This window comes from Gavia stellata, chromosome 24, assembly GCF_030936135.1.
Source record: "Gavia stellata isolate bGavSte3 chromosome 24, bGavSte3.hap2, whole genome shotgun sequence".
NCBI lineage: Eukaryota > Metazoa > Chordata > Aves > Gaviiformes > Gaviidae > Gavia > Gavia stellata.
The window spans coordinates 7,039,110-7,106,854 of record NC_082617.1 but is presented as its reverse complement, the minus strand read 5'-3'; the positions used below and the strand labels follow the sequence as shown (position 1 = coordinate 7,106,854).

The following is a 67,745-nucleotide window of genomic DNA, read 5'->3' as shown; positions in this document are numbered from 1 at the left end:
GCTCTGTTGACTCCTCTGGATGAAATAGACTGAAAACTGCAAGAGGATACTCAGTATTATCACAGTGTAAGTGATTGTGTAAATACTACATAAAAGACCAAACCTTGCTGGAATAACATCTGGGTTTATGGAGCCTTTTACATTGAAAAAATATTCCTTTTGCCAAAGTAACCTTCCCCCCCGTACTGAATCAACCTTTGTTGCTAGGGGACAAGTTATTTTTCCCTATCTGCAATGCCTTTAACCACTGATGCTACAGTATTGCCATTTAAGTATTTGAGACTGGCCCTTTTCTACTTCTGTCTCAAAGGGGAAGGCTCTCAAAGGAAAGTGCCTATTAAAAGATTAAGCAGAAGTATGCGCTGCTGTGACTGTATCTCAGAAGATGGGATTGATCTATTCTGGATCTAAATCTGGATATCCCAACTAGCTTCAGCAGAGTACTAGCTGCAAGCAGCAGACTATCACATTGAAAGAGATACAAGATTCATAAGCCACTTAATGCATCCTTACGATATACAGAGCTGAAATTCAGATCAATGAAGCTGATTTTTGAAGTGCTTGAAAGGACGCTAAAATAACTGCAAGGTTTTTCCTTTAAAAAAGTCTTTTCTTATTGTACAAGTTCTAAAATGTGATGTCCTTCCGATTCATACCTTCTCGATTTTTTCAGCATCAACTTACTGACTACTATTCTCCTCCCTACTTCTGATTGTTTTATCAAGAGGTGTCCATTGTCTTAAAGGCACATAAAGTACAAGAAACTTAAGTTCCAGAAGAAGTACTGATTTGGAGCAAATAATTTAAGAAATACACAGACTGAAAATATTCAAATAACTCTTGGGGTATGAGTGCAATTTATGACACAGTCTGGTAGTGTTGCATGCTTTGCTGGTTAGCTGTGTTAAATACTGTTTTGGTAGTGTAATTCATGTCATGCAAAGTTTTGAAATGTTCTTTGAATAAACTGAAACACAATAAAAAGATAAGTGCTACAAAAAGGCTTAACTCTCCTTAGACACTGCAGAAGTTACATAACTACCCTTATGGGAAGATGTTTGTATGGGGACAGCAAGAACAGTGAACCACAGCATTCTGTCACCTTCCTTTTATTTTATTAGCATCTCCATCCAGCCCCCTTGAGTACAGGGGAGGAATAGAAAGCATCTGCTTGCAAAGCCACATATTCCAAAGAAAATATTCCATGTCAGAAAACTAGTGGCAGGAAACTTCATACAAGTGTAGGATAATAAGGCAGAGCTCAAATCTTTTTCCTGCACAGCACCATTTAGTTAAGAAAATCCATGGGATCACTAAGGAATTTCTACTGTATCAAGTATTGCAAAGAATTGTGGAAAGGTACAGCAAAAGTAGGCAGAATATGCAGATTACAAACAACTCACAGAGAACAGAGGAGAGTTTATTACAGTGTCTCACAAGAGCTCTTCTTCCTTTCCCTTACTCCTAAGAATTACTATAGGAAGCTTGGGTTTGTAGGCAACATGAAGTGGAACAGCTTTTTACACTACACTGCTCTCCACGAGGAGATGAAACTTATTCCCTATGCTCTAGTTCTCACACATTTTTTCCAGCAGTCTGTCATAACAGCTTACGAGAGGCTAGGGAAGTGCTAGCCACTCTTGAAACAATCCCCTCTTTCAGCCTTGTCCTTGGGGAAGAGAGTTGTGATCTCCCTTCTGGCTTTGTAAGGTAACTTACAAGAGATATAAAAAGAGAATAAATGGTTCTGCAAGAAGTAACCTATTAGTACCAGCTTTCAAACTGAAACATTGTACCACCATATCATGGCCACTATCTGATGTCCTGTCTCATTTTAATACAGCTGTTCTTAAGTCAGAGCAAGTGTCCTTGCGAAAGCTGCAGAATACCTCTTTATTCTGATGCACCCTCAAAGCAGATCCAGTGCTCAGGTCCTTCAGATGTTAACAGGATTGCTCACGTTATGCAAATACTAAACAGTTCTTAAAAAAAAAAACTTGCTGTAACAACTGAAAACAGTTAGTTTACTACCCATAGCTACTTAAACACAGAAATTTAAACAGCCTTCATTCCTGATCTCCTAGATCAGGATCACTGATTTCTACAGTTAACACTCGGTTGTCCAACAGTTTCCACAGCAGCTCCCATTCCATATGAACACACAAACTCCTATGGCAACAGGCACAGACGAAAACTTAAAAAAAACCAAAAATAATCAAAATCAAGATGAACAGAAACACATCTCACTTCACGCAGCTTTATAATGCAGAAGTCTGATTAAAGTGGAGATAGTAAAACAGGCAGCAAGACCGAGGTGTGACAATCATTTTACCTCTGCTCACATGACTGCATCGAAGGCACACTGATGACCTTTGAGCCAGTTCAGAAGGTGTCCTTTATCTGTGAAAGTTCAAGTCAATTGTGCTTTGAATAAATACTTCTCTGTAGTTACACTTGAACTGCTGCACTATATACCAGAAATACAGAAAGTGTCCATGCACAGCCCTGAAGCACTTTGAGTATAGCCCTTGCCAGATTAACTCATGGATCACAGAAGTTAGAGGCATCACCAGCACACACAGATGGCAGGCACACTCCCACAGAGACACAGCATCTAGAGAGCTGACTGGCCAAACGAAGAATCGGAATGGAAGAAGGATGGAAAGCGAAACTTGCTTGTAGGAGTTCGGCATTCAAGGTTACTACTGCAGAACCCCGACCAAGCCACTGTAATAACTGGTAGGAGTCTCTGCTAGGATAAGCTCACTTGAGGTCACAGTTGGATTCTAACAGGACTCTTCAAGAAATAATTCAGACAGCAGCTGTGCTAGTTATTAGTCATTTGCCTTGTTATTCATTTATGGTTGTCACTTTGTTCATTCTTAAAAATCCTTCCCTTAAGCTTTAACAGAAAAAAATTAAAAATCCAGTGCTTAAGACAGAGACCAGCAACTGGATTTTGTAAGGCTTTGGGCTGACTCTCACTGGAGCACAGCACTGCTTATAACGAACGGGCTTTCCAGTGCCATCAGTAGCACACTCAGTACAACAGAAGCTGTACAGATCACAGCAACCCTGAGGTAACAGAAGTATAAAGGAAGAGGTGGAATAAATGTGAGATATGTATGATAATCTTGCCACCTAGAAGAGATTCTGAGAAAGACACTCTTGGTAATTACACAACAGGAGCGGCAGTGGAAAAAAAAAGTCAGTATATTTCAGGTTTTCCTTTGTTTTACACACACACTCCCCTTAATGGTATCCATGCAGGCTTCCCTGCAGAACCATCACTAGTGTTAAAAATCCGATCTTTAGTCTTTCTTTCCATCTGTACAAAGTGCAGTTGGAATTGATTTTGATCTCCCAAACTGGTTGCAGAAAGGAAAGGAAGCCTTCCTCTCCCTTCTGCTTAAGTCACCCCATCCTAGTTCCCCTCCCTCCTAAGAAGTTTTTAAAAATTAAAAGCCCTAATTAAGCATGATCAACTTGAGATTAGTTTTGTCATCTTCTTCCAAAAAGAAAAACCCAAACAAAAAGCAAAAAGAAAACACACAATCAACGCCTCACCCACCCCAAAAACAATAGTTCCATTTAAAAAAATAAATAAATAGTGTCTATATTTCATGCTGAAAAAAAAAGAAGTCACAGAAAGGATTCATTTTTGCTTTTCCCTCCCCCGAACATGACACCAGGCATTTTCTCCCCCCTCCCCTGACGTAGACGTGATGGTACTTTCCAACCAGCTATGTGCATCTGTGTTGAAAATGAGTTTCTACTCCTGCACGGTCCCACATGCATCAGGGAGCATCCAGCTAGCTGCTAAAGCAGAGCAAAGGCTTTCAGGTTTTGGGTATGGTCCCTGCCTGTTCCTTTGGTCCGTCTGTTAAAAGGCTCCTTGCTGCTCCCAGGTCTCTGCTCTTGTCTGTCTCCGTTAAAACGTGCACTCTGATCCCCACGCTTCCCAAGTCACTGGAGCTTCGTACCCAGCTTGCGCTGTCTGTTTCTGCAACGGCAACACAGAGGGCAGGGTGAGAGAGGTCGCCGCAGCCCTATCGCAGGGTATTGTGGCAAACCAGGGGGCAAAAGATAGGAGGATTAAAGTAAGGCTCTGCTTAGCTCCACGCAAAAATAAAGCTGCTCCCACCATATTCGAAAAGGAGATCAGTCCTTCCTACTCTTAACAGTCCTAGAACATCCACCGTGTCCTAAGTGTGCGCAAGCTCACATGTGGATGCAAAATTAAAAACAATTGCTTGCAAAGAACATGGACTAGGGAGCTGAAATGCTGACTATTTAAATGAAACATTCTTTAATCCCAAATACTCTCCAAGAGACTCAACCTTCCAGATGCAGTAGTTGACCCACAATTTGGTATTTCTTTACTCTGCACTATTCTACCCACAGCAGCTATCCACATATTAGAAAATAAATTAATAACTACATCTGACAAGTCAAACCAGCTACAGCTCCTCCATCCCCCAAGATCACTTACCTTGCCTCTGCTCTTGTGACTGTGTATTCAAACCACAGGATGTTAGGAATGAGGCTGGTATCTCGGATTAAAAAGAACTCTGAAATTGGCCTGGAAATGGACAAGGTGGTAGAAAGGGGGAAATAATTAGACTTTTTCTCCACCACTATTTTGATCAAAATAAAAAAACCAGCACAAGAACTGCTCCAGACTTAACTTTACTATTCTATTAACCTTCAGTCTGGGAAAGGAGCTTTTTGTTAAATTTAATAAAAAAACACCTCTTGGTTTTTTCTTTCTTATACTATGTTTCCAGACTATGTTACATTTAAATGGTTTTGCAATTTCACTAGGTCACCAGATACTCATTAAGAAAAGTCTGTTCTGCCTGAAAAGCTTCTCCAGCACTCTGCCACACCTTACAACTTTAGTAGGGCTTTATAAACATAACAGTTGCTTAAACTTTCTCTCTCCCCCACCTGTATCAGGCAAGCATATATGATCCTTTGTATATGCATGCACAAGAAAACATGGAGGAACAAGTAGGTTACACAGCAGTCAGCATGCAAAACTGGAACAGAACCCAGGAATTCTCATTTTTAACATCTGTAACTTAGGCAGTTCATAGATGGTTGAGCAGCCCATTTACAGTCAGGGCTTGCACAGCTACAACTAAAATTTTAGAGACTGAAATATCTTTACATTTGTTTTGCTTCAGATGCAAGGTACAATTTTTACACCAACTGATTAGGAAAATTTTATTTTGCCAGGCAATTCTACTACACCTGTGTTACCAGCTCATTGCAAGAGACTCATTTAATGAGCAAAACACCAATCCACAGAATGCAGACTTGCAGGAATAAAACCTCCACAGAATAAAGAGACTTACCACGCAGCTATCCTTGGGAAGAGAGGCGTTAATATCTCTTGTGTGAAGGCAAACCAGGCTATGGCCATAATGCTTCCTGCCACACCTCCATATAAGACTTGGCTCCAGGTGTGGTAGAGCAAATAAACCCTGCAGTGGAAGAGAAGAGTCACCAGACAGGCTTTAAAACAAGAGGAGGCAAGAATCAAGGGCTGATGTTTCACTGGACCCTCAGACGTTGTGAGCAAGTTATCCTCCAGATGTTAAAAGTGGGTATCTTAACTTTTTTCATTAAAAAGCTAGCAAAAAAGTGGGGGAAAAAATGGGAAAAACTGTCTTCCCTGCTACAGCAGTTTCAGCTTAGAGCACTTCTAGTTTGAGCTTAACTCGATAACCCTCCACATTCTTCTTCATGTATCTTTGGATTAGCTGAGGAACTATTACTGTAGGTTCCCACGAAAGTCTTTTCCAAAGCCAGTATCAGGACACCCTCCAAGCCACCAAAGCTGAGGCTTAAAGGCTTTTAAGAACATAGACAGCATTTTTGTTACAATTTTGCTGCTTTCAAATGTGACAGCACGAAGGCTGCACTACCTCAGCGGGCTTACAGTGATTACAGCCATTCAGAAAGCTACATTAAAAGGTCTGTTAAGTTATCCGTGCACATGAGCTACATGAGTCACGTTCATAATTCTTTTCACCCATATATCATAAAGCCATTGAGATCATCTTATCTGACCCTCTGCCTAGCACAGGCCACTGGATTTCCTCAAATTATTTTTATGTGAATTAGACCATATCTCTCTTATGAAATTGTCCTGTCAGAATTTTAAAAACAACCAGTAATAAGAAATCAGCTCTAGTGTACAATCAACTGTGCCAACAGGTGATGACTTTCATGTGGAAAACATGGCCTTATTTCTAGCCTGAATTTGTCCAGTTTCCAGTCACTGAAGCTCATTTTATATGTATGTGTATATATATATATTTTTTAATCTACTAAAGGGAAGAAAAATCATTATCAAAGTTTCATTTTCTTTATTCATCTTAATACAACCAAATCTTGCAAATCAAACAGCTATAAATGTTTTTATTAACTAATGCTCAAGCAAAACAATCAGATTGATCAACTATAGCAATCCACATGCTGCAGATGCTGGTGTGCCAAGGCATGGTGCAATGCTTTCATGATTAGTGCTGGAAAGAGGGCGAGGCAGTGAGGCTAGAGCATGGCAATGGAGCCAACGGGGAATTGGTACAAGCTCAGCTGATCTTGGGTTTTATAAATGCTTCTGTGAAGCACCACACATGTAGCACCTTTGCTTATTTGAAGGGTCTCATGGCAACACAGCAACTTCCACAAAGCTCTGACTTGTACAATGCAGTCATCGAGAATTAGATCGGAAATGCAGGGTAAGGAATGACAGGTCTGCTGGCTGTTAAAGGCCACAGGACTGTATGAGAGCATAAGACAAACAATTGCTCCATACCTACTATATGAGACTAGCAAAGCCACTGTGACGAGGCAGATGGACAGCACATGTCGCCATAGTAAATCCAGAAACCTCGCATTGTTTGTTTGGTGCATTCTGAAAGAGATGGAGAGCCATTAGCACAGTGGCAGGGAGCTGAGCAGTCCTTATCTCTGTTCTCACTATCTCTGAAACCCTAGGAAAGCTCTATTCCAGTGGGGTCATGGGCAGCTCAATACCATCCCAGCAGCAATCTGTCCCACTGGCAGCAGTTAAAGAGAAGCCAGAAAGCCACACTTCTCTCTCTCCAACTGTTAACAGGGATTGCTGTGACAGAAGGCAGAATGCTCACAATTACTGCAACTGATGTGAAAGGCACATGTTGAGCATATGCAACAGGGAGCCAAGACATCAGAGTCCCTCCATCGTCCACAAAGCTAGGAGGAACTGTGAGTTTTGTCTTCCTCCACACGTGGAGCCACAAGACAGAGCCATGCCCCAGCAAGAATTTCAGAAAAGCACAGCGCAGCATGTAAAACCAGTACTTGGTAAGGGAGATGAACTAAAAGGTCATGCAAGTGGGCAACAGATATTACCTAAACGACTGCAGGCAACCCCACTGACAAAACTGAGTAGACACATGAGAAAGCAGCTCTTCTTTCCTCCTCCCTATCACCCCCCCTCTTTCCTCACACTGGTGGATCATCACAGCTTAGAAAAAGCAGATCAGGAGACCTGTACCCAGATAGGCACAGAAGGCCCACCCGTACCTTCAGTTTTCAACAATGGTAACTACAGTCCTACATTCAGATTGAGATAGACATGCTTCATCCACCCTAGCCACAGTAAATTGTGCAGTTCCTCAGATTTAATTCCATTATGCCACTGAAGTGGCACACAGCAAGGGAGCCATCTATTTCAGGTGTTTCAACATATTAACAGCCAAAACCTGACATTGAATTTTTACCTTAAATAAAGGAACAGAAAGGAATAGACAGAGAAAAACCACATGAATTGGGAGTGGCTGGACGGCATCCCATATTTTGTGGTCACTGTTGAATGGGCTTCTGGGAAGAGAAGAAGAAAGAGTATGGTCAAGGTCTACTCTGTACATAGCAGCTGGAACGCTCCAGATATGAAGACAGACCACTCTGCTGGAGTATGCGCACATGAGTTCACAGGACACATCTCTGCTCAGATGGCTCTGCCAGCCTTCTTACACCCAAACATCCAAAGCCAACATGAGGCAAAGGGGAAAATACCCTCTAACCCCCCCACAGTTAGCATTCCACTCAAAACTCAACCAACACCATGACACCAATGGGCCATACCATACCTTCACAGGGCCGAGGCTCCCGGATTACATTTTTTATTAACCAGTTCACTCCCTCGTTGAATGCCAGCCCTCCCAAGAAAGAAATCTGTGAAAGCAAGACAACCATGTCATCCTACCTAAAAGATCCATCTACTTACCAGGCTCTCTCTGTTGACAAAACCCCAAACCATGTGTTTCTAATTTTCTTTTTTGACTATTAAGAGTTAAAAACCAATGGATTCAAAATTATCTACCCAAGGAAGAAAAGCACTTCTTTTTCAGCCCACTTTGTGTATTTGGCAACACATTGTGTATATGCAGCTTTTCAGCAGACGATACACAGAAAGAGACAAAAATGACACTGTACAGCAATTCTGTTAGCATACTTCCACCAGCAAGTGTGGAAAGTGACTTTTTTAACAGGGCAGGTTTTAAGGAATTGTCTTTCCCCAACGACCAACAGGGGGAGTACACACACTGTTATTTGGGTAAATAGCTTAAAAAAAAGGAGACTTTTTAGGCTTTCTGGCTTTTCCCTCCATGAATATTTTAATCTTGAAGTTGCTGTCTTCAGTCTAAAATGAAGTCACATTCTGAACTGAGCCAGACTGGTAGCATTTATTTTTACTCTAATTCCACAGTCCATACACCTCCCCTAAATTAGTCCTGCTGCTGTGATCAAATTCCCAGCTGGTGATGATACTCTGCCTTCTTGACACTCAGTCCCATTCCAGATGAAGCAATTCTTCACTCTCTGTCCTGAGCTACGGGCCAGGCTACTGCAAGTCAGCTAGCGTCTCTCTCCAGCTCAATGGTAACTTCCCACGTAAAGAACTGGGAATCAACATCAACACTTGTCTCATGACCAACACCCAACAAGCCCCTGTATTCAAAAATCTACGAATTTGAGCAATGGTTACTCTAGCTTATTCTCTCTTTTGGATCAACAAGAAACCTTTAGGTTGCCAAAACTTATCAGCTGCCTCTCCTAGCTAGCATTGGCTTAATAACCTAGAAGTCCCATTCCCAGGTCCCTTGAGCCACTGGTTCCCATGACACCATGGCCCTATATTACAAATCTGCTGCCAAAATCCTTTCACTGGCCCCTATTTTATTTGTTTACTGAGGGCAAATGTTACAAGAGGCTTATACCTCCTAAAGGGAATTTATCGGTGACACTGATTCCCACCTACCTGTCAGAAAGCATTATGTACGACAAAAAAATCCCTTGTTGGTCATTTGGACAGAAGCAAGTCTCTTCTGTCCCTGGTATTTGATTCACAGCTGGGAAGCAGCCCTTATGGACAGATCCACTCCCTTAGGAATCTGTAGGTTTTTGTTTTGTATCCCCTTTTCTGCCTCAGTAGTTCAAAGAAAGCACATCCTACTAAGTTACAGACACCATCTCCCGCATATGCTGCCCATCTTGCAGGAACCTACTAGTGCTATGATCCTGCTGGATCTTGGGAGTATTCCCACTCTGCAATGGCATTCTTTAGTTCCTCAGACATCTTCCTCGATGTTTTTGGGCAGATAATGCCCAAAACATAGCAGAGAGTAACAGAAAAGTCAGCAAAGGCTAAGCAGTCTTTTAACCTGGTACAGGTGATAAATGTCTCCTGCTGTTCTTTGACAGGAAGATCACCTTACCTAAGCTTGCTCTTTAAAGAGAGAAAAAGAAGTGTGAATACAGGAGCACCAGGTGACAAGGGGAAAGACTTTTGTCATTAGGAGAAGCTGGGAAGGGAGAGAAGGACTCACCGTGTGAAGCTCTCTCTTGAATATGATGAGCGTTACAAAGCCAACAATAATGAATATTGGACCAAGACTCAAATAAGCTAAAAGCTGACCAGAGAAGTCACCTAGGGAAACAAACAAGAGAAACAAATCAGTTTGAACTTCACAGGTACTTGGCTGCCACCAGAGTGCGGGTCCTTTGGTGCCCTGAACTACTGAGAGCAGAGGGGCAAACTCAGCACTGCAGGCAAGTCTCCATTTTGCAGACTGACTACTGCTGCTCCAGCCCAAGAGGAGCCAAGGCAAGGAAGACAGCAGTGCTTCCATGCAGGTTCAAAAGCAGGGGTGAGAGGAGGTTGGCATCATTCAGCAGATTACTGCCAGCCAATTTACAACAATGACCATGGGTGTGGGCCCAGAGTCACTTTAATCCAACATAAGCACAGGCTGCTGCAAAAGAGGCAGCGTCGTTCCCTCCCCCTCATTCATATTGCCTCCCTGTGCCAGCAATTACCAGCAAACACTCCCTAAACAAATCCTTTCCCACTCCCTTACTAAAACGGGTTAGTTTTCAGCTGGATCAGCTCCCTAATCTGTCTCACCATGTGTCTGCATGAACACTAGCATTAGCAAAATGGGGAGGAAATAAATAGCTAAACATAGCGGGAGATAAAGGGAAAAAAAAGGAGACACCGCTTTTTAACCAGTAGCCCACTTATATCACACAAAATTACTTTGCGCCTCCACCCCAAATAGCTAACAGTCTAGTTATCCCCCAGGGAGAATCAGGGAGCGGCAATGGGACCTCACAAGAGGTCATAAGGTACCTCAAAACCTTTATCCTGAACTATCACAGGCACAGAAGTAGGCAAACAACAGTAAAGAGCAGCTATGTATTTTGATCTAAGTTTCTATTGCCTCTGTTCCACGAAAAAGGACACATACAAAAGTATTTGGAGAGAAGATGTCACCATAAATTCTGAGGAAAGAAAAAATTATCAGAGTAATTTTGCTCCAAGATCAGCAATTCACTTCAGGAGAGCAAGAACTATCTACCAGAGAATCTTTAAAGACAGGAGTCACTACAAAAATGAAGTATGAACCCAGTGAGCAACTTAAGCAACAGTGTAGTTTCTATATTGGTTCTCAGAGACTCGATCTTCTTCATCCCATCACTGAACACAAAAGGATCAGCCCCCACATAAATTTATCCTTCCTCCCTCCTCTCAAAAGGAAACAGGATGCCTCTGCAAGGCTGAGCATTGGACTCATTCCTAGATCAATTCCACTGCAAGATACTGAGTCTCCCCAGCCCACGCACCCACATTTTAAAACAGCACTTTGCAAAATGGACTTTAACCTCAGCCTCTGAGTACTGGAACTGATTAAAAAAAGTTATTGCACTGCTACAAAGTTCACGCTGCTGATGTTATTGCCACATAGTTGTGGTTACATCAGGTACATCAGCGCACAGATCCCTCTTGAATTCCAGACTCTGGGTTAGATTTGGGAACCAGCATCATCATCAGCAAGGATTACTTTTAGGAGTTTTAGTTTGGAACACCAGTGAAATTAGGAAGAGTTGGAGGACAAAATCCTCAAGAATATTGGGTTTTCACTGAAGTAAGGTTCTATTTTGTTTTTAACCTGAAAAAGTGTTAGAAGACACTGAATTTGAAGCATTTCTTACACCATATGGCAGGTTGGCCTTGCATCAGGTGGGTTCCAAATGCTCCCAAAGCAGAACAGGAATGTATTATAGTAATGCAAAGTGGATGTAAGTGACAGTATCAGTTATGTGGCAATAGAGAATCAAGCCCCTTATGGTTTTGCATAAATCACAAACTCTCTACAAAATTAATCCTGTCTTAAATGACAAGGGAATTCATGAGACAAGCCACCAGACAATCAAAACTACCCCAAAAGCCTCAGGAATACTTTCCAATAGTCTCAATTCCAGTGTTACCATCTGAAGATAGGTCCTCAGCAAGGAATCACTGTGTTTCAGGTCATTCACTTTGTTAATCTATGGTACATAAAGGCTTAGCACTTCAAGACTAAAAGCCATAATTTTGTCAAGTAGATTTTTGTTAAAGCAGATTCTTTTTCTTCTCGGGGGGGGCGGTCTATTTCTTATGCAGATGGTGGAAGAATACTTAAGGAAGCAGTCTTTTAATTTAAATAGCATCAGCAGTACCAAACTCAAGATCCTCCATTATGTTATGTTATCATATAACATACCCAATAAATCAAGCCACTCAGACTTCACCAGCACACAACCCACACTTGAACCTGAGGTGCAGAACCAGAAACCATCACCCCCAGATGCTGCCTGCAGACAGAGTAGCAAGTCCTTCACCCAGACAATCTTAACACAATAGCTCCCCAAACATTTCAACTGTCCATTTAAAGTAGAACAGAGATAGCATGAATAATATTTCATATTACTGTGGCTAACAGCAATCAAACAGAATCACATTCTGAAGCCACTTTTTCTAGGGGAGGAGGCAAGTAAATAGCTGCATGCTCACTGAAGGCAGCACTTTTGCTATGCCCTGGGAGCTACACCAGGAACTCACTAACACCGTCATAAATGTACTCGCTAGATTAGCAGTCTAAGGCAGAGCTGCACTAACTAAACCAGCTCTGAAATGATTGGAAATCCCCAGTGAAGAAGGCAAAGCAAGCTCCGAGAGAAAGGCCAGCGCTGATCACTGCACAGCACTCCCAGGGCCTCAGACCGTGATTACTTGTGACACTCCTGTCTACTCTCACGCTCCAGTGCGCTCAGAGACTTATTCCCAGGGAAAGGGGACTTGCAGGAGACACGACAGTTTCAAGTCCAGTCAGATCTAGCAAGCAGGTCCGTCCCCCACCTTTTCATAAAAATTAAATTTCTCTTCATTTTACTAAACTTGGGAATTTTAAAGCAATTCCTCCAACCAGTAAGAACAGAGACAAAACCTCTGGAAAGATGCAAATCTATTTAATATATAGGTTGGGTTTTGTTTTGTTTTAAATTCCGCTTTTTTAAAGTCCAGCCTTCCCTGGACATCATTTGGGGCTCAAGATGCAAAAATAAAGAACGCAACCACCTCATTTTTAGGCATCCAAGAGATAAATAGGTGAAACACTATATATAGCTCAGAAGCACACTGTTTTTTTCAGCCTTCATTCAGCATCTACTTCTGCTCCAATTCAACATTTTACCCAGCATTCTTTCAGTGGAAATATCCAAGCTTTACCACATTAGCTTAACCTGTATATAACGTAAGAATGTGAATCAACAGCACTCTAACCACATCCTACCGCAAGATCTAGCTTTACCGCTGCCACCACTGCTTCCTATTGAAGCATCTATTTGTGGCACTGCTGCTGGTCGTATGTTCTTGACTAAATGCATGTATGCAAGCTGTACAGACAACACACACTGTATGTGTGTCACATGCATTTACACCAGTAAATATTCATGATGGATCATCATTTCCTCTACTTTCGCATATCCTGATATCACAAGCTGTGGGACAGTAAAAATATCTTCAGGATGCTTTAAATTACGGCATAAAAGGCATGCATCAGACACGAAAGTTCTGCAGGAAGATTAAACATAAAACCCTGCATTAAAGAAGCCAAACAACTGAGTGGTATCTGCTTCTTTCAACAGATATTACTTAGTTACAAAATGAGCCCTGACTGGCGAACTACCACCCTAAACAGAAATCACAGCAAGGGTTATCAGAACAAACATTCCTATAGGAGCAACACATGCTGATACTGAATAGCAACGAGAACTGCTGAGCCAAAGCACACAGACAGCATGAGCACCTTTGCTCTGATGCACCTTTGCTCCGATGGGTTGATTCTGCACACTTGCCTCTCCAATTCTGCCTGACTGTAGTAAATACCCTTCCCAACTGAGAAAACAGGAAGATTCTCTGTCATTCTGCAGAGAAAGGGTTTGGCACGCCAGGTTAAAGAATCTGTCCAATGTGAGAAGAGGAGGTCCAGAAAGTCCCAGAGCTTTAAGAATCCCAGCTGCACTGAAGAGAGGAAGTTTTTTTTTTCCTTTTCTCTAAATAATAATAAAAAAACCCAAACAAACCAGGAACTCAATGTTTCTCCAGTGAAACTCACCCTACAGACAGGAAGTCCCTGAAGATGAGTTTTAGGTCTGTAACACAAAGTCATCCCATGCAAAGCAATGCATACGGGAAAAAACAACGCTAATTACACACACAACATGACAGGATTTAGTTTAGTTGTTATCAAACAAGAAACCCTCAGGCTTAGTGTGAGCCAATACCTCCAGAGTAGTATCCAATGCTCTGCAGCAGTCAAAAAGGCAAGAACAACATTTTTAAGAGCAAAATAAGTTACTGTTACAGCACTACAAAAATTTATTACGCGATTCTGCTGTCACCATTTAAAAAGGGATGGTAAACACAGAAAAGGCAAATAGAAAGAGGACAAAGATAACAACAATTAAACAGTAGCCACTCAGAAAATATCAAATAACTCAGATTTTCAGCTGAAAGAGGAAAACAGAGGATACAACAGTCCCATAAAGTCATGAACGATATGGAGAAATGGACAGCAAACATTTGTTACCTCTCACTGCACATGAGATAGTGTTTGATGAAATTACTGAGCAGCGGACTTAAAAGCAGAAAAGAAACAACCACTACATTAAGTTACAAAGCTCAGTGCCAAAGATACTGAGAGATCCAAAGCAGAAATGGGTTCAAAGAGCAATTAGACACATTCAGAGTATAGCTTTTATATATCCATCAAAGAACTTAACAATTCTGATGCAATCACCAGCTGTTTACTGGAAAGACGTACAGAAGGATTATTCCTGCCTACCTGCCAGCAACCCAACGCTATGTCAGATCATTCCTTGGTCTCACCAAAGTACAGCTGCTGGTATGAAAAGCTCCACGAGCAAACATTTCTGAAAGCGATTATCATGACAATATTTTTAAAGACTGTCCTCTTCAGCTGCATGCTTTAACACACTATCAAGTAACACTGCCATTGTTGGTTTCTTCTCTCTATGTTTGATCTTGACATTTACCATGGGTAATATTTCAATTAGGTCTCCAAGACCCCATTACTCAGACCAGTTTGCAGTTGACTACCACAGCGTTCATCCACCGTTTCTCATTTGATCTTGCTCAAAGCTGACATCACAGAAAGCCCCAGAGAACTGAGCAGCCACACAAGCATTAAGGAAGGGTGTTTGGCGTTTTGCACTATATCGCTATTGATAAGGAAACATTAGATAGAGACCGGGAGGATGAGCATCCTTCTGAAGACACCCCTCCCCTTCACAATTACAAGCAGAAGCCAAATAACAGGCTTCATCTGCCAGTCAGAAATCAGCAGTGACTGCTTTTCACCTGGTCACAGCAAGAGGGACCATCACTCTTGGCAGATGAAAGCTGGGATGACAGCAGTTCTGCGCTGGAAGTCTTTAAAGACATGAGATTTTAAGAGCCAGTTGCCACAGTGGCTCAGCACGCTGCACTCCAGGCCAGCAGCCTCTGGGATCAGCCAGAAGCAAAAGACAACGTTTGCCACACAACAGCGTATGACACGCCAAGACAGCTTAATAATTTATGTTGGTAAAAGCAGGGCCTATTTCTCATTCTGATCCCTCTCTATAGGCACAAGGCTGCATTAACTCCATTGTGCTGAGCATGCTGCTAACACCACTATTTTATAAATGTACATTATCTAGCAGCTTTACGGACCTGGACTTAAGCCGTACACAGACAAAACATAAACAGCTTTCTAAATAAAGTTAGAGCACTTTCCCCAAATCCAGGTATCAGACTTACCATCTTACTGCAACTAATTTTTCTAGACCAAAATAAATTAAGAAACTTTCATACTGCCATCTGTTTTAATGTTTTACTCCTTTGTCTCCACGTTATAGGCTTCCATAATTACATGTTTTATCCAAGACAAACACAGTGTTCATCCCCTCAATACATAACCCTAATCTCGGTGGTGATTTACCCCCTCCACACAATCATCTTCTCCATTTGCCTGCATAAAAGCAATCAATGCAGAGAGAAAAATAATCGCATTATGTCACATTCTTTATGATCTGACAGATAACCCTCGTGCAGCAACTCCAACCACCTTCATTTCCCAAACCAATCCAAAAAATAGTGCACGGGACATTCTGTGTAGACTGCCAGGTTCACATAAAGAAATAAGATACAAAGATGAATATATCAGTACTACTGGAAAGATTATTCCCCATCTCCCTCAAACTGTCACATTAATATATTTGAGAAGGGGGATGGCAGAAGAATGTACAGGCTGAAGGAAAATGCAAGACAGAAAAGGAAATGTCAATCTTTCACATGAAGTATCACAGAAACCCACAAAACAGCCATACTGGGGCGGGGGGGAAGGGGGGGCAAGCAATAATGTATTTCCAGCACCAAATCTTTTCAGTGTTGTCACATTTCAAGTCTTCTGGCTAAATGGGTACTTTCAACCTGGAAGATCCCTAAGCACTTTAGAAGCTTTAGGTATTGCACTACCAAGAGGAGCTTTCATTGGGAACTAAAATCCAGCTATTGAAATAGGACATGCAGCAACACTTTATGGCAAGTTAGGGACTTGCTACCAGAGCTAGCAATATTGAGAATGGTGTTAACACCAAATTTGGATTTTGACCAGGTTGTCAATACTAACACTCCGACACTTCACACTCTGCTTTTTCTATTATCTTTGATCACAACACACAGGTAAAGAAAAAAAATTGTTTTTCTGTCTCACCCAAAAACAACACAGTGCAGAGCACCTGAAGAGGAGCTCCTAAAGACCACAGTTACTAATGAGACACTGCTTAGACAGCCGCTATCTGAATACAGACCCATTTGCTCTTGCACACTGGTAGATCAGGGATTCATCCTACCACAACGCGGGCCATGTTGCTGGCACACAGTGCCGCAGGGACATGGCACAGGACCTTTGTGGATCATACCATTGCCCCGATGGAACAAGTCATCCTGCACACAGGCACCCATCGCTCCTCACCACTGACTGCACCCAAACCCACCTTGCCAAGTGCTGACCTACAGGAAGCCCTCCGCCTGTTGTCCTCCCAGCATTTCCCACAGCACCGCCTGACCAAAGCACAACAGCGGGGCCCACTCCCAGCACAGCCGCAAAAGCCGCCTGACAGCTAAGCCCACCGCAGGGGCAGGGCCACGCTGCCACAGCATGGCTCCCTGGGATGCTATGAGGCAACACCTGGTCCAGCTGGCCCTGTGACACACCAAGTCAGACCTCCAGCATCAACCCAGACACCCGGCCCCGCCATGCCGCTGTGGGGTGGCACCAGGGCTGTGGGGAGCAGGCACGCCATGGGTGGGGCCCACACCTCGAGGCCCAGGGGCAGCCACACATGGACAGGCATGCCAGGGGGCTGCAGAGGGGGCAAGGCAGTGGTGTGGCGAGGGGAGGATGACAAGGGAGGGCAGGCCCGGCCCCACGGCGGCGGGACAGGGCCGCGCCCCGGCCCCCCCTCCCGGTCCCCTTCACCGCCTGGGGCTCGGCAGCCCCTGGAGCACGGCGCCTCGGCAGGGCGCATGCGCAGAGCCGAGTCCCCCCCTGCAGATCACTATTCGGCAGCTAGTACCACCGCCCCCAGCGCGCACGCGCGCCTCACCGCCTCAGGGCGGCCGCTCAATGGCTCACTATTTCGCAGCTGCCAGCCCGGCCCTCAGGGGTGCCGTGGAGCGGCGGGCGGGGCCCGCTGCGGGGAGCGGCGCGGCGGCCACCGGGGAGGCCGGGCGGGGACGAAGCGGAACTTTACCTGCGGGATACTCGACGTGAGTGAGGGAGACCGGCCGCCACGGAGCGGGGAGCGAGCACTCTCCGACTGCGGCCATCTTACCCGGATACCGGGCCGGGCCACCACGGCCAATCGGAACGCACTTAAGGGGCGGTGCGACCAGTGGGCGGGGGCGCGGAGAGCGGCGGCCCAATGACGCTGCGCGGCAGGTGAGCCGCCGGCCAACCCACAGCCACCCAATTAAAAATCCAACCCGGGGAGCGGCAGAGCCAATAGCCTACTAGCATCAGTGCCCAATAGGAGGAGGACGCAGGTAGCGGAAAAGCCAATCGAAAGAAAGGCGGGCGTCATTACCCTTCGTCATTGGCGAAAGGAGCGATGCAGATTAGCCAATCACTAGCTTCCATTGCCGCCGGCTCTTAGCCAATCAGCTGCGGCGCTGGGGTGGCTGGCACGGGGGGCTGAGGAAGGGGCTTGTTGGCGACTTGGCGGTTAAAATGGCTTCTCCTGCCCGCCGCGGGCCTGCGGTGCCCGGCCGGCACAGCCCTCGGGGGCTCCGCTTTGGAGCCGCGCCGGGCTGATGGAGAGCAGTGCCCACGGCAGGACTCCCCCTCATAACCTCCCTGCTGCCGCCCCAGCGCCTCACGGCCTCCTGCTGCGGTGGGTGCATTCGCTGCCGCCGGGGAAGGGTGCGGGGCCCGGAGAGGGACGGTTTGGGGCTGGCGCGCTCCTCTGGCTCCAGTGTCCAGGACAAAAACCTAAACCATCCTTCTCTCTCCTGTCACCCTTTTCAAGACTGAAAAGACGTGTTTTTAAAAAGGCGCTCTTCTGTTTTATAAGTCGTATTACTAGAGGATTATTTCCCTAGCCTAAGCATAACATCTCTACTTGCCCCTGCACAGGAGTGATTAACTGACAAGGCCTAAACTCTTGTTGAAAACGGAAAATGCCTTTTTTTTTTTTTTTTTTAATATACATAACACTAGGAAGAAGATGGATTTTGACAGCCACGTCTCCTTCATAGCTCTGTAAAGGACCAGCAGCTCCTATGTGAACATGGACATGTTAAAACAAAGCATGAAATAAAGTCCTTCCAGAATCTCAACAGAAAGCAGGATGCTGCTGTCGCTACTCTGCATGTCCTTTAAAAGGTACTGCAAAGGCCAAGCAACAATGGTCCAGGCAATACTTTTTTTTTTTCTTCCCCCAAAATACCTTTGACCACTGAAAACACCCACTTTGAAGACCAAACCGAAATGAATGTTCCCATACGTAAGCCCAGAGAATAATACTTACCTGGGGAGCCTGAGGAAAAAGCAGAACACAAACAGTGCAGCACTTCAAAAGTGAGATAAATGAGCAGCGTTGCACAGAAAAGCTTGTAGAAGGCAAATACACATTCAGACCAAACTGCCAAAGTTAATTCAATTTTAGGAGATAAAACTTACAGAAAAATAAATATGCAAGAGCAGCGCAAGAAGTGATAAACATAGGCAAGGGGTTGCCTTTAATTTTTATATGTCAGGAAAGCACATGAACTAGGATTTCTACCCCTTAACTCATTCACCAGAAAGTAAGATTTTGGAACAGGCAGAACACTCCTTTTCCTGCAGTTGTAATACACCTGTTTTCTGATATCAGTTATGACTATGTCCAATTAATTTCAACAGCCTCTTCAAAGTTGATACTTTTCCTGGCATTGCAAGAAGAAAAATAGCATTAAAGTCTTATTACTCGGAAAGAAAGAGCAAATATTTACTGCAGAAGTTCAGTTCATTGCAGAAGACTGCTACAAGATAGCATGAGTGATTTACTGCTTTCATTATTCAAGTTAAATAAATCTCCTCCTTTCCAAGCTATTGAATACAGAGTTATGCTGGCAGAGTGGATTACATTTGATCTATGTACCATGACAAGTACTGAAAATTGTGGGCTTCATTGCTATATTCACCCACTCCTTCCTGAACATAAGAAGAAAGTGTCAATACAGAGAGCAGCCTTTGCTCTGTTCCTTCAGCACAAGAAAGCACAAAGCTGCTCTGGAGATGTAATGAGTATACAGTCTGACACCATGGAAACGAAGATAAACTCCTTTTAACTCTTTCAACTAATATTCAGGGTGTGGCATGAGACAAAAATTTTCCTATTCATGAACATTTTATTTGCATATATCATAGTTCATGACAGGCTTGCATTAATGCTAGCTGAGGCTTATTTTTTTATATTTTTAAGTGTATGGATGAAATCTTAATCAGCGTGGAAGCAAACAGCCTATCTGATTCAATCTGGTTTCTGTATCGTTTGAAAATGAAAGTATTTAAGCATACTGTAATTGCTTCAGAAGAATGAGAAGATGAGTTTCCTGCATTGCTCAGCAGATGGGCATCTCTGATACCAACCCACAGTCTACTCTGGGTTTCTTTCACATCATTTGGAAGGCTGATAAGTATGCTACAAGAAGTTGGACAATGTTTAAGAGGTTCTGCTCCTTACTGGGATTTCTGTTATCACTTTATCACGGTCTGCTAGCCTACCCACACCACACCCAAACACAATCAAACTACCACGGAAGAAGCAAAATCTGAAAAATGAAACCCCACAGTTTTCAACCGCTGCTCAAAGTACAATGAGTTGTCTTGTTCATTTTATAGCCTGCTTAATCGAAGGATTTGTCTTCGTTAGAACCAGGAAGACTCCCCATGCAAACAAAACCCTTAAGTTTACATGCTGTAAGTTTAGCATTTTGACTCTAGGAAGAAAGACCCTTGTTTTATACCATCCCTCTAGCACCAGAGGTGTCACCACAACTGTCACCTAAATCAGAAACCAAAGACTGAGTTTCTAGCAAGTTTCGCCAGGAAATTTAGAAACAAAAACCACAATCATGAAGGAAAGTTTTATTTGACTTGTAATGCCCATATCCTAAGATTAAAGGTATTTAAAAAAAAAAAAAAAATAGCTGCAAGGAAAAAGGAAGAAGCGAAACAAGAACAGATTTTTACACCTTTAGGAAACCAAGAAAAAATAGGCACAAGTTTACATTCATTAGTTTCAGACATGGCAGAGGAATGTTCTACTGAAGAGGGGTAAATAAAATCCTGCTTTCCCACCTCCTTGTATGAGACAGCACAAGTCATGCTCTTCAAAGCCACACTGATCTCGTAGATACAACAAGGCAGATTTTTTCTCATTTTTTTTATTAATGTATTTGTGCTTTAAAGATCATAAAGACCGTCCTAGAGCCATTTGGAGTAGTCTCTACATACACACTAAAGTACTAAGTATGTACTTTAACCACTGGTGAAGCTTGTTACAACCTCCACATAGAAATTGAAAGTCATGCATATTTGAAATTCTGTTCAAGCATCAGAAACTATTGAAGGGTTTTATTTCATAGCTGCTAAGCCACTTTAAATCCCCATCAGTGTTAAAAACTTGCAAGTGTCAGCCCAGAATGATTTAACCCCTTGAGAATAAGGGTTCATTATAAAAAAGGCAAATATCTTATCTCTAGAGATTCTACCCGAATACGTATCTCATCTGCTACTAATACTGAGAATTTCCTTTGCTAAACACAGTATGTTGGGGAAAGAAGGGTTTTCTAGTGATCTCTTATGAAGCCAGAGGGCAGGAAGTTGTTCCATCATAACGTTTTACTCTACCCTACAAAACAGATGAGTATGAGGTGGTTGCCATTTCAGCCAAGCCCCACTCTGGATGGGATCAGTGGGAGCAGCCTGAGCCCCTGCTCAGGGCTGCAGCCAAAGGAGCTGAATGCAGCAGGTCACTGACCACCACCCCTCAGGTGAGGGAGAGCTTCTTCCACAGGAACAGCTCCTCCAAACCTGCTGATCTGAACAGTGCCCTTCAGAGCTGCAAACACCTTTCTTCTGCCTTTCCTCTCAAGCTACACTGGGACTGGGGAGGGAGAAAGAGCAGCAATGAAACAGTGCGGGGAGGGGGTGTAGAGAAGTTTAACATCCTGCCCAGTAAAATCAGTTTGTCTCGGCAGCCATCCTTGACTTGTGCAGGAGCAAGTTAGTGTTGGCAGGTGGAGGGGGAGACCTCAATCTTCAAGAAGTTGTGGATGTTCTCAAGGAAGATCCCTCTACTTTCACTGGGAGGGCAGCATAACCTATTTGCAAGGGCTAAGGAAAAGCATAAAGCATAAAACTGTCTGTCTTCCATTTGATTGATTAGGAATTTACAATTTCTTAGCTTAAAAAGCCACAGTGCAAGTTAGTGTTTGCTTCATGGGGACCATGTTTCAGTATCCTCTCCCGCAAGGATGCGAAAAGACCAAAGTCAGCGGCCAGTGTTCTTGTCTGTACACAAAGCAAGCAGGCTGCCCCAAGCACTAAGGCCAAAAGACACTCAAAGTAGTAAATAAATACATGTAAAACAACTCTAAAAATCTCAAATTAACAGCATTGATTGTTTAGAATTACAATCCATCCTGTTACATTAATCTTCACATTTTAACATCTTTTTAACCACTATACAAAGCTGCTGAAGTTACTCTTCCTTCTAAACCAGCCATACAAGAGCACAAAGCACTATAAACATTTTTTTGGCAAAGTAACTTGCTTTCAGAATATAACGTACTTTTGAATCACAGTTTAGATATAGCAGGTGTGTCGTGCTAATACAACATCCTCTGTTTCTCCTCTCACTGCATGCTTCCAGGAGCAAGACACCTCAGAGACCTTCCCTAGTTTCAACTGCTGTCTCTTAAATCCTTCTCATAACAGTTTATTTCATGCAGCCTCACTTGGGTCAGCTGCTCCTCACTTCTGCCTCAGCACTGTTTTGCTTATTCCATTAATCTGGTCTTCAGGATAAGCCACATCAGTCTGATGTGCTTATAGAGCAACAGATGTTACACGCTCTACACTTACCCTCTTGCAAGCATCTCAGGAGCATCTATCTACTCCTCTTACATCCTCCTGTTTACTTTTTCCCTGCTCACTTCCCTCCTGCTTTTAACAGCAGAATCCACATTAGATATCTAAAAAGGAAGAAACATGACATTTGTATTCTCCAAGCCCATGCACTGACTTTCTGCTTGTATGGAAACTCGAGATTCTTACTTTTTTTTTTGCCCCTTGCAAAAATATGGCTAGATAAGACTTGTGCCATTTACCTGGAACAGACACAAGGGATAACTAATCAGTCTGAAAAAAAACCCCAAAAACAGTGAAGACCGTGTTTTTGTGAAAGTCCTCATTTTCTCCCTGAAGACCTCCTCATTCTGAGGCTGGGACTTGGAGCTGTATGTGGACTGAAACAGGAGAAAGCACAGGCTGGACCCTCAACCTTCATCTGTGGCACTGCACTCACAGAGGACTCAGCAAATCACTGCAAACCTCACAGAAAAGCCAGGACTGCCTCAAGTCCAGCGCACTCCACTGCCGCTATCCTACGCTAGCATCCAACTCAGCACATGTCCCAAAGCAGCCAGATTTCAGGTGCTGATTATGCACTCAGGTCACATCATTTGAGAAGAGCCTGTCCCAGCACTACAAGGTCACACATACACATGCATTTGATCTATACCCAAAACTATGCCATGTTTCTTAGGATTGACAGACTATAAAGAGTCGTTGCCTCTCTAGCAGCTTGATTTCAGCTCTCCAGCTATCTGCACACATAATCCCTTTCATACATCACATCAACATCTACACCTCTTACTACCTTGTGCATAGGAATAGGCACCATGCTATACCGTTTCCCTCTGCTTGTGTACAGCCCACACCTCCTACCCAGCAAAAACTGCTGCTGGCTCATTCTGAAATACAGCAAGGCACTTTGACGGATTTTAAAGACTTTGTGCATGCACAGGCAGGATGCAAATCCACCCCCTCTTCACACTAGCTTGCCTTAGGGGCAAACGTAGGCCTCGGCAATCTCCTAAGCAAGGATGACCACAGCACAGAGCCCATCATCTGGCCTGCAAAGAGCAGCAACACAGAGGGAACAGACCAACTTCCTTAGAGCTTCAGACTGGTTATAAAAGTCTGCATTTTACTTCAGTGCTTTACAGAAGTATTTCTTCCTCCCTGGGAAAGAAATCTTTGCTAGTCACATTGCATGTGTTAAAACACTTAAGGTAAAAATCAGCAGTAATGTCTGTAGAAACACAGCAGAGAAAGAACAATAATAAAAATCCCAAAGCAAACAAAGTCTCCTTGAGAAGCTAAGGGTCAAGTGAAGAATTTACCAATGATGTTCCTGCTCCCACACACAATCGTAAACATCAGGGATCATCTCCCAGAAAATGCACAAGCTAAATGAGTACATATGTTGCCCTATTCAAGAGAACTGGGCAAAAATCTGGGCCCACGCAGTTTGTGGTTTATATGACACATTAAAAATAATAACAATAAAAAGAACAGAAAGGTGGAACAAAGAAGAAATTCAAACCATAAGCTGGCAAGTGGTCCTGGATCCATCCCAGCAAACACTACTGGCTACAAAAAGCAGAAGGTCCCACCACGTTGCTGTGTGTTGAGATAAGTCTTGCTGCCACCACTGCACATTGCAGGCAGTTTTATCCATCTCTGGGAGGAAAAAGGTCCTTGTACAAAACTGTTTTCCTCTCCTGATGGACATCAGATGAGCTCCTTCAGTGGCTCATTTTCACCAGGAAGCGTGCCGTTCATCTCAGGGGAAGTCTCGGTGCCCAGATATCCCAAGAGGATCTCACTGCGCCGCCGCGACAGCTGCAAAATATCTTCTGCCAGTGACTGCACTGTTGTGTATCTCACGTTGTCCAAATCAAACATATCCTTCAAATATTGTACTATCTGGTGCTGCAAAGAAAAAAGGAAGGTTTACAGTAAGGAGACCTCCTCCCACTTGCCAATACCAGCTGCCTGGACTGCAGCAAGCAGAGAACCCCATAAGGAATTTTGCACGTCTGCCATCCAAGCCGAGATTTGCTTCAGGCTGGGTATTTTGTGGCTAGATCCCCTCATGCCTCTGAAACAGGACAGCAGAGCTCCTGAAGTCAGGAAAGCAATGCTGATGTCCATGGCAATATCTATGCAAACATTTAATGAATGCAACATAGCCTCTCATGATACTATCTACAAGAACAAAAAGATTTAGGCTTTAAGATCAAATACATAACTTGTAAGATCCCATGTACTCTTAGACAAGACATTATTTCAGCATATGCACCTGTCATCTTTTCCAATACTGATGGTATAAATTGATCTCACCACACATTTTTGCTATCAGTTATGTTAAACTCTGCTGGGAATTCTTATTAATCTGAATTCAGCAATGTGCATCTCAAAAAACCAGTGATTTTTAGAAGGCTTTTGTACAGACCCAAGTTTCTTAATGCCATGTCTGTCACCAAAAGCACACATCTGCAGCTTTACGCCAGAAGACAGCTGGAGTCCTACACAGACCAGGTACAGAAAAGCCATCTTACCTTGAAAAAACTGCAGACTTCAGAGAGCTGCTGCTTGGGCCCCAGAAAACCAAAGGCTAGAACAGGACTGACATGCTCCGATACGGAGTAGAAATGAGAAATAAAGCCATCTGGTACCTGCGACAGGGAAGGGAAGATTTGGTTGGTCTTGGTTCTCAGGCAGAATTAACGGCTTATTCCATATCAGCTACCAAATTCCCTGCTAGAAAGCACCATGCTTCAGTAACTGAAGTTGAGCTACTTAAGAACATCTCTTCTTGCAGAATTACATTTATCTTTCAGATCCCTTGAAGGATGACTAGAGCTTTCTATCTTCATGTTTCTAAACTACTATTTCAGGAGGAAAATAAATAGAAGAAAATGCAAGGCAACCATCAGGCAGTCTTTATAAACTCTATTTATAATCTCCGGACCAAGTCAGGAAAGGGCATGCAAATATCCAAGACAGAGCTACTGCATGATAGCACCAATACAGCTTCCAACACTCATTTCTCTTTCTACCATTTCACCAGACAAACCCCGTCGTACCAGCTGGTTGTGGGATAGGAGTTGAAAACTTGCTAGAGACCACAGACCCTGCGGCAGAACTGGGGTTGTGAAGTTGCAGCTTCCTGTTCCCCAGGTCCATGAACTCATCTGCTTCAGAAAGCCACAGATTTAAGTGAAACACATGAAGTAATAGCTAGTCAGCAGTCAGCGCTGGGAAGTGGAGAAGCGCATGAGCCAGTCATCGCACTGCCAGCAGGGAAACTACAATTCAGGAGCAGCCCCTCGTTGCTTGGTGTCTGTGACCATTCCTATGGTATTGTGAGCGGGGAGAGGGAATACCAGACAGGCAACATTGCCTTTTGAATCCTCACATTAAGAAAAAGGGAGAATAAACTCAGACCGATTTAGTAAAAAATTGGCGTGGCACTGGAGCAATGATGTCAGGACCCCAGTGCTCTAAAGCCTCACAAATGCAATTCAATTCAGTCTTATACCACTTAGATCTTGACAAAATACAAAATCTAGGTGTTATCTTTTCGGCTTCAAATACATTAGATTCTTTCCCTTTTAATTAATTTTGCTTACCATCAGAAGTCTCCTTTTTGCTTTCAGAACTGACCAGCAGGCAGTTGCTAGAGCCTACGATTAATGGAGAAAGACCATCAGTTAGTGGGATTACTTTTAAAAAAAAAAAAAAAAAGAAATAAAAAATGTCTACCAACACATTACCATCAAAATATCAAAGCAGTGGCGCTTTTGTGCCAACAACTCTAAAATTAGTGACAAAATCGAAGTGAACTGGAAGCAGATTTAGCCACTCCAGACCCATTCCAGAAAAGCCAAAGTGTTCTTGAAGATTGCTAATATGATCTGACCTAGCTGCCAAACACCCCAGAGTGCAGACTGTAAGCAAACAGCTGTTAAAAGGTGCCTCCCAACCACATTCTCAGCCTATGAAACTAATCAGCCTTAAATATGCAGCTGGGGGCCAGGACTAGAAGAAAGTGCTGCTATCTGAGCCTCAATGTCTGCTGAGGTACCACCAGAATGAATGGCCAGGTGCAAAAAAACCACTCGTGTTTTTTCCCTACATTTTGATCCTCTTATTCTCACTCATGCAAATATGCGTTGTCATCTTTTAACATCTCCACGGCATCACTGATAAAGGCCGCTAGTGAAATAAGTCTATTGGAGCCAACCAGATGTTTTCAAAATAAGGAAAGCTTTCCTGTAAACAATTTACATGTACCAGAAGATTGCTGTTTAGAGCTTCAGGGAAGCATGGTATTTCTAAAGAGAAAATTCAGCTCAGCCAGGACAGCTGAGGTTATACTCTTTTCTACCCTTGGCACTGCAATCTCATGCTCAGCACAAGAACTCCCCGTTTAACACACCGTCTCCTTGAAGCTGTCAGAGAGCCAGCGGTTGCGCAGCACAGCCAGCACGGAGGAGGGCGGGTTCTCCAGATCCTCAAAAGCATCCATGAGGATGAAATCCAGCACAATATCAAAGAAACTCATGCACACCACCTGTCAGAGAGCAGAACAGTCTGTAAAGGGAACAGGTTTAAAAAAAAAGAGACGGACTTTACATTTTGTTGCTTCAAACCAAAAGAGTAACGAGCTGAAGTACGCAATGTAATCCTATTTCAGCAGCGGGCTGTTCCTACATATCCATTATCTTCCAACTCCTCTGCAACTTTGTAGAGATAATGTCTTTACCAACCCCTCTTCCCTCCAGCTCCTGCTGAGTGGTTGGCCAGGTCTCTTGCTTCAGTGCATAATGCAGCATCTCCTCGTAGCTTTCCAGAAAAGCTTTGGGATTCTGGGAGAGCAGAGAAACAAAACACTTCAGAAGGTACAACAGCTGTGGGCATATTTCACCAAAGATTGACTACTCTAATTGGAGCTAACATGAACGTCAATGCATGTGACTGGGTGAAGTTTTTAGCCAAAATACTCTTTGTGCAGAAAGAGAATTTATTTCTGGGAGGCATGGATGGCCCCAGGCTCAGCTGTGACTCAAAGCACCGACATTGCTCCACTTTCTTCAAGGAAGTAGCTAGAGACACCTGTACACAAACTGAGCCATTAAGGGACTAATGCTGTGCAACCGACTATCTCCCTGTTCAGGGGATGACCAGTGACAAAGCCAGTGATCAGAGAACTAGTACATCATTGATGCAAAGGTTTGATTATCTTTTCCCTTTTCTATATTTACTTGAGGTGATGCCATTGCTGATGCACAGCCTCTACCCTCTGTTTGCTCCAGTGAGGCACAGTATCAAACTGTGGACAGGAGATGCACAGAGAGGCTCTTTCAAGAGAATTTGGTTAAACAAGATTAAAAGCACAGGCATTTTATTTCTCACAAGAATCACCAGCATACAGATCAAATTTTTTTCTTCCAACACACCAGACAAACTCTGGGTTGGGATGGAGGAACAAGTGTCCCTGCGCTCAAGACACAGCTTAGTTGTTACACAAACCTCCTACCTTTTCAGCTTTTGTCATCAGTCCTATCACCATTTGCTTCCCAACCTCCCCAAAAAACAGTTGATTGCTTTCATCCTCCAGCAGCTCCTGCAAAGGGAACACAAGAAGTCTCCTGTAAGCACCTATGCCCACAGAATTCTGAGTTGGGAGAAAAAAGGACAGGACACAAAGCAGTGCAATGCTGCATACACCAGTATCATTAACCTTTAGTAAGCTGAAGTCTAGAAAACAAAACTGCTCTCTCTAGGAAGCAAGTTTAAAATTAGGCTGAAGGATTGGAAGCAGCAAGAATGGAGGCACAGGAGCCACAGGGTGGAAGTAGGGCCAGGGCACAAAAGCTGCTGTTCAGGCTCTAGACATACATCGCCAGGAAGAGGATTATGGTAAGGAGAAGAAAACCTTGCTCCCCCATCTCAGATGTTTGGCTCCAGCCCAGTGAAGAGTCTTTAAGTGGGAGTACCAGCTTCTGGGCAACTCTGAAATTCCTAAACTTTAACTTCCCGGAACTAAACCGGCGTCAGTGGCCATGTAACCACTGCTCAAGCTGGGCACAGGGACAATGGGATCCTCTCCCTCTCCAAATCAAATCGATCAGGATGGGATTACAGAGGTAAGCAAGGGGAGCTTGCGCTGCTGCTGCTTCTGCTTTTACTTGCTCTAGAGGGGCAAAGACTTCACCCCTGTGCTGGCAGAGGAGAATGTGCTGCTGGCAGCAACGTGCCACAGGAACCCAGGAGCCTCAAGCCGTTCTCACCTGGAAGGCCTGCCTGACGCAATGCAGCTTCGCGAGGAAATCCTGGTCGCTGTAGCAGCCAAGAAGCTCTGTCCTAGAGGGGAAGGGGAAGGATTGCATAAATTTCAACTGTCCTGATGTCTGTGTTCCTACCAACTACAGTACCCTAAAAAAAAAAATTCCCAGTCTGTGCCGCGGAGGAAATAACAACTGCATTCCCTTTGTACAGCTCCCTGGGGGACCAGAGCACCTCTGCAAAGGCTGTTACAGCACAGGACTATGCCAGCCAGCCTCCCAGAGCAGTCACACTTCCCATTACTAATTTCCTGAGACAATTACCCTTTCTTAACATGTGTCCCCTACAATCTGGGGCTAATTCCCCGGGAAGCCCGAACCATCAGGAAGGATGCTAAGAGTTTGACCCCAAAGCGTTATTCTGGTTATAGGGCTGTTCAAAGGCAAATGATGTGTTCACACCGCTCAAAGGAACCTCGACACAAGGACCCACAACTCCAGATGGCACTTCACCTCAGCGTTCGGCACGCAACTTTCCCTTCTTTCACTAACTGCAGAGCTTCTTCATATGCTGCTACTGGCTTAGAGAGGTGGAATGGTATTTCCTCAAAGTGGAGAGAGTCAAAGAGCTGCAGAGGTGGCAAGAGACATGGGAAGAGCAAAATGATCTCGTTAAATATTTGCAGATACTCAGAGACTTCACACAAGCAAGATGTGCCTTCTTTAGCTAGCACAGTTTTGCAGTGCCTATTATTTCATGCAAAGATATTTCTTTTCCCACCAGTTTCAAAGCTGTCTCAGCTCTGACACAGCTCCTAAATATCTCCTAAAATTTACACAACCAAGCCATATTATATTAGATTTACAGTACTTTCCTAGCTGTTCCGGCATGTTTTCTACAGTAGATAGGAAGATGACATGGAAATGCTGGTTGGAAAGGGCACCATGCCTCTAATTAAAAAGCTTTTCCTAACATCCAACATGAACCTCCCAGCTTGGGGCTGTTGCTCCATGTTTTATCATCTTCCTCTACCAAGATGTGTTTGGCTCCACTGCCTTTTTGGCTCCCCTCCAAGCAGCTGGACTGTGACACGCAGCTGAAAAACTTAAGTCACCTCTGCTGCAGAGAAGAAGGAGTCCTCGGAAACTGAGCTGTCTTCATCATCCGTTCGAAGGCGCAATGACCCATCCGTCAATGGAAGCATTAAAGTCTTCTCTGGAGGAGAGGAAGAAGCTGCATGTGTTGGAGTTTATGGACTACCATTCCTGTGCTCTCTCTCTCTCCCACCCCCATAAACACCACTTTGTCACTACTTCATTGCCTAGCTTACAGAAAAGACAAAACCAGACAGGAAACTGGCATTTTAATGTCATTTCTGTCAGTTCCCATACCCAGATCCAGCAGCATGCTGTCTGACGGAAGAGAAGACCCAAACTCTTCCTGGAGGTGGTAGGCTCGGTGCAAGAGGGACTCCAGCTTCTCAGCGAACTCCCTTTTCTGGGACTCCTCCTTGAACATACATAAATGCCACCCTTAGTTAGCCAGCTGGGCAGAGACAGATTGACAGCACAAATATGGAAGGAAATTTTCAGGAAAATGGGATTTACAGTTTGCAGATTAAATGAATTAAAGAAAAAAAAAGAGAGAGAGAGAGGACTCATTAATCCCACAATGCAGCTAATAACGCAAGGGGAGGGAAGCTTCTGCACAGCCTATTCAAAGCTCTGGCTTTTTAGCTTCATAATTTTGTTTTCCTGTTAAAAAAGGAAGAACTTAAGAACTTTAACCTGCCATCCAGAAAAACAGGTATTTTAATGAGTTACAGATCACTTAATTCTCCCGACTTGTGACTTTAGCCTAATTTCAAGAGGGAGTCACATCAGAAAACCTGTGTTGAATACAACAGAATATCCAGAACTGGATAACAGAGAAAGAGTCCTTGGATTAAGGTGCTGGGCATAAGCAAAGTTTGCTGTAAGCAGCGCAGGAGGATAGAAAAAAAAAAAGGGAGAAAAATAAGACTTACACAGCATCTTGCCTTCATGCCCCTGTGTCTGCATGAGTATCTCACCCAGAAGACAGAAGCATTAACAAGAAGCACAAAATCTAATTTGATAATGAATCAACTGTTTTTAAGTCAGGTTTAGAAATACTATAGGACTCTTCAAGGAGAGACAGTAACAAAAGAATCCAGATTTGACTTGGATAAATATTATCCAGCACAAAAGACAAACATCCCACATACTTACTACACCAGGCTCTGTTTATAAGAGGCTGGGAACACTTTTTGCCAGCGAGAACTCCTGGAGAGTTGGAGTTTAGCTCCTTTCAGTCCTCAGCTACAGCTGCTCTTTTTAGCTTTGTGGTTGTCATTGAGCCATTCTAGTTTGGACCGCCTCTTATCAGAGGTCTTCCCTGTGTAGTCCTCAAGTCCAAGACAGCAAGGTGTTGTCCTAAAATACTGGTTTCTGTAGCTGTAGACTGAACGAGTTACACATCTCCCAGCCCCACCTGTTCAGTGAGCAGCGGAATACTTAGCTCCTACCGAGTTACCACTTTGCTTTACTCATTAATACATGCAGGCAGCTGGCCTCTGCCTCTCCAGCCAGCTTCCTGGGAATTGATAGTGACCATCAAGATCTCCACTTTCAAATGCATTAAAAAATTACAGACACAACACTGCCAGGCAAAAAGCTATTTCTTCCTCTCCAGTGCTGTATTTGTTACAGCCTTTTCCTACCGCAGCCTCTGCTACTGGAGGACTTGCATGACAGTGACTGACATGTTGCTGGAAGGTGGTTAGAAAAGCTGAGGAATGAGGGGGCGAGACTTATTAAAAAGACAAAGAGATTAAAAACACCCACTCACATTGCATAAGGAAGCTGCAGATATAGACAGCTCTTAAACAGAGTCTGGCCCAACTCTGCCCTTAACGTGCTCTTCTTTTAACCTCCTACTAATTACTGCTTCCAGCACCCAGGCTGGCCTTTCAGCATGTTCCCCAGCTGGCAAAAGCAAGGGAGAAATCGGGACCTACCTCTGGTACGTTCTCAGACATGCTCTCTTGCTGCTTCTTGCTGTCCCAGGGCACAGGGGTGCTGGTACTAGCACTGTCCCTTTGCCTGATGGTCAGTGCCTGCTCCCACTTCTGCAGGGCCTCCTCAAACAGCTCCATGCCTGGCAATGCAAGCAAATACAAGTTGTGAGAGTCCCAGGCCACTTAGGAACAAAGCAATACAGCATGAGTCTTTGCTCACTCAGACAATCCAGCAAAGAGGGAAGCCTCTCCCCAGCTGATAAGAAAGAATAAATGTATTCTATTTCTCTCCCTTTTAAATGGTTTAATTTGGATTAGAAATTAAGGAGAACAACCCCAAACTGGTTAAAACATCGTGTCACTTCCAAAATACTGTTCTCCGCACAAGGGGAGCCTGTTGCTCAAAGAACAGTATTTTGGAAGTTATTCACTGAGAAAACAGAGAAATGTTTCTTTAGGAGAAGATGGGATTTTTATAACTAACAAGTGACTGAGTTTAAGTTGAGAATGGGAGAGAGATTCCTATTAGAGCTCTACATTATGCTGCTGGTGGTCTATGTCATTTTACACCCTCTTTTTGCTCTCACAGTGATAAACAACCCCCCTCCGCGGCAATGTTACCCTTGTGCTTGTTTACCTTGAATGTAGAGGCTTTCTGCACTGGAATCACCAATGGCTCCAGCATCTCCCATTGCCTGGGCCTCCCACATCCCTGCTGATGCTGGTGTTGGACTTGAAGAGTTGACTGCTACCATCTGCAGGAAGGGAGCAGAGAGCAGCAAATGCCTTTTGAATTCTCTCCAAGGGTAGCAATGTCAAAACCACACAAGCACCTCCACCAGTTAAATTTCAATGATAAGCCATTTCCCTTCCCCATGTTTGCCCTTGTGCTTCACTGTATCAGTAATCCCTTGCCTGGGAAGGGGAAGGTATGAAGGGTTACCGGCCCCCTCCTGCTTGGGTTTACACTACGTTGTCAACTGCCGAGAGCCGCACAGCGCTGAGAGGGGAGGCAAGGTGAGAAATCCTCCCCTTCTCCACCCAGTAGCACAGCAGTGTCTTTGAAAGCACAGAAAGTTGTTTGGGAAATACCTTCCCAACCAATTTACGCTGAAGCTCCAATAGGGAACAGCGAGCTGTACAATGGTGAGCACTAGCAGGACAGCACTGATGGACACGACAGCCCGAGAAAGCTCCAAAGCAACTGCTACGAAGGCACAAGGATTTTGATAGAAAGTTCATGTCAGCCCCAGCTGTCCATGCAAAAACCCACTGGAAATGGGAGGAAGCAACCACAGTCCAAACAAAAGAACAGATTGTCAGCAAAAATACAGCTGAGTACTTTGGCCAGGGGGATCCTCGCTCTTCTCTTTGTAACCAAACCATCTCCTGGGAGGACTGAGCACTAAGATCCACACAGCAAATTGTCAGCTTTCTCCAATTTCACACTAGCACATAAGTGGTTTTTAAAGTCTGACCCAATAAAGCGCGGGGTTCAAACACTATCAGTGACCAGGGATTTCATATGGCTTAAAGAAAGATGTCCAAATGCAAGGCTGATACTAGAAAAAACCTACAATAATCATCTGACAGATTAATTCTTGCCCTGCCTCCATTGATTAATCTCTGTGGAGTGTTAATAAATCACCTTGAGATTCAGAACTGCAAATCATCAGTTCGCTGCTGCTGACTTATTTACTAGATGGCAAAGAAGAGCCCCAGGAAGCACACAAGAGAGCAGGCAGAAACTGCAGCTCTGTGAAGGATGAGCTGGTTTTCCATCGAGTAACATGAAAGCAGTGAGTACAGTGTCACAGACGCTCAGCTCCCACACAATGAAGGGGGTACGGGAACAGATCCCTCTCCGTGTGGATATCCCCACCCATGCACCAGCAGTGGAAAATGGAATTTAGATAGGGTTTTTTTTTTTTATCTAAAGAGAAACAGACTTCAGCGATACAAAATCCAGACGGCATCTGTGGGAAGGGAGAAGCCATAGAAGCCATGGGGGAATTAAACGGGTGTGAGAGTCCCTGCAGGGGGAGGGAGACCAGAGCTGGACACAGCTTGGTCCTCACTGACGTGTCCCATCATATCCCAGTTACCCCAGGGGAATACTGGTGCAGGGCTGCATGCCCAGCGCCGCGCCGGCACTGCCGCCTGCTGGAGACACACTTTGGCCAGCACAGATTTTCAGCAACTTTCTGGTGCTTTAACCGTACAGGACAAGCTAAAATACAGCAATGCCTGCACATACTGTAGGGTGCTGCTGGCTGACAGCTCCCTTCGAAGGGGTGATTTTTTCCCTCTTCTTGTCCCAGCATTGCTAACCAGCCACCGAGCCCAGGCGGGTGATGCTGAGGGGGTGTTTTGCAGTAAGTCGCAGTGCACAAAGCTGCAGAGGTTCACTTGTGCCGTCTGCTGCTCCAACAGCTGCACGTAAGGCTTTGAGCAACAGGGATGTAAAACAGGTTTTGAAGCCACAAACGCTCCCCAGCGCTTCTGCGTTTGGTCTCACAAGAAGCCCGTATAAGCAGTGATGGCTTCTCCTGCCTGGTTGAGCCTGAATTACCTGTATTGATAGGCTGCTTTTGGCTTTGGAGGAGGTAGAACGACTAGGCTGTGTTCTCAACCTGCACTGTTTCCCAAACAGAGCTATCACATTTTTGTTAGTTAACTTTGTATTAACAACCAAGCAACCTGTGAGCAGCCCCAGCACAGGAGGGCTGGGCTGGCACAGGGGCTGCTGGGCCACCCAAATCCCCACGACGGAGGGAAGCAAAAAAGCTCCCCATTGCTGTGAGACCCAGTGACAACCCAGCCTCGCTCCTTGAGGGAGTCATGGAGAGCCCCAAGGAATCAAGGCCATGTCACACACGCAAGTCCCTCCTGCAGCCCCTCGTTGGCCAAAGAAGTGGGATATACCCTGGGGCTCTTGGCCACAGGAAAATGCTGATCTGATTTCATGCAGGAAACTCCAGACAGTCACTGCGCGATTAATATCGGAACGCACCCTACAATTACGCTGTAACCTGTTCTGCTCCAAAAGCTTTGGCATTATCCGTCAGCCAGCGCAAGCCCAAGGACTTGGTGATCTTATTACAGGTAGGTGCACTTGTATCTCCCAGCCCTGATTCTCCCAGCCCAGCCAAGAAGGTTCTTACCGAAGCGAGGCTGTGGGAAGAACTGGAATGTTTGCTGGGCTCGATGGAGGAAATCCCACTGAGCGTGTCATTGCTCTTGCTGCTAGGACTCTGGACTCTCTTGCTGGAGTATCCTGCAGTTGGGAAGGTCACACAAAAACAGGATTTAAGCCAGGTTCACCACAGCTGTGAATACAGAGGGGAACATCGCCCTGTCAAGTGTGACTGTGGATGGGCAAAGCAGCATCCAATACCTAGAAATGAGTCACAGATCTCCTGTATGCTCTATTTTGCTCTGAGACACTAAGAAAGGTGGTATCAGTGGAGATCTGAGGCTGAGGAATGAGTATTTATTCACAGCTTATGGATAGCAGGAGGCAAGCACAAGTGGAAAGCACCAAGTAAGAACTCCTCCAGCTTCCCTCAGGCCAGGCAGAGCATGGACATTGCTCCCTTGCTTATCATTAAAAACGCTTAAAGATTTTCATATGTTTCACAAAACAAATGCTTAATCCCTAAAGTGCTTTGCTGAAGGCCTGGGTCAGTCTCACCCCAAAAATCAATACAAGCAGGTGAAGCAGCTGCCCACGGTCTGGGAGCTGCCACAGAGCTGGACAGACACTCGTGACTCCCCGGCCTGGCCCAGGCCACCCTCCCCTCCACCACCCAACCTCACCAACGCAGCTGCACGCGGGACCCCTGGGTCAGGCGTCATATTGGCCTCACCGAGATCAATACGCAACCAGGTCACCATGTGCCCCGGGCCGTTATTATCAGGGGAAGCATGGCGTAACGGGTCCACAGTCTTTCTGTAGGAAGGGGGATGGGAACTGTAAACCTTGGTGAAAACCTCCACGTCAATTTTTTTCTTGCAAGAGTTTTGAGCTCAGGGTCTCTCCCTTTCCTCTGCTAATCCTGTGTTCATGGCTTCTAATTTCATTCTGCATCAATGCACTACACAAAAGGCTTTGCTTTTCTCTCCCCCCAGCTGCCAAGAACTTCCCATTGCTCCCTCTACACCCGTCTTTGCTCCCTCACAAAAGGCTTTTGGAATTTTCCCTTTTTGCAAGGCCAACCTTTCTTCACGGAGGAGACCCTTCTGGTTGGCAAGATGGGCACTGTGATCCCTCCAGGCTTAAAGCCGCACTTCTCCGGAGCGATCTGCTTCTTTCGACGACGACGACGCTTCAGCTGATGAGCTGCAAGAGCCAATGCAACTGTCCCGAGAGCTGTAGCAAACAACACCTTACGCAGGCCTGGAGAGAGCCGCAGCTGAGAGAAGACAGACTTTAAACACAAAAGATATGAAAGAGCAACAATGAAAAACCAATTCCACCATCCTTTTTTTTCTTAAGCAGCCTTAAAAATAAGACACCTTGGCATTCCCCCTCCCACCCACAAAACACAGCCCCTGCTACCCAGTTAAGACTTAGCAGCAGAGAAACTGCAGAGCATCACTTTGACAGAACCTGGAGAACTTGGTCTCAATTCTCATTACCAAAACACACCACAAAATTTGCACACAGCCTGTAACAGATGCAATCCAGGTCACCCAAATACAATTCTTAAACCCTGGTATGTAGCTGAGCTTTATTGCCCCGAGTGTTGCATTACTACAAGTAGGAAATACATTAATCATCTTTAAAATAAAAGTGGTTTTTTAGTGCCTTTGAAGGAGAGAAAGGGTGAGCCCAGGCGTTCTCCCAGGGAGGGATGTGGGAAGCCCTTTTCTCCCCTCTCCCTACTCCAAGCCCACCCTGAGCAGCTCTATCCCACCACCCCAAACTCTGCATGCAATTCTTACAAACCCTTAAACTGCCCAGGTCCCCCAGCATCACCCGGTCATGCCTCTGTCCCTCACAACTAACACAGACTCTTCTCTCTCTACAGACAACCCCCGAAGAGAAAACCCAAGGAACCTGACAGAAAAACCTTTCCTGCTTGTTGTACCTGCCCAAACGTTGTGTAAACAAACACGGGGATCTCTGCCACGGTCATTGCCAAGGCCTGAATGATGGACATTCCCTCTGTCCTTCTAAATGCCATATCTGAATGAGGGTCTCGGCACCTCCAGGAGCCACAAAGAGGAAGGGCACTTGCGGATGCTGCTCACAAAGAAATCCAGCTTTTCTGTGATATCTGGCGCAGGGTCCTGGGGTTGGCCTTCATCCAGCAATCCTTCTCCTGCAGGAAGAGGAGAAAAATAAGGTGAGTGAAGGGAACACACGACCTGCACCTCCTTGTACTGCACTTCACAAACCACATACCAGGTCACTCCCAACCATGGGAGCAGATTCTGAAACTGCTCTACAGCAGCAGCATCCTTGCACTCGATAGCTGCCGGAGATTTCTACATGCACCAGAACTGGCTGCACATAGTTGGAAGGATTTTGTTTGCAGTCCCCATACATAAAAATAATTATTACAAATAACCATATGTACACTTTCATTGGCAAAAGTCGGCTTTCATAAGTTTTCTGTGCATCAAAGACCTCCCAAAGGATGTTTGCCCAGGAGGTCTCAACACTCCTTGAGTTTACTCAGAGCTTTGCTGGCCATGCTGGGAGCCGTGGAGGATGGTCGTGCTTCACAGCAAGAACAGAACTACAGAAGAATGTATTGAAACCACAGGCGGTCATCTTTTAAACGCCACAAAGTTATAAAACCTTTGGCCCTGCTCTCTGCCAGGTCAGCCTTTGCAGCAAGCCGACCCTGCCGCAGCGAGGGGACGCTGCTCTTACCCCGCATGCGGCCGTGCTCCGGCCACGCCGGGTTCTGGCATCTCCCCACGCCGACAAGATAAACCCACCCCAGGTGTTACAGCTGCCTGACAACCCCCTGCCCCTGCCTGACCCCACAGCTGACAGCCACCTCACACCCCACAGCCCGTGGGTTGGTGTAACCCCGTCTGGGAACCACATTTGGAAACGGTCTCAAGCTGGCTGGAGCCCGCAAGGACCGGACACAGGCGACGGGCTCTCCCCGCAAGGTTAAACGCAATGTTTTGGCCAGAGCAGAGATGAGGAAAGCAAAGTGCAAGAAATTTTGGGCACAGAAAACAGCCTGGGGGCTACTACGCTTGGCTGGGGAGTACCCACAGCACGGCACCAGTGAAATCCCTTCGTCCGGGGCATCTGGCCGCTGCCCTGCCTGCCGTGGGCTCTCATGGCGAGGCGCTGCGGGCACCCCCGGGCACGGGCGTGTTAAACCCACCGGCCAAGCAGGCCGCAGGCAGGGAGCTCCCCACAGGACTCCCCATAGCAGCACTGCCGCAAGCTGGGCCCCTGCAAAGGGGGCTCCTCGGGCCCTCCGCACCCCCGGAGCTTCCCCACGCCCCCTGCACCCACACAGCCTTAGGCACCCTCCATGTCCCTGCGCCCTGGGGTCCCTCAGGCCCCTCGCACCCCTGGGGCAAGCCCCGGGCCCCCTGCACTCATGGACCCCGGGGCACCACTCGCACCCCAGGCATCCCCAAGCCTCCCGCACCCGTGCATCCCGGGGGGGTCCCGTCCCCTCTGCAGCCCGGTGCGTCCCACCACCCCCAGGCCCGGTTCCACCCGAGGTCTTCGTCTCCGACTCCCCCCGCCCCCGAAATGGTGCAGCCCGCCGGGCCCGGCCCCCGTGAACGAACGCGGGCGGCACCACTCACCGTGGCGGGGGGGCGCGCGGCCCCGCTCGGCATCCTCTCCCCCCGCCGCGCGCCATGGCCGCGGAAGGGCAGCGTCTCCTTCCCCCGCGCCGCAGCCTACCCTGGGCGGGGGCGGGGCCGACCGCGGCGGGGCAGAGCCACCGCCCCCCTCGGACGCCCTCCAGCCAATAAGAGCAGCGAGCTGTCCGCCGGCGCTCCAATCGGGGCGCTTCCCCGGGCCTGGCTCGAGGATGCGGCGGCGAGTGAGGCTGAGTGGCGAGGGGAAGGGGCGGGGGGGCGGTGCGAGCGCCCATTCGGCGGCGGCTGACAGCTCCCCCCGCCGCGGCGGCCCTGCTTAAAGGGGCCGCGTCCGCCGCCCGCGGCCCCGCCGCCTGAGGCGCTCCCCGGGGAGGCCGGACCCCGCAGACTGCTGCTACGGCTCGGCGCTCCCCTCCCGCCGCAGAGCCGCCCGCCCACCCGCCCGGCTCGGCGTCGGGAGGCCCCTCCGGTGACACCCAGCCCTTTTAAGAGGCCGCGGGGCGGCTCGAGGAGGGCATCGATCGGCGCTATAAAGGGCGGGCGTGCAGCGGCTGCGGTGACAGCGGGGGCGCGGCGCGGCGGAGGCGGTTCCCGGCGGCGCCATGGACTTCAACGTGAAGAAGCTGGCGTCGGACGCGGGGGTCTTCTTCTCCCGCGCCATGCAGGTGAGGCGGCCGGGCCGCAGCGTGTCGCCATGGCAACGGCGCCCGCCTGAGGCGCGGGGGGGCTCGGGCCTTCCCCCGGGGCTGCCGGGCCTTCCCCGGGCAGCGTCTTCCCGCTGCCTCCCTCCCTCCCATCGCACGGAGCGTCCTGCGCCGCACCCCGGGCCCCGTGGGTCGAGGCCACGGCAGAGCCAGGGAGCTTTTCCCCAGCCCGGGGGAGGCTGGAAAATGGGTTTGGAACTTGGATGGGTCTACTTGGCTGAGCCACAGCCCGGGAGCAGCCACCTCTGGGCACTGGGGGCTCCGGGCGGTGTGGAATGACCCCGAGCAGGAGTTAAGCTAAACAAACCACGGTGCTGCTGAGGTGAGACTGTCTGGTAAAGGTTAATAAGGCACATAGCCCCAGAGATGCCTCTAACCAAAACCTTGCCTTGAGCAGGGGGGAAGAGGAGTGTGGAGAGGATGCTGCTTGCCTAATGGTTGTTGTTCTTAAAGAAAAGCTTATCTTGCAAACAGCTGTTCAGTTAGCTGTGCCCAGGCCCATCAGGGAACTGTGCCCTTTTGCTAGGGAGATGTGGTAGAGGTGGCCTTGCAGACGGTCTGCACTTCAGTCCCTTGGGAGGTCTGGTAGCAGTAGCTCCCAGGCCCTGACAAAGCACAGTACTGTTAAAGTGATGGGAAGGAGCTGCTGAGACTGAGCGGGCAGTGTGTCAGTGGGCTAACGTGGCATCAGGACCACCCTTCACAAACCTGAGATCGGGAGCTGCTTGGGGATGCAGTGACCCCCCCAGAGCTGTGAAGAAACTTGGCTACCCAAGTGTGCAGCAGGTGGTGAAATGTGGCTGCTGAGTCTGTTTCTTGGGCATAATAACTGGAAAACTGCTCTTGGTTGGGCAGGAGAGAGGCAAGTCTGAGCTGGTTGAGATCCTGCCTGAGAAGTGAAGTCCAGCTGGTGACTCTGGGACTGGGCTTCTTGTTCTACCTATTGTGTGGGGGTTGGTAAACAAACAGAGCAGTGCTGTCTTGTTCCAAACCTTCTGTGCAGTGGAGTAATTCTGGCTCTTTTAGGGACTGGTCTCATGTAAACAGATATCACCTCCTGTAACCATGCCAATGAGTCATATGTTATGAAAAAGAGAGATATTAACTACAGGTGCAAAATAAGGAGCAGATGGAAAGCTTAAAGATGCTGTTCTCATGCAAATGACCTTGGTAGCAGAAGAAAGGAAGAAATGCTGTAAAGAAATCTTATGTTTAGAAGCCTTATTGTAAGTCTCTGATAAGTGGTTTTTAGCTTCAAGGCGTAGGAAGGAGACAGGCATCGGAACAGTGTCTGCACACAGCGATTCTAGAGCAAGGAGGCGTTTATAAATAGTGGCTTCTGCCTGCTACACCTACTCCACATAATCTCGTATATGAATATTCATATGACTAATTACAGTAGTAATTTCTTGAAACAAAATGAGCGCTGGTATTTGTGGACAGTATGCAGGTGTTTGTGTAAGGAGGGGAGACTGGAAGGAAATGGATTGCTGAGGCTGAAAACCACTTTCTGAAATCTAATTTCTGGGGAAAACAGGCCTGTTTGGGCTGTCCCCATAGAGTCCTACTGCTAGCGTGGGTGAGCACTGCCCTATCTCCACCAAGGGCCAGAAATGACAGTTGAGGTCTGCTGTTGGCAATGAGGATTAGGTTTGTAGCACTCTTTAGCACAGCAGGTCTTCCAGGAGGGGAGTAAGACCTGCCTAGAATAAGCTCCGTTTTCTATAGCATCAGAGATGCTTTCTTTGGCTCCAGGCGTTTAACAAAGTGAGGTTTTACTGGAACTGCAGTGACTGGGAGATAAATGGACTGGCCATTATGTGCTGTGCCACTCAGACAGTAAGCTATTGCTGTCTGACTGAGATGTCTGGCCAACACACAAGAGCTTAACTCAAACTGGAAGAAGGGCTGTAGCATTGCTCAGCGAGGGGGGAAGGAGACAGCGTGGTCAGCACACCACCTCTGGGGTGGCTTCCCCTGAGGCTTAGTGCAGGAGCAGTCCTGGTTTGAAACCTGTCCAATACAACCTAATGTAGGTGTTGGCTGAAGGATTTTTAACTAGGTTTGACCTCTCTCATGACAAAAAAAAACCCCACCAAACTCAAAAACCCACTGCCACCTTTACAGGGCTTTTCCTAGCTCAGGCACCAGTTAGCAGGACTGTTACCTGAGGAGAAGCTAGGCAGCTTGAAGGGCTTGTGTGCTCCTGGGTGGGCAATCCTGTACCCGTCTCCAGCAGGAGGAGGACAGAGGTGGCTGTGACAAAGCAGCTGTATAAGCAGTAACTATCTTACCAGGCTTGTGTATGTGGCTCCCTGACCAGGCAGTGCCCTGTGGGCTTCGTGACATCTCTTATGTTCTTTGGAAAAAACAAAACAGGTAGTAGAAGTAGATGAGGGAGGTGGAGGTCATCACTTCTGCCCTGAGAGTGGGAAACAAGCTTCTAGTCTTGGGCAGCTGCAGGGATAAAGAGCTTTTGTAGGATTCGGCATCCCACTTGAGGATGTACTGTATTGACACTTGCACCACCAGTCACAGCCATTGAGTAAGCCTCCTCAGAGGGGATGCAACACATAGCCCCTAACAGCTCTGTCACCTGCAGAGATACTTCAAACAGGTCACACTCTTCATCTTCACTGAAGAAGAATAAGGCCTTTCTCTTTCATCAGCTGCACCTTCCAGTTATTAGTAAGTGGATTTGATCCCAAACCTCTGCAGAGGAAACTATGTTAATAGCTCCAGCTTCCCTACAGAACTGGCATCTCTCCTTCCAAAGGTAACACATTGGATGTCTCTGTTCTAGACAGGCTGCAAGCCAGGCTCTTTCAAGGATGTCTGGAGATAATTGTAGGTGTCTGTCTTTTGTCAGTTGTGATGTAAACTGGCTCTGGGTGAAATTGCCCAAGCGTGAGTACAGCTTTTGGGTGCTCATCCCACTGCTAATGTAATTACTACTAGCAGCTAGAGGTTGACTTACTCTATCTTGAAGCTCCTGAAGAAAGACAGACTCTCCTGTCTCTCTGAACTCTGGTGATAAAATAGACTTTTCCCCTCTGCTTGCTGACCTTACTGGGGTTGATACCTTGGTTGCTGGACACCATAAAGTCAAGAAAATAGGAGGTAACTTAAGAAAAGGATTTTGAAGGCAAGAGGTACAGGCCAGAGCATGTTTCCATTTGAAACACACCTATGAATCTATGAGGGCAGTATTTTTTTCCTCTCCTAAATGCCTTGCTCATGAGTTAACCAAGCTGTCCTGTTAATGGCTTCCTTCTGTCCTCTAGCACAGTTTCACCTGGCTCACAGCCTAGCTTTCCTGACTCCTGGTGACCAAATACTTGAAGCATACTCTGTATCCAGTCCAGAGCTGTTGGGATTCAGGTAGTTTTTAGATGCTGACTGAGTGGCTATGGCTTATCTCCTAATGAAATCCTGTACAAGATGGGAGGTAGATTTGCCTGAACTGATTCTGTCGTGCCTCTGATCACCAAAAAGGCAAATGTTACAACAGCCTGGGCATTATGAAGCTGTTCAGAGGCTCCAGAAAATCCATTGGCCCATATCTACTGGCATGTACAAGAGACTATTCCTGGTTTAAGACTCCTGGCCCTGGTTTGATCTTTGTGATTTAAGGTGGAAAGTCATAAGTAATGTCTGGCTGGAAAAACTGGGGACCCTGCAAGTGGTACAAGGGCTTGAACTCTGCCACCAGATCCTCTGCAAGGGGACTGCAGCTACCCTGTCAGAGCTCACAGCATACAGGCCTGGGCCAGCTGGAAGGGAGGGGGATGGAAAAATCACACAAGGCTGGAAAAGACACAAGTCAACTCATGCTGCATTGTGCAAAACAGCTGTGGTGTTGGCATAACTCAGTGGGAGCACTGGGATTTTATTTCCTTTGCTTTAAAGGGGAGAAAGGTGCTAATGCTTTCAGCAAAGAAAACAACCCAACCCATGTGCTATTTTAAAGCCTAACCTTGATGGCCTTCAGTCTCCAGGGCTGTAGGCACAGCCTTTTTTGATATTGTAGCTGTAGTGCAGGGGGACCCATCCAGCTCAGCTCTACTTGCTCACCCTCCTGACATCCCAGTAGTGTCTCTACCAACTCTCTTGGGGAAAGGGGAGTTTTCCCCCAAGCTGTGAACACAGGCAGCTGCCCTAACTGCAGTCCAACACGGTCTTGCTGCTTTTGGGCCTGTCGCCCAAGTGCTGCTCTCCTGATCTGTCAGCCTGCTTGCCCACATGGGCCCTGATAATGCATCTAGCATTCCCGCTGGCCAGCCAAGCCTCCCAGAGGAAACCCAACCTTTGGCTGAATTATTGATGTCCTGGAATGCAGCATGACTCTCCTCTTCCTGGAGAGCGAAGGCTGCCCTGCATTATTAATCACTTCATCGGCTTCCCTGCACAAAGACAGGACTGGTGCTCAGCTGGGTCAGCTGCAGGGACGCTTCCTGCAGGGCAGGATCGGTGGAGCCTCTCACACTGTGACCTGGCACATGATCCCAGGATGCAGATCCTAAAATTGGTTCGGGGCAGGACTGTTGACCCAACTGGCAGATTCTAGAAAACAAGTGGGAGTAGTTTGGCTGCAGCAGGATGGAGGAGCTTAAGGTTCCCAGGCATTGCAATTGCATGTGCTCTGCCTGCCCTGACTTTCTCTCAGGTGGATATGCACCAAGCCTGTAGGTCAACTTGATACAACCAAATAACACTCCCATCTGTGGCAGTCTGGAGTATTTGGTGCTGCACAAGACACCAATGCTTCTAGTCCAGGAGCAGCAAGACACAAAATATTTTTAATCTGTCTTTTTACAATCAGGAGGCATGAGTGTATGATCAGCTCATCTGTTCTCCTGCATCTCTTGGCCTCACAGTGAAATCTTATGTCTGTTCAATGAGAAGGAAAAATAATGAAATTTCTGTAAGTGTTATGAAAACAAATTCCTAGGAACAGAAGTACTTTATGTGGGAGTTCTGCTTGAAATGCTTGAGTAGCCGGCCTTCATAAACTGCTGTTCTTCTACCCTGCTTTTCACTGGGGACACTGACTTGGGCAGCCACTTAAGAAGGGATTAGCAGCTAAGACCTCTTGCCCCCTGAAAGTTCAAATCTCCACTTGCACTAAACATAAGAACCAGCTCATAGGATAAAGCAGTGTAATTTACCTCTAATCTCATTCACTGGCTGTGCTTTCATGAGAAGTTTCATCTGATCTCACTGCAAGGTGGTCCTGCTCTCCCCTGCACCTGATGGCACGTTCCCAGTAGTGCTGTGTAGTCGGGCAAGTTCTCTGATCTGCCTGAAAAGTCATGTTAGAGGCCAAGTTGAGCTGGATCAGTGACTCCCCATGCACAGACAAGAAGGTAGAAGTGTGCTGCAGGGGAGGAAAAGAGCACCCTCTGCCGCAACCTGCAGTGAGGTGGTACCAACTGCCCCGAGGCTGTGCCCGGGTCTGGACTTTGCACGTACTGACTTCTGGGTAGGGTGAAGGAGACACTGAGGGAATTAGATGGAAATGGAGTAACAGTCTCCCAACATGTGAGATACAGCCTCCCATGCCTTTGCACCCACTTCATAACATTCATGCCCTGCCTTCCAACTCTGAAAAAAAGCCTGAATAAGAGGTTGTTTTCTGGCCTGACCCTTTGGAGCCAAAGGCTGTGACTGAGATTCCTGTCCATCCTCCCCTTCTGGCATAGGCCAGGCTTGCAGTGATCACAGTGCATGTCCTCAGCCCTCTTGCAAGACAAACAGCTTTAGTGCCTGACCTGAGGTAGGAACTGAGTGTCTGAGTCCTGGATGCTCCCTGGCCAAGTGCTGTGCAAATGACCCATGTTATTCCACTGCACCGGGTGAAGGGGTAGGTGACAGAAAACAGCCGCATAGGACAATGATGTGTGGAGGTGCCTCTTGTGAATATAGCAAAGGACCCCAAGAGCTGGAGTGATTCAGTAGGCTGGCAGTAGCACTGTGGAGGTGCTGAAGGTCTTCAGCAGTGAACTGACTCTGCAGCAATGCTGTAAGAAGCTGAGTAAATTCAGCTGATAAGAAACTGGGTTTAGGCTTGACAGCTCCAGGGCAGATGCTGGTGCAGGAGAGTCAAAACTGCAGGAAGAAGAGCTGGAATTGAAAGTGAGATGAGATCTCAAAAAGCTGTCTGGGAGAGGGGGGTGAGGGAAACTGTTACGCTTGCATCAAAGAGTCTTGGCTTGTTTAAGAAAGCTTTTAAACAGATGACTCGAGAATTGGTGCCAACTACCTGGGAAGCCCCAGTTTGCTGCATGGCAGTGACTCAGCCCAGCCTGGCAGAGTGTGAAAACAGCCCCGGGCTTCCAACAGTGACAGAGGAAGAGAGCCTCAGCTGCTCACGCATGTCTGATAGTCGTGATTGTCTTTGGGGGACACACATAGACATTAGGTACAAAGCAATACAAACATCCTCCCACCTTGAATCTGCTTTTAGCCATGTCCAGCAACAGCCATGGCACCACAGCAAGACTGAGCTTAAAATAACTGCCAGTAACCAGGGGCTACTGGTGCTGAGGAAGAGACTAGCGAAGCTATCCCTGTTCATGCAGGGCTGCGAGTCCTCTGTCCCCACCAGGCTGCAGGAGGGAGTGTGACTGTCCTTGCGGTTGAGACTCTGTCACCACTGACATCCAGCAAAGCAGTTAGCTGGCTGTAGCTTGAATCTTGCCCAAACAGGTCACTGTGTAAACATACCTGCAGGGCTTGTATATCTCGGACATCTAGTAACATTTGCGTAGGACCAGTAACAGGACTCCTAACGGTTGTTTGCCTGCCTCACATGCTGGTTCTGGGTCTGCTCCTTATCTCACTTTGTTCCCAGCATTGTACTGGATGTGAACGCAGCTGGGGCTGTTGGGCAGCCACAGGAGCAGAGCTTGGCAGAAAGCCTTTCAGGAGGGGCAGCCGACACCAGACCAAGACCCCATGAAGAGGGCATCTTGGCCCATCTAGAGCTGAGCTGTGGGATAGGGGAGGGGAGAGGAGAAAGTACAAGTGGCAGATCAGACAGGAGTTGTATTTCATCTAAGGGTTTTAGCCAGGCTTTAATCTCTTGGCACCTGACTGTACCAGGTATTGTACAGTACCGCGTCCTGATAACTCAACAGTGGCACCAGAGGCCAGCAACAAGGGCTAAAAGGACAACTGCAGCCTATGTAGGATCCCAAGTGGCATAGCTGTCCAAAGCTTTTAGTATGATCCAACAAGATGCTGGTTCCATCAAGAGCAGGAAATTGTGCTTAAAAATACACTGAAGCTGGCCAACATCACTGAGAGGAGTGAGTGGAAAATGAGGATGGGATGAGAGGGAATGGGCGTTTCTCTCGGCTATCCCCCAAGGGAGCAATGGGGGGTGTCCAGGCCATCTGACACTGCACCTCCAGACTGACAAACCTTACTTGTCAGATGTCACTGCCCAGTATGAAAACACTGAAGACTTGTACAGGCTGCTTTTCCCTGCTGCTTTTTTAAACTTAAAAGGAATCATGGAGGGAGGGAGAGTCCGTTGCCAGTATGAATGTGAGTGCTGAGAGAAGTCAGACACTGTTATATTTCTCTCAATAACCTGCTTCAGAGCCTGTCCAGCCACTGCATGTCCTAGAGGAAGAGTCACTTGCTGGAAGCATTTTTATCGAAATCCTGAGTTTGAGACTCCTTAAAGCTCAGTTGGCAGCGCACTGCCAGCAAGGCAGGAGGTGAGCTGGGAGGCAGTGCTCAGACACTGTCAGTCTGGCTGTTGGAGGGCACTCAAAGCCTTGTAGCAAAACCAATGTTGTGTACATGCTTGTCTAATAAGATGAGAAGAAAGCCTGACTTGTGAGGTGGTAGTGGCATTTCTGATGCTGTTGGGTTTGCAGGACATAGAGTTGGTTAGGAGAAGGTGAAAGGAGATGGCACCTTCCCTCACATGAAGGATGTCTGTTGCTCTCCTGCATGAAGTACTGCAAGCCATGTACACATTTAAATAGATTCCTAACAACTAGAGTATTTTTCTACCAGACCTTATTAAAAGTTGCTTATTCTGGAACACCTCTCAAACCTGGACTCTATTTTTAGCTCAGTGCTTGTCCACTGATGGGCAAAAATTTGCCCTCTTCCCCTGAAAGATGCCTAGGAACAAAGAATGACACCTTGAAGGCTTTTAAGCTCTACTCTTAAGATAAATGCATGAGACAGAAGAAGCCTCAGTGTCTCTTAATAGCCCTGTAGCACACTGTAATTTTGCTGTAGTAGAACAGACCTTCTAATGACTACCTCCTTCCTGCAGTTTACTGAAGAAAAGTTGGGCCAGGCTGAGAAGACTGAACTAGATGCCCACTTTGAAAACCTCCTGGCCAGGGCAGATTGCACAAAGAACTGGACAGAGAAGATCTTGCGTCAGACTGAAGTTCTGCTACAGCCAAACCCTAGTAAGTCCAGTTTCTTCTAATGCTTGAAAGACAAATATCACTTGCAGCTCAGTGTTAAGACTCTCTCTGGCAGAGAGCTCTGTTGCACTGAGTTTGTGGGGGTTGGAAGAAATGTGTCTTTGCAGGGCCTGACCTTCCTTCCCTATGTAGCTGAGAGATGACTGGCTGCTGCCCTACACAGCCTGGCAATGCTCCTGAGGACTGGGGAAGGCACACCTTCTCCTGCTGCTGGTGCTTGCCATCCAACGCATTACTGAGGACTGCACAGGGTGGGCTGCCTATTCCAGGGGCTCCTTCATCCTGCATCCTGTAACTGCTAGTGGCATCCTCATTCCAGGTGCCAGAGTAGAAGAATTCCTCTATGAGAAGCTTGACCGGAAGGTGCCTTCCCGGGTCACCAATGGGGAGTTGCTGGCACAGTACATGACAGAAGCAGCTAATGACTTTGGGCCAGGGACACCTTATGGTAAGTCAGCCTGGCTATTTAAAAAGCCCTGGGAATCCATCCCTTCCTAAGAGAGTATCCCCATTACTGTTTTGGGTTAAGACTTCCGCAGCCTGCCTCTTGAAGGGGGCAGGGTGGCCTGCTCCCCCTGTGGCAACCTGCCTATTAGTGTGTTGAAGCTGATGCCAGAGAAGGGTCTTCTCTAGCACAGAAGCAAACAGCCCATCTGGAGTAGGAAGTCAAGTCTTATTCCAGAGCAAAGCATGCTCCATGCTGGGGGAAAAGGGGCAGGGATCTCCCCATTCCTAATACAGTCCTCAAGTCTGGCAGAGCTAGAGAAGAAATAAAGACAAGTGGATCGAGGGTAGCTAGTTGAACTGGTAACAGGACACAAACTATTCTGTGCTATTTCTGTGGCTTTCTAAACTAGCCTGAACAGGAAGTTGCAGTGAACGGCTTTAGCTTTGTCCAGTTTGACCATATTTTCAGTCTAAGGTGGTATCTAGTTGCAGAGTTTCTCTAGAGTCTGAACAGGAGAACTATCCTTTAACTGTGTCCTGCAAATGGAGAGTGGAAATCTTTCTCCAGCAGAAAGAGAAGAGGAAAACAGACTTGAGAAGGTTGGTGCTTGGCTACAAGCCTCAACAGGCCACTTCCTGACCACACAGAGCATCTTTCTGCTCTTAAATCCTAACAGTTGCCCCTTCCAGGGGGAATTTTGGGCTTCTTTAAGCAGCAGACCTGCACAGAAGCACAGCCTTAACTTCCAGCTGTCCTTGCCTCCACTGTGAGCTTTGTTACTGCCCTCCAAATCAATAGTTGTTCAATAGCGAGTCCTGTTACAGGCAGAACAGCTGTAACTGCATCTATAGCCAGCACTGCCTAATCAACTCCTTTTTTCTGCTCTGGTGCTTTTTAATTTGCTGCTCTGTTCCTGTGCCTCTGTTTTATGAGACAAAGATCATTCTGCGCAAGCAGGTGTAGCAGTAAAAGGACGTCAGTGGAATAAGTGCCTCAGCAGATAGATAAGATCAAAGCTGCACTGGGAGCAGCTGAGAAGAGGCCTCAAGCTAAAAGCAGATGGTGGTTAGGACTGAAGCTGGTGTGGTATGGGCATGGTCACCTTGCCCAGGCAGGGTACACTGTGCCTTTGTCCCCTGTCACTGGAGCCTGGTAGCTCTGGGTGAGTTGGCTGAAGCCAACACAATGTTAATTGGTTTCTCCTGGAGTTGAAGGCTCCTGTCATTGCAGGAAAGACCTTGATAAAAGTTGGAGAGACTCAAAGGCGCTTAGGTGCAGCAGAACGGGACTTCATCCACTCTGCCTCCATCAACTTCCTGACCCCACTGCGCAACTTCCTGGAGGGGGATTGGCGAACCATATCTGTAAGTATGGTAGCAGGAAAGGGGAACCTTGTCACATCACCAGAGATGAGGAGGGTGGGGGGAGAGGGAGACAGTGCTGGAAAAACTCATTTTCCTTCCCTATGAGAAAGGAGGACTCCATGCCTCTCCCCTCAAAGAATGCAAGGATAGGGGAATACCAATCTTAGATCTGCTCAGGGCTCCTCCTGTGGCAGGGAAGGATTGCCAACTGGTGTGCATGAGGAGGGTAACTGCTTTCCTGACTCCTGCAGCTTATTGGGCACCACTCACCCATCGGCTGCCCTGTTTCCAGAGGTTAGGCTGTACCCCTGGCAGCCAGGCCCAAAACTCTTGCTAACCAGATGAACATAGCAACTGCTTCTTTCTCCCTAGCATTTTTTAATAAGGAAAGGGACAAGATATGATCTAGGAATCAAATCTCTTTCCTCCTCAACAGCTCCTAAGCAGTCTGCTCTTATCCCATTTTCCATCCCTTCCAGAAAGAGCGGAGGATCCTGCAGAACCGCCGCCTGGATCTGGATGCCTGCAAAGCCAGGTTGAAGAAAGCCAAAGCTGCCGAGGCAAAAGCAGCGGTAAGTTTTTTCTCTCATTCCCCTCGCTGTACTCTGGCCCCAGGGCTTGGCTCGCATGAGCAATGCCACATGTTCTCTGGACAAAAATTAGGCTGCCCTACTATGTCCTGGCTCTGGCAGGCATGGGTGGGGGGATTCCTCATCTGGTATGCAAGGGAACTGGGAGCAGGAGCCATGCGCCTGTTCCTCAGATGCCCTCCCATGGGGGAGCTGTTGAAGCAAATAGTTCTGAGCTTCCAGAGTCTGGAAAATTCCACTTGACCCAGGCTCCTGTCTCCTGTCTGCTAGTGGTTACTGGATGATTGGTGCTAGTAACTAAAAGGCTGTATCTTCTGAAGACTTGCTAAGTTTCCCTGGGGATCTCAAAGCAAGCCAAGAGAGAGCTGAGCTGGGAGGTGCGCAAGGGAAAAGCATGCTGGGGCTCAAGCAGCAGTCCCAGGCTTTCAGACTAGTTAAGATTCTGCCAACTCAGTCTTCCCCAGGCAGGAGTGCCAGGGGAGCCTTTAAGGGCTGGCCAGTTTCAGACTGTCTACCAAGAGGTCCTTCCTTCAGCCTCTCTATTCACTTAATTCATGGTGCTGTCTGGTTACAGCTTAGTCTTGCCCTCTGGCTTTGGAGAATTCATGGCAAGTAAACTAGCAAAGGTCCCAGGTCAGAGCAGTGCAGAAGGGGGTGGTAAGTCAGCCAGTATCACTGTCCACAGGCCTAAGCAATGGGGACAAGTGCTTGAAAGTGCTTCTCTGAGGCTGACAAGACCTGTCAGCTCAGGGTGCTCCCTGGGCCTGAGGCACCTCCTGGAGCTGGGCTCTCCCTGGGCAGAGGCAGTGTAGCAGGAGGCAGAGAGGATGTAGCTGGGCACTGATGGGTTCCCTGGAGGGCCTCATTGAAGCAGATTGCCATCCTGTAGCACTCTGGCTGTTGGCACAAGGCCTTGCCAAGTTCTGCTTCTAGCCTGGGGCCAGGAGCTCAGCTAGCAAACGTGTGCAATCAGAATAGGCAGGAATCCTTGTCAGTCTCTGGGATGCACTGGGATACCAGCCTGGGAGCCCTGCCGTGAGCCCATTTTCTAGCCATCTGCTCAGCTGGGCCTCTGGCCTTGCAGCTCCCTGGGTGGCCAGTTCCCGGGTGTTTTCCCTTTTCTCCAGCTCTAACTGCATACATGCCATATGGGGAAGCTGTGCTAAGCTCAGCAGCCTCCATCAGCAGGTCTAACAGAGCGCTCAGGCCTATGTGGGAAAGCCCTGCACAAAACTTTAGGTCAACAAAAGCGATACTGCCCTTTTAAAAAAGTCTCCTCTCATCAGTCAGGTCACCCACATCCACTGAAGGTAACTTCAGGGATCCCCGATTCCCCTTCTGAAGGGGATGGTGCGCCCAGTCTCAGTGGGACGTGGTGGCCATTGCTCTACCTAAAGCTCAAATCAGAGCAGGAATTCAGATATCTCCTGTGCTTCCTCCCTTTCCATCCTCTTCACCTTGCTTCCTACCTGAAGTGATCCCAAGGCCTCTCACCTGCACACTGACCCTTGGGTGAGGGACTTCTCTGTACCCAGAAAAGAAAAGCTTGGTTTCCCACGGGAACTGCAGGGCTGGGGTATCCCAGGCAGGATGCAGAGCCAGTCCAGGCTTTCCAGGGTGTTTGCCCCAAGCCACGTTCCAGAACCTCTGCTTCTTTGAAACGGAGATCACACAACAGAAGAAAAACCTCAGCTGCTGTTGCGGGCACTGATCTCTTACCCAGCTTAGTTTAAAGGTGGCGGCCCTGGCCTCAGGGCTCTCTGGCCACCTCTCTGACTACTAGAAGTCGAGGCACAGGTGGAAGCTCCCAGCATGGAGGGGAGACCTGCTGCCTCTGCTCTAGGTGTGTTAACTCATCATTAGACCGCAACGTTCCCTGTAATGTGCCTGGAGTCCTGTGTCACACCTCTCCATCCAAGCTGGCCTAAAGTATGGCACCTCTCCCAGCTCACCACTCTCTTGCTGCTCTTCCCCTCTGTAGTGCAAACTTGTGTTCCCATAGCTTCTGTCTTGTGACTGACTCTCCAAGTGTGCTGCTGCCCAGACCTGTGACCTGCTGTTCGAGTGTCTGGGCTTGTGCATTCCCCTTGGACTTCGTGCTTTGTCCTTCCTGTTGATGCTGTTTTGTTCACTAACCTTTTTGTTTTGTTTCTTTGTAATTTGCTCAGTGTGAGGGAGATGTGAGTATTGACTGTGCTAACAGTGCTGTGATTTTTTTTTTTTCCTTTAACACCTCTCATTGTCTCTTTCCCATTTTAAATAAAAATTCGTATCTCCCTTGTCCCATTGGGACTGGCCCTGGAGCATGTACCTGAGCATGGTCAGGGCTGTGGCTGCCTGGGGAAGGTGCCCCAGAAAGATGGGAGCATCTGTCAGCTGCCTGCAGCCCCTCTGGAGCATGCACTCTGTTCCATCAACACTGCTTGCAAGCACTGCTCAAGAGAGTCATGGCCTCCTGTAAAAACCTATTCAGGCTCCTCCAGCTGCAGGCAGGAGGAGGTCAGGTTGGGTGGCAAGTCCCTCTCCTGGAAGGGAGACAGCCCAGAGACAATGACAGGCAGGTTGGTCTGGTTGTGGTGCTGTTCTGTCCTCCAGGCTCCAGGGCTCTGCCCGTTTTCCCCATTACAAGAGCGGAAGGGGGAGGGAGGTGGGTCCATTTTGACCACTGCTTGCAATATGATGTCTCCATGCATAGGAGTGCAAGAGCAGCTTGCCTCGTTCATCCCATGTGCTATGACTAGTTTTGGGACTCTCTGGAGACCAGGGAATGGGAGGAGAGGTTTCTTCAGTTACTTTTGATTTTAAAAAAAGAAAAAAGCATGAGAAGCTATTTCTGGGGAAATCTCCTCTCCCCACAGGGAGGAGTCAAGCCTAGTTGCGGTGCTGGCCTCAAATCTCACTGGTTCATTTTTCTCCTTATATTCAGGTTGGACTTGTAATAGGAATCGCTCCTCCTTATTCCTTCCTCCAGCCAATCCCAAAACTCCTAGATAGTTTAAAAAAAAAAAATCTCTTGTTGGGACTGCCTGACTGCTCTTCCACACACTGGTCACTCATTCCAGCAGACTGCTTGGGGCCCAGCAAATTGGGTCAGTGTGTATAAGTAGATCTGGGTGAGCTGCAAAGTGATTAACCTGGGAGAGGAAACATGGGGCCTGGGAGGATTAACAACGTAGCTGGATTACAGCTGGGTTGTGTGCCAGCCTTGCACACCAACCCGCTGCACAGTAAAGGCTGACCAGGAGGATGCCCTGATGCATCACACCAGTGTGATGGTTCTAATGCAAGCTAGCTAGTTGGCTCATTTCTTTGGGTGATGCTACAGCCAAAGGCCATCCTAGGAGGAGGCCTAGTCTTAGCTTAGCTGAATAGAGTGACCATGTTATGTGACGGTTAGTGAGCCCACACCTGTGGGGGTGTGGACTGGATCCCCAAGAGGAAAACCTCCAGAGTGCTTAAGTCTTCCTGCCCCCAGGCAAAGGTTTAGCTATGGAGAAGGTAGCTTGGAGGTTTTCTGACCTCTGAGATGAAAACTCATATGCTAACTTTGGCAAAAGCAAGGCTTTGGACTAGATCTGCTTTGGTTAAGCCATGCCCCTTACCGAAAATAGCAGATCTGAGTCCGTTAGAAGGAAACATGCCCAGAGGCTTGGTGAGAGTAAGAACAAGTAGATGTGTTTCTTTAAAAGGCACTGTGGAAAGGATGCTCTGATTCTAGTAAACATGCCCACTACTAAGGATAAGGCCCTGTACAGGGACACTTCTAGGACTGTAGATGGGAAGCAAGGAGAAAGAAGATCCTGCCCACTGGACTAAGCCAACATGACATGAGCAACCTGCTGGCTGCAAGGGAATGGGAAATGCATTTGAGATTGTGCTGTCTCATCTCCACTCCAACTGGCCGCTGTATGAGCAGATAGCTGTAAGTACAGGCAGAGATTCTTACAGTAGAAATATCTGCTGTTCAGGTACTGGGTGTGACTGCATGAGCCAGTCCACCTCCTCTTGCACAAGCCTGGCTTCCACCTGGGGAGAGCTTCCACACACCACTGCCCAGACTGTTGGGAGACTTCCCTCCTTCCATCCCATAAGAATTGGAACTAAGCTCCCAGCACAGACAGGAAAAAAACACTAGTCCCTTCTTCCATCCATTGCCCGACTGACTCTATCGACTCTTCTGCGTGACTTGTACATGAAACTCTATTCCCCCCACTAGGCTGTGCCTGACTTTCAGGAGACTAGACCTCGTAATTACGTTCTCTCCGCCAGTGCATCAGCGGTAAGATTACTTCCTCCTAGATGTTGCCTCTCCAACCTCTTCCTGCCCCTCTCTTCACCTGACTTAAACTCAGACCTAGCGCTCTGCTGTTTTCAACATTTTAATGTGACATGGGCTGCCCAGGGTTCCTCTAACTCAACCTTAAGGATGCAGATCAACCCCATGGGGGTGCATGGTCAGGGTCTAGCAGTTTTGCTGCTTGGTTTGCTTTCCAGTTTCTCTGCCAATCCTTTTCCACGTTTCCAGTGGGAATCTTCTGACTTTTTTACTGCTAGTGGAGCCATTAAAAGGAGAAAACCTCAAAGGTTAGCCTTTCTGGATGGTTCCAGCTGTACACTAGCAATGTCACATAAATGACTGCTTGATCAGTACTGTGGTGTCAGTGCTCAGAAGCTTCGTAGCTGGTCAAGAGAAGCAAAGGTGGAAGAATGTCTGCCACCCATTGTGTCAGTAACACAGTAGGCTGATCAGTGCAGGCTAGTCTGTTTTGCAAATAGAGGTTGCGGGTTTTTTTTCCCTTCCATCTTGGAGCCTGTCTGTTGGCAGCTGTTATGCAGCCAGATGTGCTGGGGGTGGGTGATTAGCCTGTTGCATCTCTACTGTGTTGCACTGAGTGATTGTGGTCAAGCAATTGACTTTCTGTGCTGTGTTCATGGCTCCCCATTGCACAATGTCACATTTCTCGTTAAAATGTTGAAAACTGATCATCTTGCTTCCTAAATAGCATTCAGAACAACACTGATGCCTGTTAATAGAATAGTCTGGGAGTAGAAGGGCTGGGGAGTGGGATCTGTAGATATGAAAAAGAACAGCCCAGCCTTCTAGCAAACAAAAGACATCATGGAAACAAGTTGGATTTGGTTAATGGGAAATCCATCCCCTTTGGAGAAAGAGGCATGTCTGAGCTGATAGCATCAGTGTTAGTTCCCAGGGGGATCTGTCCTGACCTTCTTGGAGAGTGATGCTGGGATCAGAAATAGCTTTGCACAGTAACTAGAAAACTGCTTCCATAGGTAACAGGCCTGGTGATGAGACTCCTTAGGAAGAAGCTGATACTGGTGATGCTGTAGCAATTGCTCAGTTTCCATCTCTCCTAGTGCAGCAACTAGCAGCGAGCCTGTGGCTCTGGCTTCTCCCTTGGAAAGGTCTGTTCCAAGGACAGTGTGTTAACAGACTAAAACGGAGCCCTAGGACAATCAGAGGAGAGAAACTGGGCTTTCCCTGCCTCTGAATAGCTCTGGTTAGACCAGGGTATCCTGATTGTTCCCCGATGCTTTCTAAATCAGACCTGAAGGCAAGCATTTGCTTAACATGCATTAGCATCTTGCAGAGTGCCCAGATGCTCAGTTGAACATGTCTAGTCATCACCAAAGTGCAAGCTGGTCTGGTTTTGCTGTATTGCAAAAGCTGTTCTGGGGAGCAGATGCCAAGCACAGCAACATGACAGGAGAAATAAATTTTGCGGGGGGTTTTAGTCCACAGGTGTCTACTCTGGCACATCTCTGCCTAGGTTCAGTGGTCCCTTTCAGAGCTCTGCTACTGAAGCTCTGACAGCTGTGATGATGATATGGGACAGTTAGAGCAGGGCTGTAGGAGACTGACTTGCTTTAGGTAAGCAGCCAGCACTGACCTTGATCACTTCATCATGTTTGATGGTTGCACAGCAGGGCCTCCTACCAGGGGCACCTGTAGGAAACCTGCTGGCCTCACCAGCAGTGGTCCTTGTGGCTTCCAAAACCGTCTATTTCAGAGGCTGCAATTGGTAGTTGAAATGCCACCTGAAGTCCAGTTGCAGTAGCAGGGGTGACTTGAATAACAATTGGCATCTCTAATTAGCAAAATGTGGGCTGAGCCCAGACTGCTCCCCAGCTCCATGCAGGCAGGACTGCTTTGCAACAAGCTCTCTAATCCCAGCACTCATCCCAAGGGGTCAGGCACTGCAGCAAGGTAGGAGCTCTTCATACTGTTGCTCTGCTTTTCTTCCAGGCCAAAGTCCTTCTGCTACTTTAGTCTTAGTGTGTACTGACAGTATAGAGCAGTGGTTGCTGCTCACTGTGCTGTTGAGCTCTGCTCCCTCCTGGAGGGAGGGATTGCTTATGCCCAGGTAACAACTTTGTCTTACAGGTGAGCAAACAGGTCAACTCTCTCCTGGACCCTATGCCCTCAGCAGGGCTCTGATTTGGATTCTAAATCTATGTTGCTGGTTTTTGGAGAGGTGGATAACATGGTGCTTTTATTTTTTTCCCCTTCCATAACAGGAGGGCTTAGATGGAATTAGATCCACATGGAGTTAAGCACCTCTCTTACTTTGTATGAGTTAGAGGCTGAGGAGTCCTTTCTTCTCTCTCCCACACTGACCTTTTGTTTTTGTGCAAGAAGGTGTACCGTGGGCTGTGTAAGCCTAAATATCCCTTTCTCTCAGACCCTGCCACTTGCCATGCACTGTACTCCTAGGAATGATTCCAAGAAAAACATATTGAATCCCGTAAAGAGGGTTCCTCTGGCTTGAGCTGGGGTGCAGGGGGACAAGGCGCAGGTGATGGCCTTTTCTGCTCCCTGAGCTGTCTGAAATGCTTCTGACTATAGCCACATAGTGCCTTAGCCCAGAGATAGATCTGGGCAAAGCTGGACTGCCTCAGAACACCACAGAGTCAGAGCTGGAGATTGCACAGTAAGGCCAACAGAAGAGAAACAAATCTAGCTATGAATTCAGTGGCTACTATAATGATTAAATGGGCCTGAAATGGCTTAAGTACTGTCTACAGCATCTAAGTAGGAAGACCCAGGGCCAGAGTGAAAGCTTCCTATTGCCTCTATAGTAAACCTTGTTCCAAAAACATGAGGGTGTGCTAGCAGAGGCCTTGTGGCAGAGCAGCAGTTCAGGCTGGGACCTGCTTCTCAGCTGCCTACAAGGATCTTCCCACCATCTGCCTTCCACAGTAGGAGCTCTTAGACTGAGAAGGGGAGGGGGCTGGTGTCCCCATGCATGGCTGAAATTGCACAGGCCTTATTTGAACCAGTTCCTGGTTTGCAGTAACAAAACATCTTCCTAAAGGTCAGAGGAAACACCCAGCCATGGCACACTGAGCACTGCCCAGGGACAGCCTGCGATCATAAGGTGACCAGCTACAATAACTCCACTCAAGTAAGAAGAGATGCCAATCAGGCTACGTACCATGGAATGGGAGCAGGCAGCAAGCCAAGGAGCCAGGCATAACACCTTCCTGCTTCAGCCCTTCACTAGCACAGGCAGCTTCTGCAGGTGCTCCTTATATTGGCTGGTGAAGTTGTCTCTGCACCTGGGGCTGCCACAGCCCACCTGAGGGCAGTTGCTGGTGAGCAAACCTCAACAAGGTTCAGTTGGGAGACCCGGGGTCCAAACAGAGCGTGTTCTCCCTCTGACACCACAGCATCCAGCGCAGGACTCCCAGGTGCCTGCAGTGCAAATTCAGCCATGCTATAGTGAACTTCCCTGATCTGCAAAGGTGACATCATAGGGTGACGCTGAGGTCCTCAGAGGCCGTCTCCCCTGGCCCCACTGATGTGGGGTGTTGCTGGCAGGTTGCTGTGCTCCCAGTTGATCCAGGGTGATTTCATGTTGCCAGGGCTGAGGGAGGCCAAGGCCAAGGAAAGGCCAAGCCTGCTGAGGAAAGGCCAAGCCGAGAACCTCTGGGAAGGATCAATGTGTTTTTCTACCTCTTCTCTCCCTTTCCCATCGCTGTGCGTGACTTTTGTTGTCAATTGTTTCATGTCCTGGAGCCAGATCCCAGCAAGCAGCTGGCAGAGTTGTGCTGCCCTGAATGTGCTCCTGTGGGTGAGGAGAGTAGGAAGGAGTAGTGTGATGTTTTGCCTGGCTCAAAGGCAGCATCCAGCCATTGCCGCCTCCTTCCTGTAGCTAAACATGCCTGTTGGTAGTGGAGACTGGCTGGATTATGATCCCATTAACCTGAGCTCTCTAGACCAGTGGGTGAGGAACGCTGGCCTCTGTCTGGCTTGAGCTCACGGCAGTTCCCAGGCCCTATTTGTGGGTTCAAGCAGCTCATTTGCCTCTTCACAATGCTAAAAGAAGGGCTGTTCTTCAACACCAACCTCTGCAGCTTCAGTGAAGTAACTCTTGCTGTTCAGAGGACTCTGCTGCTTAATCCTTCTCTTCCTGGAGCCTGTTGAATGCAGTTGCTGTAACAGCCCTGGCAGGGAGCAGAGCTGGAGTGCTGCTGGCTCTGGTGGCACGGACTTGCTCTCCCATTGTGAAACTGAGCTCGAGGGTGCAGGAATGAGGGGAAGGGGTACCGATCTGGCAGCTGCTTCTGGGTGAAGGGCTAGCTTGTCCCTGGAGTTGGCCTGCTGTGTCCACGGAGCGTCCTTGCCAATTGGTGTTAATGCCGAGTGCTTCTCGACGTCACCAACACTGATCTCCTTTCCTGTTGCTCTGTGGCCCCTACAGCTTTGGAGCGACGAGGTGGAAAAAGTAAGTACCCAGCTGAAATTGTGCTCAAACCTTCTGGGCGTGCTGGTGGTGTTTAGGGGGTGGAGGGGTGCTGCGGATTCCTTCCTGCTCGTGTGCCTGCACACATGCAGGGGAGGATCAGTGGGACGCTGCTGTTGTCAGCCCTAGTCCTGATCCTGCAGCTGTATGGTTCAGTGTGGCTCCAACAGTGGCTTGGGAAGAGCCTACCCCCAGGCCGGCTGGCTGTACCTAGTGCCAGAGACTTCCTAGGCAAACCAGGCGTGTGTTTGTATGTGATAAAACGCAACTCTTGAGTGCCCTGCACTGGTGTCGCAGGAGCAGAGGTGATACGCTGTGACGTGATTCAGCTCTGCTCCTGTGGCAAAGGCCCTGCCTGCTCCAATTTTGCATGTGCCATGCATTAGTCTTCTAGTAGCCCCTTGCCTGCTTGTTCTGGGGTCCGAGCAGGAGCTCTGAGCAGAGCTGAAGCAAGGACAGAGGGTTTCCCCATGAGCAGCCCCAGCTGCTGGAGGGAACAGCTCTGTCAGGAGGGCAGGGTGGGAGGTTGGAGCCTGTTGTGGAGTTTACTCTGTCTGGGTGAGCTCTACTTACCCTTCTGAGTGGATCCATGGAGGTAAAGTCCTAGCTCTTGTTTATTTTCTGGGCTCTGCAAGGGGAGTGTGACTTGTCTATGAAGATGGATGGAGGGCTGCTAGTGGACTGGAGACCAGAGTAAGCTCTGTGTGGAGCTCCAGAGACACCTTCTGGGATCCCATTGCCTTTCATACCTCAAACACCCCCAGCAGATACTAGCCTGAAGCCTGAACTGCAAGGTGATAGAATGGCACGTTCCTGCATGCTATGCATGATAGCAACCTATTATTGCCTTACTCTAAATGCATCATCAGAGCAGACTGGCTTTTTTTGAACCAGCTCATCCTGTACTTTCAATCCTTCAGTCCCTCAAACAAATAAGCTGACTGCAGTCAGCTATAAGCATGCAAGGCTCTGTTCCTCTATCGTCGGTCTATCCTGGTTGGATAGACCAAGGTATGTCAGTAAACTTTCAAAGTTCTCCGTGTCTTGGAGAAGCACAAGACTGGAAGGGACCTCCCAGGTCACAGTCCAGTGCTGGCTTTATGGGAAACTACATCCTGCAACTGCTCGGAGCTAGCAAGGAGAGGCAATGAGTCAAATCCCAGGCGGTGCCAAATGGAGCTGGGTCTGCCTGTCACAAGTTTCAAATAGCTCTGCTGCTACTGAAGTCTCTGCTCAGCTCACTGGAGCAAGAATCTCTTGGTGCTTAGTAAGGCATTGCACTGGTATTTCCTGTTACATTCCCCCTTCTCCTTTAAATAATCCCTTTCATACAGAGGATGCAAGAAAATAGATCAGTTGTAGCTTAAAATAGACAAATCTGATTAAAAGACAGTCAAAGCATTTCTTTGTTCTAGCCAGCAGTACTGTTAACGCTGTTACCAGATGAGAGATGTAATGGCCCACAGCAGCTCCTCCAGCGTGCCCGGCTGAGAAGGCTGGGTCTCCCTGGGGGCGACCCTGCTCAGAAACACCAGCGATGTGGCCTCTGCTCTGAGACTATCAGCCTGTCTGGATTAGCTCCCTAGGGTCAAGTCAAAACAAGTCCTGTGCCAAAACGATCAGGGCATTTCCAAACCAGCAAAAGGAGCTCAGTGGCAGAACTGGTGCTGTGCAGGAGCCACTGCACCAAGGCAGGCACCCCTCCGATTGCTGCACCCTCCTCGAGAAGGGGAAAAAGACACAGGACCCGTACTCCTCTCCTTCCAGCAAGCTGTAGCTAAGTGGACATCACTCTTCTGTGCTATCGGTCCCAGCACATCCTAAGAGGGAACTGGCATGTTCCGCTTGGTGTTAAGGGGTGATGCATGCTAGAGAGAACAAATGTGCCTGCTTGTCACCCCTTTCCCTGTGGCAGCAGGGAGGGAAGAGCACGCACCAGAGCACCTGACTGCTCCAACATTTCCGGAGCTCTTCTCTTTGCACGGATCCACCAAGGTACTCTGGTACTGCAAAACTGCCCTAGTGTAAATATGCTGTTTGCTATGGGGGGAAAGATGTGATCTGTCTGCTTGGTAAATAGGGTCTCCAGTATGAGTCTGTCTTTGAATTCCCAATGTCTGCTGCATAGCTACCTTCTATTAACCATTAAGTCCTCCTAGCTCAAAATAAGTAACTAGCTTCAAAGGAGAGCCTCGGGTAGAAGTTGGATTGGGATGTTCATCTCCATTGTGGAGAGATGTAGTTGAGTAACAGCAATTTAGTAAATGCTCCCTGGCCTCAGCCTTTGCTCTGTGGTGATAAAAAGGATACTGGTAAAAGCTGCACTTCTGGAGAGAAACTTAGGGAGGTTGTCACATTCTTATGCCTATAGGCTTAGAGAGGGGGTTAATGGAGCTGCACAACTGTGTTTTGCAGCAGACCCATAGGCATGCTGACCATGGGAACTGTCCTGTTTCCAGTGTTAACCTTTGCAGGGGACAGATACTGATGAACAGCATTAGCTGTCCATTCTCAGAGTCCTACAACAGGCAATAAAAGGACAGGTGCTAGCATGGGACTGGCTTCCCACATACCTCAAGATTAACAAAGCCTCTCCATCTTCATGTTCTAGTCTTGTGGGAGTAGGAGCTCCCTAGCTTGATGCGTCAGTTTTGAGCTGCCATTCCATGACCTGCAGTGATCCAGCGTAGGATCAAGCAGGAATCAAGTCGAAATACTGCCAGAGGCCTCTGGGATCCTCACCCAGGGTGTCTTGGGCCTGATGTTCAGTGGCATAGGTGCACGTGGATCCTACTGAGCCAACAACACACTTGTCTCAGTGCCAAAAGGAGCGGTTGGTGGAGGAGGTGGGTGTTGCCTCTCCCTGGAAGAGGCAGAATAGCGGTCCTTGCTTTGTGCTGTCTGCAACAGCCCGTCCTGTTTTGCAGGCAGAACACGAGCTGAGGCTCACGCAGACCGAGTTCGATCGACAGGCAGAGGTCACGCGTCTCCTGCTGGAAGGGATCAGCAGCACACATGTGAGTCTTCCTAGGTCACTGGGGGGGTGACAGGGACTACAGCGACTCTTGGCTCCTTTCTAGAAGAATGCCAAGAGGATGCTGGAGCCCTGCACTGGGAGTAGAGGTAGAAGAGGTCATAAATTTGGATGCTGGAATGCTCAGACTAAACACATAATGAAGCACGCACAGGCAGTGCCACTGTGACACCTGGAGTTCTGCAGTCCTGGAGGTGCTTCCGAGCCAGAAAAACCTTGTTGTTCTCTCACTAGAGCTGTGGACTAGCCACACGGGCATGGCTAGAGTGCCAGGAGCAGCCTGCTCTCTGAGATCACCCTTGGGCCTATGCAACGTTCCCAACCTTAAATTAGCATATTTAAGCCAACCAAGTAATTCTTTTAAGTACTGGCCTGCACAAGTCTGCTTCCCGTGGGGGTAGGTAGCAGCTGCAGGAAGAGGGTTCCCGTGCCTGGCACCCAGACTCACAGACCTGCTTATGGTCCTTCTCCCTCCAGGTGAATCATCTTCGCTGTCTCCATGAGTTCGTGGAGTCTCAGACCAACTACTATGCTCAGTGTTACCAATACATGCTGGACCTGCAGAAGCAACTGGGCAGGTGAGACAAGAGACTGCTTTTACTTCTCTAAGGGTTACTCATCTCGCTACCCCTAGCTCAGGCCTCATTCCCCATCCCACATCATAATGTCAGGTAGAAGTTTTAAAGCCCCCTCCAAGCTCTGACAGAGCTTCTGAACTTACAGAATGGTGACCAATCCTGGCAGTAGTGCATTTAGAGCAGGCTTTGCCATTGGATTCATCTGGGTTTTATACATTCATCTCAAAGCATGATGGCCATGAGGGTTAGAACATTCTTCCTCTAAATTAATCACATGGGAGATAAATTCCTGTTGCCAAGCAGCAAGCCTGAGTGTGCTCAGCTGCAGCAGTAACTAATTCTGTGCTGCTGGCTGCACATCCCATGGGCGTGGGCAGGGCTGTTTTGTCTGTTAACCTGTCATATCACTGTAGAGGGCTGACCCAGGAAGAGCTGTTGCCTGTGCACACTCACTCACTATGCCTGTTCCATTCTTTTCCATGCTTGCAGCTCCAAAGGAGAAATGTAAGTAAGATGTTGCACAGGACTGGCTCTAAGAGCTCTCCACCTCAGCCAAACTCTGTAGTCTCTGCAGACTCGCTACAAAGGCCAGCAAGGGCCAGAGCTGCACTCCCTTAGCACAGAGGGGGGTATCTACAGATAAATGAGACCAAGCTCCAGTACCTTCTCTATCTGGAGAGCCCAGAAAACCTGGGAGCCTCCAGTTGTGGCATCCAGTTTAACAGCAACAATGACTGTCCCTTTCCTGAAGAACTAGCAGACTAAACAGTTAACACTGACCATCTGAGAGCAGGGCAAGGACGCAGCAGAATGGCCCCAGTAAAACAGCTGCAGAGCCAAGAATACCACCTGCCCAGACCCCTCTCTGGTGCCACACTTCAGTCTCGTACTCTGCAAGTTAAGTGCCAGTCCTGTAATGGGACCCTGGAATCAAAATAAGCAAATACTACCTGTTGCATAGTCTCAGCACCTGAGAACTGAGTGCATTTCCCCACTCAAAGGGCAGCGTAGGTATGTTACAGCTGTTAGCTGGAACTCTTGAGCATCATGTCTGTAGTGTACCTACTGAAAGAAACAGCTCTTTCTTGGTTCTTCATACTAGAGCCTTACTGAAATCTGCTTTTTTTCTCCTGTGTAAGATTTTCAGGCACATTCGTAGGCAACGCAGAATCCACATCTCCTCCCCCAGCTGCTACCTCTCCTCCAGCTGTTGCTGCTGCCACACTCCCTGCTGTGCCTACTATTCCAGTTGTGCCCACGATTGTTGGGGTGCCTAATACCGTGGCAGAGAGTGTACTGAACCCAAATGAAGTCAAGCCTCCTGCCAGTGGGACACGGAAGGCCAGAGTCCTCTATGATTATGAAGCAGCTGACAGCACTGAGCTGGCACTTCTTGCAGATGAGGTTGGTAGCTTTCCTTTGCTTTGAATTTTGCTGTAACTGCCTAGCAGCCCATTGCATGCTCAGCAAGCTCTTGGTTATTTTTCCTGCCCCTAAAAACCCTGTTTTATGAAACCACTAATAGTCTTTTCCTTGCCACTAGTATCTGCTGAGTTGCAGTGAGCCTGTGCTCACGGCCATTTGCTATTTGAGAATATCACCCTAGTAACTCTTCTATTCCTATTGGAGTCTAGCTGTACCCAGCTAACAAAGCATCCCAGTACTTAGTATCTTCACTGTGACCCTCAGATACAGCTTATCTGAGATACCTTATCTGAGAGCAATGGGATAAGCTACTGGCTGGAGGCCTGGTCTAATCATGCTGAGAAAAAAGGAAATTCAGCCAGTTGCAAACTCTTTTGTTGACTAGCCTCCACTTTTGTATTCAGAAGGGATGCCATAGCAGTATCATGCCATCCTGTATGCAAAAATACCTAAAGGCAACAGGGACATCACTGGGCAGGTTGCTGTAGATCTTTTATTAAAGCTGCAGATAGCTCCAGGAAAAGGGCACAGGTGCCTGCTAAATGAACTTCAGGAATTATTGTTCCTTCAGTATCCATCTGACTGAACTTCTTGGCTCTGTCTGCAGAATAAGGTCCTGTCTAATGCTGTCTTCTCTCCCCAGATGATCACTGTGTACAGCCTGCCAGGCATGGATCCAGACTGGCTCATAGGGGAAAGAGGGAACCAGAAAGGGAAAGTTCCCGTCACTTACTTGGAACTGTTAAGTTAAATGTCTCCAGGAAAAAGAATGTACAAGCAGAATGCACCCCTCATCTCCTGGCACTTCTAATGCGGATTTCTTCATCCGAGACCATTGCTCTCTTCAGGGTTGACACTCCATTGCTAATACAGGAATTGTGGGAAAGAAGTGGTAAAACTGTTACAGTAAGGTTTTGGGAAAGGGCTGATGGCACCCAAGACTGAATTCGTTAACTACCAGTGCAGCCTGCTTTGAGGTTAGTCTTGATGGCGCAAGATTCCTTGATTACTTTTTTTCTACCCTACCCTAGTCTTGTTTATCGCAGTGGCTTTCCCAGGGCCAGCAAACTGTCTCGCTCAGCAGCTGCTCATGGAGTTTAAGTTACACTTCCCTTCTGTCTGATGTGAGTTAGTACCTGTCTGCCCCTCCTGTCCTCCCTCTTCTCCAGCAGTAGAATTGCCTAAGACAAACAATCAAGCATTCCAGTGGGAAGTGTCCCACACAAACCCTCTGATGTGTTCTAGCTCTTAAGGCAAGGAAGCTGAATTTAAGAATTAAAAGCCTGTTAACCCACCCACCTTGCTCACCTGTGGGAGAACAGTAATGCAAGGCTCTCTAAGAGCCACGCTTACTATCATGGTGCCTGATGGCTTCCATCTAGAACTGTCCTCTGAAGCTGGAATGAAATTGCTTTGTGAAGATCAACCTAGTAACATAGGGCCTGTACGTTGAAAATCAAACCTCAGTGCAAGGGACCATGCATCTTGCTTGCATTTCTTCTGAGAAACTGTTCTTGGACTGCAAAGAGTTTACAAGCCTTTTTACAAGCTTTGCTCCCTGTGTTAATCGTCCGGGCTTTCCTTTCAGTGTGTCTGTTCCAGGCATGTTTTAGCCTGACTTTAGTTTCACCCTAGATCACTGATTTAACTAGGATTTCCCCTCCCATCTCAGCAGTGAACAGAGTTGGTGCATCCTGGTACAGTAAGGGACAGTCCCACTTGCTGTTATCTCCAACAATGAGCTATTTTCTTGGCCATACACACACTAAACAATCCAGGCTGCCCTTGATGCATGCGGTGGTTTAGCTCAAAGGGAGTCCTCAGGTGTGTATGCCTTTCAATCCTCTAAGGAGCTTTTTAGCTAGAGCTCGCCTAAAGGAATTCCGCTGCTGTATAACTAGTTTTCCACTCAGGCTCGATGGAAGAGAAACTTGCCTGCATCAAGCTCTCTGTTCACTACCTTCCCCTTGGTATGTCAGAACTAACTTTGCTTGTTTATTGATCTTTTGCACTTTTCCCCAATGGTATCGTGACCACTCTAATGTAACAGGGCACTGAGCACCTGTGTATGTAGGGCTCATGGTTTTCAGCACTTATTTGCCAATAAACGAACTGCCTGACCTCCTGCCTCAGCGTCTTGTGTGGGTTCAGCGCTGCCCTTGCTCTCCAGCTGTGCGACTGCAGGCTGTGGGGACAAGCAGCGCTGGCAGGGAGGCAGCTCACGTGGGAGCCGTGCCGTTCTGCTATCCCAGTCTTGGAAGCCGGGTGGAAAAGCAAAACAAAGTTGCTCATCTTTCCCATCCCAGCTGAAACTCTCAACATGCCTTACAGTTGTTAATGTCTTGCAGTTCCTTTCCCAGATGACACATCTCAGTTGTACTACAGACTCAAGAACTCTAAGAAACAACAGCTCCTCCTTAACCTGAAGCAAAAATAGAGCAGCAGAATGACTTTAGCTGCTGAGAGACTGGAAATGCTATTCTAGCTCTAACAGACTTCTTTGTTGTTATGGGAACTAGATCTGCTGCTAATCTAAAATCCTAAAGCCTTGTCCCTAGCACCCAGCTTGGGATAGAAAGAACTTGTGGGAAAAGCAGATGTTGAAATGCTCTGCAGTGTAGCTATAGCACTCAGTTTTTCTACAGTTAAACTCAAATGAAAGGGAATGGGGAAATCACATTGTGCTACTGTTTAATTAGTTTTACAATTGCCATGATTATCACTACCTCAGTTCTACCCTTTTGTAGATCTACCCCTGCCTATTTCCCTTCCACCTTTCAGTACGTGTACCTCTCCCTCAGGCCAGTGACATCGCTGTTTCCCTGGTCCTCCTCTCCCTGGTGCATTAGAGGAAGAACAGCTTTAGCAAAAACAGCAGCAGCTTAATGATGCAGAAAATGGTGTCTCATCCCTCAGAACAGCCAGAAGGAAGTCTGTTCCTGGCACCAGCGCTCCCTTCCCTCTGCGTTAGAGAAGAGTACATGGAAAATCTAGTGCTACTTCTACCTGGCTCTCTACAGGAAGGTTACACTCTCAAGCTGCTTATTTGCAGATGTCCCTTGGCTGAAGGCTGTTCATGGCCCTTTGTGGCTGAGGGGTAGGTAAAGGTACAATTCAGGGCTGAAATACTGCTGTCTAAAGTGAAGGTATAGCTCCAAAACACAGATGTAACCAACAGCATCTGCTATTCTTTTGCTATCTGGCACCAAGGACTCCTGCCTAGCACCATAAACTCTCACTCTAGTGCTTCAGTGAATACCTAAAAGAACCTATTACTTCTCCCTAAATTCTCATTCTATCTGCTTTTGTTGAACACTAATAAAGTGATTAGCACACTGCGTGTAACTTCAAAAGCTGTAACAAAAGGAAAGACACCGATAAGAGCTATCAAATAACAGCCCGAAGCACTACTGAACTTGCTTAGATGTACTGAATGCCGGCTTTACTTCTACTCCCCATAGCTACCTGTCACCAATTTGCTGTTTTCTCTGCACAGTTCTTCACCTTCAAATCTCCATGTTCGCGCTCATAGTTCCCTGTGGCAGAAAGCATTAACGGTTACAGGTAACCCCATCTAAACGCAATCAGGCTTGGGACTGCCACGCCACCTCCCTCACTGTCAGCACAGCTCACCTCAGTTTTTGGAAGGTAATTAAGCCCCTCTCCCTTCTACTTTAA

At 47.4% G+C, this 67,745-nt stretch overlaps 3 protein-coding genes across 6 annotated transcripts; 1 reads left to right on the top strand and 2 right to left on the bottom strand.

Moving 5' to 3' along the window:
- Positions 1-3,700: 3,700 nt before the first annotated feature.
- On the bottom strand, positions 3,701-17,776 carry DOLPP1 (dolichyldiphosphatase 1). 2 transcript variants are annotated; one of them, XM_059828928.1, is made up of 8 exons: positions 17,701-17,776; positions 9,888-9,988; positions 8,148-8,232; positions 7,779-7,878; positions 6,830-6,928; positions 5,361-5,489; positions 4,493-4,582; positions 3,701-4,003 (listed from the first exon to the last, which is right to left on the bottom strand). In XM_059828928.1, exons 1-8 carry the CDS (start codon positions 17,774-17,776, stop codon positions 3,967-3,969), a joined length of 717 nt encoding a protein of 238 aa, XP_059684911.1. In that variant the 3' UTR covers positions 3,701-3,966. The 2 variants fall into 2 exon arrangements, with proteins under 2 accessions (XP_059684911.1, XP_059684912.1); XM_059828929.1 differs by lacking the exon at positions 5,361-5,489.
- Positions 17,777-20,625: 2,849 nt separating this feature from the next.
- MIGA2 (mitoguardin 2) lies at positions 20,626-37,190 on the bottom strand. Its single transcript, XM_009813248.2, has 15 exons — positions 36,984-37,190; positions 36,110-36,320; positions 35,055-35,167; positions 32,528-32,645; positions 31,891-32,030; positions 30,245-30,362; positions 29,968-30,068; positions 29,366-29,481; positions 28,859-28,931; positions 28,105-28,191; positions 27,335-27,433; positions 27,004-27,138; positions 26,195-26,248; positions 25,121-25,237; positions 20,626-24,491 (listed from the first exon to the last, which is right to left on the bottom strand). Exons 1-15 carry the CDS (start codon positions 37,077-37,079, stop codon positions 24,291-24,293), a joined length of 1,779 nt encoding a protein of 592 aa, XP_009811550.1. The 5' UTR covers positions 37,080-37,190; the 3' UTR covers positions 20,626-24,290.
- A 2,112-nt stretch (positions 37,191-39,302) lies between these two features.
- SH3GLB2 (SH3 domain containing GRB2 like, endophilin B2) lies at positions 39,303-66,169 on the top strand. 3 transcript variants are annotated; one of them, XM_059828754.1, is made up of 13 exons: positions 39,303-39,365; positions 47,704-47,845; positions 48,183-48,311; positions 49,542-49,675; positions 50,155-50,247; positions 52,434-52,445; positions 54,482-54,544; positions 58,989-59,012; positions 61,958-62,047; positions 62,542-62,642; positions 63,132-63,146; positions 63,782-64,046; positions 64,711-66,169. In XM_059828754.1, exons 1-13 carry the CDS (start codon positions 39,303-39,305, stop codon positions 64,816-64,818), a joined length of 1,239 nt encoding a protein of 412 aa, XP_059684737.1. In that variant the 3' UTR covers positions 64,819-66,169. The 3 variants fall into 3 exon arrangements, with proteins under 3 accessions (XP_059684737.1, XP_059684738.1, XP_059684736.1); XM_059828755.1 differs by lacking the exons at positions 52,434-52,445; positions 54,482-54,544; XM_059828753.1 differs by lacking the exons at positions 52,434-52,445; positions 63,132-63,146.
- The last annotated feature ends 1,576 nt before the right edge of the window (positions 66,170-67,745 follow it).

Excerpts from the sequence above, each read along its gene's own strand:
- DOLPP1 (XM_059828928.1), bottom strand. The coding sequence starts at position 17,776 with ATGGCCGCAGTCGGAGAGTGCTCGCTCCCCGCTCCGTGGCGGCCGGTC. Across the intron at positions 6,929-7,778 it reads TTTCTGTTCCTTTATTTAAG|AATGCACCAAACAAACAATG; the intron begins GTAAAAATTCAA and ends CATCTCTTTCAG. Across the intron at positions 4,583-5,360 it reads TTCCCAAGGATAGCTGCGTG|GCCAATTTCAGAGTTCTTTT; the intron begins GTAAGTCTCTTT and ends GTCCATTTCCAG.
- SH3GLB2 (XM_059828754.1), top strand. The coding sequence starts at position 39,303 with ATGGACTTCAACGTGAAGAAGCTGGCGTCGGACGCGGGGGTCTTCTTC. Across the intron at positions 47,846-48,182 it reads TCTGCTACAGCCAAACCCTA|GTGCCAGAGTAGAAGAATTC; the intron begins GTAAGTCCAGTT and ends TCCTCATTCCAG. Across the intron at positions 64,047-64,710 it reads TGGCACTTCTTGCAGATGAG|ATGATCACTGTGTACAGCCT; the intron begins GTTGGTAGCTTT and ends TTCTCTCCCCAG.
- MIGA2 (XM_009813248.2), bottom strand. The coding sequence starts at position 37,079 with ATGGCATTTAGAAGGACAGAGGGAATGTCCATCATTCAGGCCTTGGCA. Across the intron at positions 35,168-36,109 it reads GGTCTCCTCCGTGAAGAAAG|GATACTCCAGCAAGAGAGTC; the intron begins GTTGGCCTTGCA and ends TCCCAACTGCAG. Across the intron at positions 27,434-28,104 it reads TGATGACAAAAGCTGAAAAG|AATCCCAAAGCTTTTCTGGA; the intron begins GTAGGAGGTTTG and ends CTGCTCTCCCAG.